Source organism: Stylophora pistillata, chromosome 11, assembly GCF_964205215.1.
Source record: "Stylophora pistillata chromosome 11, jaStyPist1.2, whole genome shotgun sequence".
In the NCBI taxonomy this organism is placed as follows: domain Eukaryota; kingdom Metazoa; phylum Cnidaria; class Anthozoa; order Scleractinia; family Pocilloporidae; genus Stylophora; species Stylophora pistillata.
In genome coordinates, this window is record NC_142529.1 from 19,334,579 (window position 1) to 19,406,511 (window position 71,933).

General features: G+C 37.9%; 4 protein-coding genes, 1 non-coding gene and 1 pseudogene across 5 annotated transcripts in view; 2 read left to right on the forward strand and 4 right to left on the reverse strand.

Moving 5' to 3' along the window:
* Positions 1-7,131: 7,131 nt before the first annotated feature.
* Positions 7,132-15,750, reverse strand: LOC111343834 (uncharacterized). Its single transcript, XR_015993500.1, has 14 exons — positions 15,420-15,750; positions 15,067-15,261; positions 13,444-13,734; positions 12,253-12,349; positions 11,557-11,847; positions 11,306-11,379; positions 10,661-10,843; positions 9,978-10,151; positions 9,668-9,814; positions 9,120-9,200; positions 8,802-8,976; positions 8,355-8,415; positions 8,060-8,126; positions 7,132-7,961 (listed from the first exon to the last, which is right to left on the reverse strand). It is a non-coding gene; the product is annotated as an uncharacterized LOC111343834 (transcript).
* An 11,610-nt stretch (positions 15,751-27,360) lies between these two features.
* On the forward strand, positions 27,361-29,443 carry LOC148720484 (adrenocorticotropic hormone receptor-like; annotated as a pseudogene).
* Positions 29,444-31,418: 1,975 nt separating this feature from the next.
* LOC111343835 (uncharacterized) lies at positions 31,419-41,162 on the reverse strand. Its single transcript, XM_088738845.1, has 13 exons — positions 40,968-41,162; positions 39,637-39,923; positions 39,022-39,118; positions 38,134-38,421; positions 36,546-36,619; positions 35,664-35,846; positions 34,811-34,984; positions 33,883-34,032; positions 33,493-33,573; positions 33,137-33,311; positions 32,662-32,722; positions 32,298-32,364; positions 31,419-32,172 (listed from the first exon to the last, which is right to left on the reverse strand). The coding sequence occupies exons 1-13, from the start codon at positions 41,118-41,120 to the stop codon at positions 32,124-32,126; spliced, it is 1,839 nt and encodes a 612-aa protein (XP_088594971.1). The 5' UTR covers positions 41,121-41,162; the 3' UTR covers positions 31,419-32,123.
* A 12,566-nt stretch (positions 41,163-53,728) lies between these two features.
* Positions 53,729-55,054, reverse strand: LOC148720485 (uncharacterized). Its single transcript, XM_088737633.1, has one exon. It carries the CDS (start codon positions 55,052-55,054, stop codon positions 53,768-53,770), a length of 1,287 nt encoding a protein of 428 aa, XP_088593759.1. The 3' UTR covers positions 53,729-53,767.
* Positions 55,055-56,888: 1,834 nt separating this feature from the next.
* LOC148720486 (melanocyte-stimulating hormone receptor-like) lies at positions 56,889-59,204 on the reverse strand. Its single transcript, XM_088738918.1, has one exon. The coding sequence runs from the start codon at positions 59,169-59,171 to the stop codon at positions 58,221-58,223; it is 951 nt and encodes a 316-aa protein (XP_088595044.1). The 5' UTR covers positions 59,172-59,204; the 3' UTR covers positions 56,889-58,220.
* Positions 59,205-60,319: 1,115 nt separating this feature from the next.
* The window catches only part of LOC111343836 (WD repeat-containing protein 36), a 20,540-nt gene continuing 8,926 nt past the window's right edge, over positions 60,320-71,933 (forward strand). The window contains exons 1-17 of the mRNA XM_088738910.1: positions 60,320-60,513; positions 60,647-60,674; positions 61,738-61,838; positions 62,395-62,509; positions 63,575-63,707; positions 63,927-63,981; positions 65,105-65,237; positions 66,106-66,281; positions 67,190-67,310; positions 68,256-68,321; positions 68,764-68,844; positions 69,074-69,216; positions 69,837-69,951; positions 70,467-70,549; positions 71,009-71,091; positions 71,196-71,304; positions 71,859-71,933. The exon at positions 71,859-71,933 is cut by the window's right edge and continues 5 nt beyond it. Coding sequence (XP_088595036.1) covers positions 60,367-60,513; positions 60,647-60,674; positions 61,738-61,838; positions 62,395-62,509; positions 63,575-63,707; positions 63,927-63,981; positions 65,105-65,237; positions 66,106-66,281; positions 67,190-67,310; positions 68,256-68,321; positions 68,764-68,844; positions 69,074-69,216; positions 69,837-69,951; positions 70,467-70,549; positions 71,009-71,091; positions 71,196-71,304; positions 71,859-71,933 — 1,764 coding nt within the window. The 5' untranslated portion in view covers positions 60,320-60,366. The remainder of the gene's footprint in view (positions 60,514-60,646; positions 60,675-61,737; positions 61,839-62,394; positions 62,510-63,574; positions 63,708-63,926; positions 63,982-65,104; positions 65,238-66,105; positions 66,282-67,189; positions 67,311-68,255; positions 68,322-68,763; positions 68,845-69,073; positions 69,217-69,836; positions 69,952-70,466; positions 70,550-71,008; positions 71,092-71,195; positions 71,305-71,858) is intronic.

A 71,933-nucleotide genomic window follows, 5' to 3' on the forward strand; every position in this document is an offset into this window, starting at 1 on the left:
GGAAGAAAAATCGGGTACGGACGTGTTAACAAAGAAGTACGGACTGCATAATTTTAGCCGTTTACACGGATGATGTTTTATCACGGGTCGGACAAAAAGAGGCATAAGGACCAAGTTAGCAAGGCTGCGTTTACACTGCGGTTTCTGGGGGACCGGACCAATTTCTTGCATAGGACTACAGTATTTGGTACAGCTGTGTGCTGTTATCGAACATGCGTACCGTATTTACTCGAATAAGCGCCGCGGCGCTTATTTAATTTTTCGCGCCACAAGTGCGGCGCTTATTCGAGGGCGGCGCTTATTTAAAAATTGCACCAGACAAATTTACTTTTTCTATATTTTTATTCAACGGTACACTTTCTATCTGTCAATTTTCCTATGGACTGATGCTAAACTGATAGTAAATCTAGAATTACGAGAGAAATTCACGCGGTGAAAAAACCCCGAGCGTTTCATAACCCGAGCAGAGAAATACAGTCACTTTGAACTAAAGAACATCACATTTAAAGAATATAAATTGCCGATGCTGTGTTAAAATTGTTTTATAGTGTTTTTCCTGGTTATACGGAATTCCTCCAATAAGCGCTGCATCGGGGGTGCGGCGCTTATTCGAGGGCGGCGCTTAATCGAGGGTGGCGCTTATTGGAGTAAATACGGTAATTCCTGTAAACAAAATGGAGACGCGTGATGCAAGAAATTGGTCCGGACCCGTGTTTTTTCTGGTTTTGGGGCCATAGACGCCTATGGCCCCAAAACAAGAAAAAACACGGGTCCGTACCCATCCCCCAAAACATGGTACGGATTGTTTACACGGGCAAAAATGTCAGGTCCGTACTCCTTTTTTGACAATTTTTCTGCCGTGCAAACGGCCTTAAAGTGCGGACTGCAAGCAGGGTACAAAATGCAAATTAAGAAGTTAAACTGTTTCTTTGTCTGATACGTGATAACATGTCATCTTACAACTTACCGAGTGACAGGCAGTCGCTAGAATTAAATGATGAGTGACACCAATTATATATGAGTATCATATGTTCATAATAGAACAAGCACCGGCTATTTCCTAGTTTGAAGATTGAAAATAATTTCATGCAAAATATTCAACCAGATCACCTTGACCCCCCTCTAAACCCATAGAAACTCGCACCAGCCTCCTGTTTTCTTTCTAAAATGGTCCCTAGTATTTTGCTCTCAGACTTCCAATTTGCTATTCAATCATCGACCAGGAATTAACAAACGCGGATGCAAGACTTCGGAGGTTTGATTGTTTCTTTCTTTTCCTTGGTCAGCAGTCGCTCTCACTGCCATTTTCACGCTTCTTCACTAAATTAATTATTCAAATAGGAAATGTCTGTGAACCAACTTGACTCTTAGAGTCACTACGCAATCTTAGGACTTACAACCCACAATTGTACCAGGAGAAGTAAAAAAAGGTTCTACTGAGACAACAAAAGAGAGCAATTTTCCTCTAACAATTAGGACAAGAATCTAACCCCACGAACATGAGAGTGCTTGTCTTATTGTCTCCTTAACTGCTTGTCTCACCTCAGTTATCTTCCAGCAGTAAAGGATTGGGTTTAACGAGGAATTTAAGTAGACCAAAACACCAGTTATACTTCATGCGAGAAAGTGTGACGATGTTAATTGTTAACAACTACTTCCTTTTGTCACTATATTGCTATTTTGATGTCACCAACTATGCAAGCTCTTAACTAGTTATGGTACTAGTAAGACTAGAAAGTTGTGTAAATCCTAGTAAAGGATAAGGACTTAGAGGGGGAGGGTAGTTGTCGAAAGCCTACCTTGCAGGGCTCAATTTGGGATTAGAACACAAAGTGCAAGTAAGGGGGGTGGTCAGTTTTCAAATTATCACGTTAGTGCAGAATGTTTTGGGCTCAGCAAGACTAGTGCCTTGTGGCCAGCCGCCCCAGGGTTCTGGAAGGTAATGAGAATGCTGGTCACGCGATTTATGGATGCTCAAACCCTAACCCAAGATACTGGAAAAAAGATCAATGGAACTAGCGTGATCTCTGCAATCCCAACCCTAACCATAGGTTTTAGTCGAGACTCGTCATAGCTGTTTCCCGAGGGTGTCAAATACCTTAGTCACGTGATGTCCAATATATCCCTAAATCCACTATAGCTCGAAAAAGTTATTACTATGTGATGTGGAGGAGAGCCGACAATTAACACCACTTGCACCCAGAGCGAACCATACACTGCTTTTCTGTATTGAATCCTTTTTATGGGGATATATCTTTAAGTTGTTGGGGTTGTTGTTGTACATGATCTTTTACTGGGAACCAGCGACGAAATGTGTGGAAAATCTTTGCACACGATACGAAAGAAAGTATGAGACCTTTCAAGTATTCGACTTTTTTACCCACAAAACTTGGCGTCAAACCTAACAAATCTCCAGTTTCAGTCCATACATCTGAACTAGTGTAGTTATTCGGCGTCACCATATTCAAGCAATATATGCGTGACACCGACAATAACAACATGCAAAGCCAGCTGGTGTTATTAACCAGTTCGGTGTAACGTAACAGCTTTTGAGGAATTGGAAAAAAAAAATGTCCGCAGGGGGCGCGTGTGACAACATTAATGCTTTCCATTTTGGAGACAAAATGTTAGAAAAATACTTAGTGAAAGCTCTACATAAAAATTAGCAAGAAAATGGTACACTGGGCACTTAGGATGCTTTAAAAAGAAACATAAATGTGAGGAAAATAAAGTTGTTAGGATCTCATTTGTTTGTTTGTTTGTTTGTTTTTTAATTATTTTTTCTGGTGAAATACCCTTGAAAGTAATTTAACCCGTGCAATTGTTTCATCTTGGCCAGAATTCAAAGCGTTTAATTAATTAACAGGTTAAAAAATCAGAAGGAGTGTAAACAAAAGAAAGTTTTGCCCCATGTGTAAATTTCCTTGTTTTCCCTGCCTATGTGATAATCAAGCGACCATTCATAAATTACAGAACCGCACTGAGCTTCCTAGTTGTAATCTGGAATTTCGCCGAAATGAAACAAAGTCTTGTTTAAGTTCTTTATTTGGAGATTTCCTTCAGATAAAAATATGTGAAGGATATCTATTAAGAGATATCTTTTTCAATTTTTTGTTCATATTGGCGCAGTGAAGTTTGGTTTTAATTTCATGTCGGCGAGGAAGAAAAGAATGTAATGTTAAGTGCCAAAACTGGCTTCAAACTGACCAACTCCTCTAGAGGAAAAAAAAAGACATTTTCAAGGCTACAGAAGGAAATGGTACGTAAAATCCTACAAAATTGTTCGAATATGAGAAATTTAAAAAGGAATGAAAGAATTGACGATTGAAAAAGGAAATTGAGTAAAGTGCCGACAAAATTTTTCCGAATAATGAGCCCGCGGTTTGCAAAAAACGAAGCGTATGTAAGGCGGTTTGAGTGCAAATCAACCTCGTTCCCAGGGCCTTTTCCCTACCCCCAACTAAGGGCAAAGGCCCCAGGAATGAGGTTGAACGTAAATTTCAATGAAGTTTGTTGCGGTGAGTTAGAGTCGGTGGTGAGTGAACTGTTAAATAGAGGTGGACCTCGATTAAAAGTTATCGGGAATAGTAATGTCTTAAAGTTGCTCAACTTTAACTCAACTTTAAACCCGTGTCTCTACTGCTGGAAGATTAGCGAAGTTAGACAAGCAGTAAAGCAGACAATCAGACAAGCCCTTTGCTGTCCGTAGAGCCAATCCTGTTCAAGTTATACATCATGATTGATCCTTTAATCCTTGTTTCTGAAAGTACTGTAGGTTGAGGGAACGAATATATATCTTATCGGATGACAAGGGTAAAGACTTCAAAAGCCACCTACTGGCTACCACTGTATGGTGAGTAAAGACAACAGTACTGATTTAATAATTTCCTTACAAGTGATGAACACCCGATAGACAGACACTTATCAGTGAAGTCATTGTAAGAAATATTATCATGCACTCAAATAGTGAAATCACCGATGCCATATGTTTGCCAGGTGAATGAACCGACTCTTTAAACCAAGTTGCACTTGAATTAAATTTCTACAAAGTAAAGATAAACTCATAACTATAAATAGAATTAATTACTTTTTCTGCAATTGCTTAAAACGCAGCTCACCTGCGAGAATCCTTGCCCCACTTAAATATAAACTGCTGTTTTTCGTCAAGAAAATAGCCAACGTTGCACATGCCCCTACTATATTACATTCTTTGGTTACCTTGAAGGATCAAAATCACTCAAGTTTTCAGACCAGAAGCCTATAACCTTGATCAATATATGCTCCCATTCTGACTAATGGCATTTCAAAGCTTTCGCCACTATCCTTTACCTTCTAGGGTATTGATTCAGAATAAATGTTTGAGAAGTCGCTCTTCAAATAATTCTTGCTGAGAAAGGTCTACTAGGCAGGTGTGATTAGGACGAAATATCTCTTGATCTAATTACAGAAAAACTTGCGATGAAAGAAAAGAACAGCCTCTTACAGGCAGAATAACGTCGACAAATTTAACAGGAGGTGCAATACATATATCTTATTAAAAGTTTTGTTGTGTAGTATCACTGAGTATTTTTACGAGTTGTGCCGACAAAGAACTAGTAAAAATACTCAGCGATACTACGCAACAAAACTTTTAATAGGTTCTTTATCATACAAAACGCCAAATTGTCAGTTCAGTGCGAGCGAATTTCGCGGATGTTTATTTACGGGGAGTGCGTGACAGAAATATGCGAGGCGGAACGGAATTAGCGCGTTGTCCTGCCGCTGCTCAGGTTTCTATTTTCTTCAACAAATGAAGAAATTTCCTGGTTGTCATACTGTTTTTCTTCGTTCGATTCATCTAACAAACTTAGATCCATATTTGCCAGCCATTTTGACTCTTCGTCGTCGGAGATATGATTCAAATTGTCCGCCATTTTTTTTTTCGTAACTTCAATCCAATTCGTCGCTTGCGCGATGCGAGAAAACCGGTTCCTGGAGTACAAAACCGCGTGATATTTGTACCCGTCTATAGACCACTTTCATAAATGGCTGCCGGATTAAAATTCTTTTGTTTACATATAAATTTGCCTGGGTGGCCTCGTTCTCCAGTACAAAATTCAAAAGAAGACATTATCTCAAGCGAGGCCACTCGAGCAAATTTAAATTTAAACAAAAGAATCTTAATCCGGCAGCCAATTATGAAAGTGGTCTATGGTGTTATTTGTACTCTACGGAATGTAGATGGATAATAAACACAAATATGTTCCTACAACTGATGCGTTTCCCGCAGGTGCAGTACAAAAAACACGCATATTATCTGGCAATACTCAACATACTTTCCTTCCTCACAGCATTTCTTGGGAATTATCTCATCCTTGTTTGCCCTTCGCACGGAAACTTACCTTCGTTCGGCCACCGAGCTATTTTATCGATGTCTGGCATCAACTGATCTATTGGTTGGCCTTTTAAGTAATGTTTAAAAAACGAACAGTAGCGTCTTATCGGGTCTAAAAACACGAGGCGGACCAGAGTGTTTTTAGAGCCGATGAAACACGGGCTGCGAGTTTTTTGAACAGTTTAAAAAACCCATGCCTCTCTAGAGACATAGGAAAAATGCTCCATGTTCGGCTGTTGTGACAAGTTCAGAGAGCTTGAACTTGAGATGCCGCCTAAACGCGTTTTTCGAGAACCAAAACTGAGTGCCGAAGAATGAAGAGTATTTGGATAGTTGTATTCTAAAGTCTAAGCGGTATGCCACAAAGTGGGCTTACAAAATAATTTGGCGTGGCAAAGTTCAAGAAGAAATAAAAACGCCAGCTTTGAGGAAAGAGGATTTAAAGTCGAAGTGGACAAGGTTCAAAGCTTAGAAACGAGTGTTGCAGACGTGAGCGCTGAATTCTTGAATTTTTAAATGACAAAGTTTGTTGTGAAGAGTGTAAAGAGCATGGGGAGCGCTATCCTCCTAGAAGTTTGTATAGTTTCTGCTGTGGATTGCGGCGTCATTTGAAAGACTGCAATGGAAGCGACGCCATTAACATTTTGTGTAAGGTAACTTTTATATAAAAATCACTAATAACCTTTATAAAAAGATCATTTCATTTGAGACTAAGCGATAATTGCACTGTTTGCACCTTCAGCCCCGCACTCTCCTGGGTCTGTAGTCAAAGCCGCAACCGGGCTTTTCAAAATTATCATACATAACCAAGTGTTAGGGATCGTAAATCTGATGTTTTATCAATGTTTTGATAGGCTGCTAGCCTCATGAATTATTAATGACTTTTTGAAGTATTTATTTTGAACTGCGGTATTAGATACGTATGATGCACGATCCTCGCAGTAGATAGCGCTATTTAAGCAATAGCGAAAATCGGACCTGAAAAAAATCAGGCCTGTACGGGATTCGAACCACTGACCTCTGCGATACTAGTGCAGCGCTCTACCAATTGAGCTAACAAGCCAACTGGGAGCAGGCCGTTAAGTTGATCAACTTAACGGCCTGCTCCCAGTTGGCTTGTTAGCTCAATTGGTAGAGCGCTGCACTAGTATCGCAGAGGCCAGTGGTTCGAATCCCGTACAGGCCTGATTTTTTCAGGTCTGATATTCGCTATTGCTTAAATAGCGCTATCTACTGCGAGGATCGTGCATCATACGTTTTTGAAGTATGTTATGTACCATAATGTGTGCTGGCGTTTGTGACCTTTTTTTCAAGAGGAACACATTTACCGCGTATACTTTTTAGTAGGAGAATTACGCTGTTTTAGTCACCTTCAACTCATCTTTGAGTCCCTTTCTTTACTGCTGAAAGATCAGCGAAGTAGACAATCAGGCAATGAGACATGCACTTTGCTGTCCGTAAAGTTATCCTCCTCTAACTTTTACCAAAATAAAAACGTACAAAGCTAATATGTAGCATTGGTTGTAGTTTTGCTGTATTGTCCTTCATCCTGGCGGCCACCTTTTAATGGCAGCTTCGCAGGTGCACCATCCTACGTACAAATGCGGTTCTAGTCTTCATTACATTCTAATGTCAGTTAAATAACAGCCGAGTACACCAAATACACTGAACAGTGCATGACATAGAAAGAGTGTAAAGCACACTGTGAGTACAGGTAGTGAGGGAAACAATTGGGAAGAAATCAAAACTACGAGAAATGTTGTTTCACCGTTCAATGCTATCCAATACACGTTTAAGTACAAGTATTTGTAATTAATATTCTGCAATTACGTTTGCAAAGCTCGACGTGTGTGGACAGCACTATACAATGCAGATCTGAATATAAGTAAATTCTCTTCTTAAACTGGTTAAAAAGTACAAAACTTTCACAATAGTCTCAAGTAGAAAACACTTCAAACACTTAAACTGTCTCTGCTGCTGTACTTTCTTCTTTTCTTCAAAACCACCAAATAAAAGCAAACTAGTACTGGATTGAAAATGTTCCAAGTCACAAAACGAAGTTTTAACTTGTCTCTAATAATTTCAACTACGTCCGTTAGCACCATGAAGCTTGGAGCAGCCACATAAACCAGGAGATTAACTCAGTAATTTGAAAAACGTATCGAGCCAAATAATATTTTTATAGAACCTCAAATAAATAAAGTTTACAGAATAGATACGCGGGTAAATGAATAAATATCCCATTCTAATAAAGAGTAGCTTAAAGATACGCTCTACAGCTGATTTGGAGCAATTTCGTTTAGCTCTACTTTGCGTCACACCCCACTGCTCAATGGTTGTTTGTGTTTTCTCTGTTGTTTCCGTTACTGCTTTTGTGGTTGCTGTTTGTTATGCAGTATTAGTTTGTATTTCCACATGCTTTTGAGAAGAAAACTTCTCTATATTTTTGCACTGAAGGGGTTCAAAACAAGCTCAACGGAATAAAAAAGTCAACTAAACAGACAGAGTCCCATTGCTACCATTCTGACTAACAATTGTTCAATCTCTCCCAAGCCTCATCTGTTTGACCATTGTTCTCATCATATCCCTGTGGATGGGGAAATTATTGAGACATTTAAAAGAACCTTAATGGAAAGATACATGGGGAGGTAGCTGGGTCAAACGCAATGAACAAATGATTCTTACCTCATCGCGTTTAGCTTTTCTTCAACTGATTCCCAAGGATTGCGATCCTCACTAAATTCTAGAAGCTCTAGGAGAAAAATAGAGCATTTAGATAGCATCCACCGGCGAAGCATGAGATGCAACTACTTAAGAACTCTATTTATTTCTTCTTTTACTGAATGCAATTTGGAAACAGTTGAGTGGAGAAGACCAACCTCTCATTCACATTCAGCCTGTCAGGTGTGTCAGAGCTCCAGGTTAGTCATTGGCAACATCGAAACAAAAAGACTATGGACTATCTTGTTTAAAAACAAACCTTCCGCAAGTTTCTTTTCACTGATCCATTCTGCTTCCTTGTAGTACTTTACGCGCAAATTCTACATAACACAATCAAACTATGACTGATTTCATTAAACAATTTACTTTAGGAGATACATACACAATAAAATCCTTGCCACGGCCTCACAGCCTTACGTTTGGGTTAGACTGAGATGCTAGGCCCTTCCGAAACCAGAAGTAATATGTGAGGTACATACCGGGAAAGATCTAATTTAAATTATGTTGGCAATGCTAGTCTTCCACACTGTCACTCTCAAACAGTGCGGTATTTTCTCATGTATCCTCACAACGTCCTTTGCCTCTATATTTCGTCACTTAACCCACACTTATCTGTTCGCACACACGCTCATATAACTTCGTAACCCCAATGACGCCCACTTCTTCAGTCAACGCTTGGTCTCCATGAAACTTTACAGTAACATACCAGAAAAGGAAATCTCTCCATGCGAGTGAGTTGTAAAATACGATCCACATCATACTCCAGACGGGCGACTTTCTTGGCCTGTATGTAGGTCGTGCTCATCTGTGCTATGAGTATGTTGAGCAGAATCACAAGTACAGTTCCCATGTACGCCAGCATTAACAGTATTGACAGCCAGCTACAACACAAAATATACATCAAACTTCGTGACGGCAAGGAGACAACACCCACAACGTATAATAGCGTTCAGCTGTTTTCCTGAGCTGATAATAATTTCAAGTTGTAATAATCAAAATGGAGAAATACTAATCATTGACTTACTTGAAGTTTGAATAATCTTCCGCAATTGGTCGTTGTTCGGACAAAACTCGAAAACCACTCAGGAATACGTCTCCTAAGCCACTAAGTCAATGCAAAAGTGAATTAAAGTACTACTTTAAATCATTTAAACGCTTACGCAACAAGAAAAGAAAATTCGTGTCATCGTGACTGGACAAAAGGACTAAAGAACAAGGGTTCAAATACCGACGTCCACGCACAGACACAAATTAAAAAATAATATATAATGTGCTTTTCTTTAAGTCATTTCTTTCGAGTTCACTTTCATTAAGGTTAAATCATTTTTTCGTCGCAATTAGAATCAGTTAGCTCGTGCTGCTTTTTTTCTCTCCAGTAAAGTTTACAATTAAAGGTTATAATTAGTCTTGTGAACAGTGACCTTCGACATAGAAGTTGCTTAAAATACTTACACAGAATTACTCGAAAAAGAGCGACGACTCGGGCATGAACTGAGGCATTCTAAAGTGGCAAGGAATTTATGGATGAACCAGTTACGAGAAACTGTAGCAAACTCAAGAATCAAGGCGTACCTAAATAGAAGGTTTTGTCCAGAGCAACGGAGAGATATAAACAAGGCTCCACAGAAGGGAAGAAAGACCACGACGAAAACGGCCATAAATCGTGTCAAGTCTTGCTGGATGATCTTAGCCAAGGTTTTCGTATACAAGCCTGTAGTCCTGAAAGGATAGGAGCAGGCACTTTGTAAGATATAGGAACTGTACAACATAAATGGTAAATCAGTTGTAAGGTGAGAAAATTGTGTGTACCTTCAAAACAAGAAACCTTTTCTTTGCAGAACAGTTTAATTACTAAAACTGTAGCTCGCCAGTTGTGGTTTACCTTGTCACAGACGAAAACTTAAATATCCTCAGGAAGTTGAACATTATAGCTAGAGATGCTACCGTCCATTGTGCTTTGCTACTAGCGCACCGCAAGGGTATTATACACATGACCAACAACAGGCCTAACCAGTCAAACAGGGTCATCCACTCCGTGAAGTATGACTGCCTTTCTCTGGAAAATAGTAGGCCAAATCAACTTTTTGAGGATAAGCAAATACATAATCAAGCTTTGGAATAACTCTACCATTAGAATCAAAAGAAAGGTTTGAGTCTGAGACCAGAAACGAAAATACGAAAACCAAAAACCTACGAACATCATATGGTGGCTTGGCTCACAGTGCTGATTTGTAGAAACTTATTTCGTTCTACCATAAGGTTGTAATTCAACTACATATCTTTCCAAAGCATACAGATCGAAGCAAGTCAAGATAACCAGACGAGATTGACATCATGTGTGTCGATACAAAATGGTGTTGACAAGCTGAAACGGTCTAATGCTTGGGCTAGATAATAGCGATAGATCATAAAACCTGCGGGACTGAAAAGTGACATGGATAGTATGTGTTCTAAGACGTCGCATGCAATAATTAAGGGAAAAAACAATCACCATTTCCAATTGTCCTGTTTAAATTGTAACGCTCATTTATTCACCCTCGCCTTAATTAACTATTTATTACTTACATACGCATTTGATTGATTTCTTCACAGAAGTAAAAGATAACCACAACAATGGAAACAATCTCACAAAATCCACGGAGTTGGTCTCCTGTACCGCTGTACTGGGTGGGGTCCAGTTTTGTAGAGGCATGAAGCAAAGAATATGACAAGAACAGCAAGAAGATGGCATGCAATGCTGCTTGAAGGCTGTGTGTATTTATAAGGAAATATATTCATAGATATTTATGCCATACTTCGTAGTAAAGTAAGTTACAGAATATACAATCACAGAACTTAACTAGTTAGATTTTTGTTTAAAGGAATTAGTTTTAGCCACTACTCTTCAGAACTTGATATTCGACAAGACTCAGCCTTGTAAGCTACCATGTAGATGGCACCAAAAGCTCAAATTGTTCATGAACACATTTACAAATTGAACCAATCAGAACAGTTGATCTAACTGTAAGAATTATCATAAATCTAACAAATTTCAAAGGAAATCATTGCATATTTTGATCAAGCATTTTGATGGGATAAAACTACATGCATTTATTCATTCAAATCATCCGAGAAATATCTTTGCTGATACTTGTTGTAATGAATAGCACATTAGGTGTACTTCAGCACTGAATGACTATTCATTACCCATCAAAAAAAAAACAAAATCACCTTAGAAAAAAGTGGCCATAACTTTTCCATTTTGTCTTAACCAGCATTCTAACCACAGGATGTTGTAACGCCTCCTAGAAATGAAAGCAATTTGTAAATAAGTCAAGTTTATTCATTAAACAGAAATGTCTCCTTTTTTTTCTGTGAGTAACAGTCAGTACAATCAATATTAAGCTAAAGGAAAACAGACTCATACTCATGTACTATAAAAAGGATAATAAATCGTTTTTCAATCTAGATCTAACCATTACCATACTTTTGCTCTTTGCAATAACATGTAAAGAAGATTTGTCTCTTGGGTTAAAATGTTCATTAACCATCTGAACTTCTCCTTCTGAATCCAAAAGCATTGGGGGTCGTCCTCCTTCATCTCCATCCAAAATACGATAACAAAAATGATACTCTAGAGGATCATCTGTAATTGTGCGCCAAGCCCCTTCAATTCCTTCTCTCTCTTCGTCAGTTTGATAGGTCTCTTTAAGTTTTGGAAGATAGGGCCAGTGAGGATTCACCATCTGGTCAAGCACAGCCATCACTGTTTTCTATGAATTATCCAATGAAAAGCTGATGAAATGGTGTTAAATTATATAATATATAAAAAGAAGTAATTAACTGGAGGTGAGACATTCTTTAGTGTGAATGCTTAATTATATAAAAACATTCACTATATCAGAGTCACTTGGATCATATTTAGGGTAGAGATGAGAAACAATATGTAAGAAAGAGAATGTAGCAATTCAATATTGAGTTCCTGATTGTTTGCTCTACAGGTGACTTTCACATGTACTAAACTGTGGAGGAATATACAAAGTAACATGATAGTATATCTACCTGTATAAATAAAAGAAGAACTGTTCTGTATTTTCATGAAAACAATAAATGTTGTCAACATCAAGTATTACAAACATTTCCTTAAAAAAACTGCAAGACATTGATGTAATTCTGACCTTCAGTTTAGGATTTGCAACAATAGATTTAAAACTGAAGATAGATGGCTTTGGATTGGTCATGTCTTCTGGTCTCCAAGAATATAAAGCCTGGATACTAAAAAAGAAAATTAAAAAGAAAAACTTGCATCCAAAAATATCACCAAGTTTTACTAATTCATTTTTTCACTATTACTCATTTTTACAATGCATGCATGAGATTCATTAGCTCAATTGGTATAGCGCTGGACTGTTATGCGGGAGGTCGAGAGTTCAACTCCGGCCGGACCAACACTCAGGGTCTTTAAATGACTGAGAAGAAAGTGCTGCCTTTGTAATAATATCTACAAATGGTTAGACTTTCTAGTCTTCTCAGATAGGGACGATAAATGGAGGTCCCGTCTCACAAGCCCTTATATGTGATAAAAATTGTGGGACATTAAAGAACCCACACACTCTTTAAAAAGAGTGGAGCACGTAGTGCCCATTGTTGTGGTCTATCTTTGTGTAGAGTCTACTCTAGGGTGAATTGGGGAGGGAAGGCAAGTTCAATACATGGACTGAAGTGGCTGCATATTGCGCCTCATGAATTCTGAGGTCCAATCTCAACTTAACTGATTGTAAAAGCGCGACTGATTATCTATATAGTAGTTTGCGCTATATAAATGTTAAATGTTAAATGTTAAATTCATGTCTCGGTCTCTCTTAATTCATTCTAGTTGGCTGAATTTTACCAGCAGTAATTATAAGCTGAGATTTCAGATGCACATTTCAGACTGAGGTGGACTTGACATGTAAACCCATGCATGCACTGTTCTGATCTGATTCCAAGTAATATCAACACTAACTTACTAGCCAAGTGGCTAGTGATAAGTGTTACGAAAAATTACAGTTTGTTCACTAACTAGTGGAAATAAAAAACCACTAGCCAAAACTAAACTTCTATTACCCTATGACTTGTTGTTAGTGTCGAGCCCTGATTATTATGAAAAATAAAACAAATAAAAACCAAAAACAAATTAATTAACACAATTTTATATGTAAGGCTCTGCAAAACCAAATTACTAACAGAAAATTAATTAGAGTAAAAGTTACCTTGTTTTGTTTCATAGGAGAGCAATGGCTTCCAGCTGTATAAACTTAATTAGTCACCCCTTTATAACAAAAGTTACAGACCTCAGCCTGAAATGAGTAAGAGATTTTTGGATGTACCTTTCTTGTCTCATCATCCTAATTAAATAAGCTGCTACATCATCATTCTCTGCCTCCAATGCCAAGTCAACTGGTAACAAGGCACCTTTTTTTCCTGTTAGGTTCCATTGTCTTCACACGAAGTAGCAGTGGACATTTTTTCAGAAGTGTTTTAGTGACATGTAAAAAGCCAAGCTCTGCTGCATAGTGCATCAGTGTCTTTTTTGTTTTATCTTCTGTATCTCTAAAAGTCTCATACTTGTTGTCTGAATTCACTTCACTTTCCAACAGAATTTCTAAGAAACGATTCACCTGCAAAAAGGTATGATGTCTAATATTTAACAATTATTCGCCGAGGGTGAGGTGAATATCATCAAATAATCCCCGAGACGAAGTCGAGGGGATTATTCGACGATTATTCGACGAATATTTCAGAGTTGAACAACAGAGAAATTTCTAAAATCAGAACATTTTAGTAACATTTATTAACATTTTAGATAAGCCAAGTGGAGCGGTTTATATAGCATCATTTAAGGAACCGCTCGACTGGTCAGATTGTAGGAAACTCTTTGCTCAGCTCTGAAATTATACTACATGACATGACTAACAAGATAAACCATGCACATACTGATTGGCCATTTAGCTATGACTGCCTGTCCAATTTACAAGCACTACATACATACGTACATACATACATACATACATACTTTATTTGTCATGTAGGTCAGTACAAGGGCAGCTAAAAAGCTGATGTGGACCTACAAATTTAAATATATCTACAACAATTTAAATATTAATGTTAACAAACTTAAGAATTATTTACAATGAGTAAGAAAAAAAACTATAATACTAGTAAGATAATCAACAGTCATTTGACTGTAGCGTTAAAATAAATAAATAAAGGAAAACAATAATAAAAATAGCATTAATATATGTAATTCACAATGTCTTTGTTTATTCCCTGTAAACCATCAAATGTTATTTTATCTAAAATGTCAGATTTGGCTTTAAGAGCAGATTTAAAATCAAAATACTATATGCAAAATCAAATACTATATTTTAAGTTAATGGCCAACTAGCTCGTCCTGGTCTTCTAACAAGATTTTGACCCTCCTTGGGAAGAAAGGGGTAAACATTTAGCTGTAAGTCATTTTAATTAACAAGACTTTCAGCCCTATACATACTCTGAATTAGAAAACAGAGAGAATAGACCTAATAGCTTCATTCAGTCACTATGGCTCACTATGCCCACCAGTCAGTCATGTAATAATTATATCGCTGAAGCTTTTCTGTGGTAATTCTGTGAATATTTTTGACCACAACAATGAATCCGTGCAATACAGCCCCATTAATCACATTAGATCAAACCTGTATTTTTCCCCTGCCATTATATTTTTGTTTATTTATTGCGTGTCTCTGTTCATGTATTTACTTGTAAATGGTATTTTTCAGTGGCAAATCTCAATAAACGAAACTAAACTAAACCTTTTTTCGTTACATCATTTTCTTAAAACAATTGGATGACGTGTTTATCATGTCACATCATGAGGACTACTTTCTAAAGTACAAACAATTAAGAACTAATGCAAACTCGTTCATGAACACCAGTCCGCGCTTTAATATAATTCCTAAACTCACACATACCGTCTGTTCTAGGGCTAAGAGATCTTCAGGATTATTTTTGAACTGCTTCGAGGCTGGCCATCGTTTTAACATCAGCAGTGCTGGATCTTTACAAGCCAGTTGTCCACTGTCCTTGTATTTTTGGATCATACTTTGGACACTAACTTCATCCATAGCTCTCGTCCATGACAATCCTTCACTCTGTTTTTGATTAACCTATGAAAAAATTAATAAAGCGAGGGATTTAAATGATTAAGGACAATGTGTCAATAGACTTGCAGCCCAAGCAAGGAACTCGCTGATCGCGTAGTCCATACTCGGTGGTAGTTGCTTGATTTAGGCTAAGTAATTCTTTAACAGTTCCTGTTTATTACCTTTCTCCAGAATTCGCCATCAAATTCATCTTCAAACAAATCTTCTCTTTGATAAACTTCAGATTGGGGTTGACCATTGCTCTCTTGTTCTTCTTTTTTTATCTCCAGCAAAGCCATTCTGACCACCAGCTCTAGGTTTTACGCAAGGTCATGTTTTCTTTGAATTAGATTTTCACCAAACTTTTGCAAACAACACACAATTCCCTTTACGTAGCAGTCCGCAAGTAGAGTCTTTCAATGTCTCTTTAGTGATATCTCAATGTGGCCCGGGCCAAATAGTGAAACGTATATTCAACACCGAAGGGAAAGCGCTTTATTTCCCAGTACCTCACCTGGGAAGGTCGCATAGAGCGCTAAAACACAGCGGTCAGATAAAAGTCATGCGCAATGGATTAGTATTTGGACAGCAGCACGCAAATTTCCCGCGCAAATTTGTTAAAGGAAGACTTCTACAATCAAGCAAGGAATATAAAGACTGCCATGAATACACTCATAGAAATCCACGAAAAGGACCAAATTAAAGTAACGAAAGAAAAACTTGAGACCTTTCGACCAAAAAGTCTATTGGGTAATCTGTTGATTTACCATACGTTCATTAATAAAAGGAGTTGTACGGTTTTTAAAACCGTGCATTATCCAAGTATGTATACCGTCTTAGAGATTTCTTTTCAGTTGTGGTCACTGTTTTCCTTACACTGGGAGTGGACTGATACTCTCAAATAATTTAAAATGCGCCCTGTATTTACCGTAAATAAGGTTTATTGAAAACTGACGATCCAATAATTCTAAGAATCGTCGTATCAGAAGTCATATGGGCATAAGACAAAGATGTTTATGCCAGTTACATCACTGAATAAGTAATGCAAATTAAAATGAAGGTATACCACTTGTAATCTGATAATTAAGAGATCGCAGTTTATTAACTCCTAAATTTTCCTTGATGAAAATATAGTCATTTAAATAGGGAGATGACAAAACGCGGAGCCCTACTCAATGGAGTACCCTATGGAGTACCTTAATGGAGTACCCCTAAAAGTCATGTATTGGTCAAATAAAATATTTTATGAACATGGTGAACCGTTTAGTTGTACCGTATCCTAAAATATATTGAGCTTACCAGCTCTCCGAATGTCACAGTTCGATACAATTCAGTTTTTTTGGGAGACAGGTGACAATTATCTGTTCAAATGGAGGCTTTTGTGTTTATTATCCTTCATATATTTTTCAACGCGCGGGAAAACTGTTTACGAACAGCCTATCGTTTACGGCGTGGGAAAGTTCACTTTTCAGAGTTCTCTAATTTAATTTCATGAACAAAAAACATGGTCCTTCGCCTGCAACAACCACACAACGTTTCTCATCTTGAATTAAATTTAACCGCAGAGTTTTTCGCATTAGACGTAAGAATCGAAATTTAGGGGAGATCGCGTCAAGTATATCTTCAGATATCCCCTAGTTTTAGTTGGAGCATATGTGGTCACGTAATACGTTCTGACCAGTCGCGTGCAAACAAAAATGTTTGTTGGATTAAAACATGACTCATGAGCTATTAAATATTCTTGCTCGCGCGCCATTGGTTTAAACGTAGTCTCGTACTCAGACATTCCATGGCCAAGCGGTTGTAACAGTTAAACGGTAGGATCTGGGTACGAGATTGGCCTAAACTCATCACGTGACCGAATACACCTCAGCTGGGGTATCCGAGGATAGCATTTTCAAGTGATATTCCCCGATATTCAATTTTCGTCCGCTACGATCGGTGCGTCTTTGATTAAAATTTAATTCAAGAAGAGAGATCGTTTAGTAATTGGATAGAGAGATAGATAGATAGATAGATAGATAGATAGCTACTTTATTATAAACACCTTGCAATACAGATGATAAAAAAGGAAGTATAAAATATTACAAGATTAAATAAGATTACAAGATTTAAATATTACAAGATTAAATATTACAATATTAAACTGTTACAGAAGAAAGAAAATGTTTGCTTGTTCATAAAGTCGTACCAGAGAACACTCAAAAGAAAAAATCCCACGCAGCAAACAGAAAGCTGCAAACAATTTTTTTAACGCAAATATTTGAAGGATAACAGACATAAATAACCTCCATTTGGCGCGAAAATATGTTCCTTCACTTGCCTTCGGACATTATCTGTTCCTTGGAGCTCACAGTTTTCCTCGAGCATCTCTCTCGGAAAACTGCTCCCCTCTTGAAACAAAGATAATGTTTGCAGACAAATATCCATGCATATTTTCGTGGTACTGATTACTTACAAAAGTAGATAACTGTTGCTTAAGGAAGTATAGAGTATAGCTCTAAGAAAAGCTTGATGTGAACATGACAATATTTCAGAAAAATAAATAAATAAGTAAATGAATTTAAATGAAAACGAAACCTAACAAGTTTAAACGGCGAGGGTTAACCGTAGAATGCCTTGCCCTACTATTGACTTCAATATACAAACAATGATCTCGTAACCCTCCGCGCATGCGCAACTCGAACCCGTCTTCAACACACTGATAAATGCCGGAAAAATATTAATTTATGCTAATTCGGATTTTTACATGCTCCCTTTACCTCGCCCTGCATTCCTAGAATCGGTATATAAAATTAATTTTGATGATAGCGTCAATCACCATTGGTATGAAATACTTACTGATTCTTGATCCACTGAATTAATGACTAATGAATGAAGGATTCAACTAAAAAGCCATCGTAAAAAGAAATGCGTCACTTTCCTGCTTTCCCAACTCTAATACTGAACCCAAGGAAGGTTCATGAGCAAAAAATTTCTCTTCCGTAATAGTTTTTAGAGATTAACAAAGCCCTGGTGCTATCGTCGATCTCTCAGCTATGGCAAATCATGCATGGAACAAGCCAACTGTCGTATCATGAACGTTTAGATTGTCAAATAAAGGCGGAAAATAACTGAGCTGTCACTCTGATCCTTGTAATCTTAAAAAAATGATATTGATGCATTAACTAAACTTCGTGTTGCTATTCAACAGCTTTTCATGCGGGACTTATAATTAGTTAAATCCATTACATTGAGTGCTCCATCAAAGATGCTAACATTTCCAAATAAAGTAAAGGTTGACCGGCATGTGATGACAGCTCATGCGTTCATCAGCTTTCTTCGAATTCTTAACATTTACTGAAACGTACACGCATGACAGCTCGCATAGCACGTTTTCAGCGTAGATATTTTTTCACATCAATTACACGTGCATTTTGCACATTTACCTGTTCTATTTAAATTGTAGCTTCTGGTTGAGTTCATGCATTTGTAGTCCACTAGTGCTAGTTGTTCTTTCACTTCAAAGGGTACTTTAAGACAACTTTAAGATGAAAAGATTTTTATTTCTGTGCACAGAAAGCGACAGTAATGAAGCTCAACAATTGCAAGATTATTTGCAAGGTAAGCTGGGAAATTTCGCCGACCTTAGAAGCATCGCTGACATCATAGCAGACGAACAAGATTTCGGATCGACGCTCCGCCGCAGTGAATGTGTTGTGTTAATTGGATCGCGCCAAGCTTCGACCCTTATTCAAAACAAACAGCAAGAAACCGAAGAGGATTACATCACTTTTGACGGGAAAGTTATTTACGATGAGTTCGCACAAAGAAAAGAACTTGTGGACAGACTCATTATTGTTTTCTTGGGGGAAAAAACCACAAGTGATTGGATTCCACCTGGTTTGGACGAGAAAATGATCTTTAATCTTAAGGGCGGGAAAATTTTCAGAGGAAATCCCTCCCTTACCCACCTTGAATACACCATAAGAAGAAAGTTGGGACAGACAATACTGGATTGGTAGAAGTGAGCAATTGCAGTTATTGACAAAAATGCCCTTGAGAGTCATTATAATTGCTTGAAAATGACTTTTGTGTATCAGAAGTGTGTTTAGTAAAAAAATATCACCAATTTAAATACTTTCTGGGTTACCCAAAAATTAAGGAAAATGTGTTTATGATAGCGACTAGACAGAATGATCACTTGTGATCAACATAATTGTAACTTAATCATAATACTGTGTAATTAGATATGATCTCCAGTCAGAACAATTAAAGGACGCAATTAAAGGTACCAGATAACGCAATTAGGGTATCGCGACAAGTAAATAATTTAAGGTGTTTTTGTGCCATCAGGAGTTAAGAAAAGTTCAGCGTAAGGAATGTGATCCAAATGTTTTTATTTTTTTGGAAAACTGACTTGATTTCTCGATGCAGTTGATCCACTGAACATTAAGTTCAGGAAGTGATAATTGATTGTCTATTCAGTGAAGTCTTGTATGGTTGCGAGTGATAAGGAATTTTTGCTATTCAAAAGCGGCTTATTTCGCAGGGTGAGAAGCTGAAATAAAGAATTACAGCGAAAACGCTTGTTTCTTAGCAGAAAAATAAACTTGATAGCTCTGCCTCCGATGAAAGAATGAAAATACTCAATATATTAAGTGATTATGTGTTGGCTTGGACGTTCACTGAATGTTTTTAACTTTCTCGCAATTTCGTTATTGTGTAGGTTGCAATTGTCTCATCGCACTGCCAACTAAGCGAATGAAAAAATAGATCGTGGGTCCTTCAGACTTGGGGGATGGTCTAGGAGAGAAGTTCGTGGAAGAAAGTCTAAATTTTCTTGCCCAACGAAGAGAATGAAAAAAGTGATTAATATTAATTTAGAAGATATGTGATTTTCATATATTTATAGCCAATTTACCAGATAATTGCTGTCTTCGAAAAATGGCTAATATTCGAATGACTTGGCGAAACTTATTCCGCTTAGAGTGTCCTGCGTGCATGCATACCAATCAAGAAACTCCCTCAAAATTTTTCTTTTTACATATTTCAAATTATTTCAGTTCTCGGTCCTTTATGTATTGATTATCTTGTTTTTAAACAAAAGTAGAGATCACAGCATGAACATTTTACGTGTCACAGATGTCTCAACGAAAGTCCTAGAAAATTTCAAAACTAAACTAGAATGAGATGTCTTTCCTCTGATGACTGACACCGATTGTACCAGATATTGTACCTTCAAAATGACGTAAACAACGGCTATCGCTGGTTTTAAGATTAAAGCTTTCCTCTCCAAAATATAGCAGATTTATTTTGTGCAAAGTAATCAACCAGATGATCCCCCTCCCCCCCAAACCCATTAAAATTTACACTAGCCGCCTGTTCTCCATTTAAAACCGTCCCTCGTATTTTTTCTCAGACTTTCTATTTTTTCTTCAATCGTCGACCACAATTAAGGCTTTACAGTGTTTGACAAACACAGGTTTGTTTGTTTGTTTCTTTTCACTGGTCTGCAGTCACTCTCGCGCCATCTTCACGTGCCTCACTAATTTATTTAAAGAGATCTGTCTATGAACCAACTTGATTCATAGAGCAATCACACACTGCTAGGACTTACAACCCTCAATTGTATCAGGGGAAATAAAAAAGAGTTCTACTGAGGCATCAAAAGAGAGCAATTTCCCTCTAACAGTTGGGACAAGAATCTAACTCCACGAACATGAAAGTGCTGGTCTTATTTTCTCCCTAACTGCTTGTCTAACCTCCGTTATCTTCCAGCAGTAAAGGAGCGGGTTTAATGAAGAATTTAAGTAGACCAAAACACCAGTTAAAGTAGACCAAAATACCATGCAAGAAAATGTGACGATGTTAATCCGCTATATATTTGAGAAAGTTATTACTACGTGATGTGGAAAATAGCAGACAATTAACACCACCTGTACCCGAAGCGAACCGTACACTGCTTTTCTGTATCGAGTCGTATTTTGCGGGAATATATGGTTAAGTTGTTGTGGTTGTTGTTGTACATGATTTTTTACTTGGACCCAGCGACGAAATGTGTGGAAAATCTTTACGTACGACACGAAAGAAAGTGTTACGCTCATTGGTATACCTATTCGACCATACCAGTCAGTTATACGGGAGTCTACAATATACAGTGTTACTCCAGCAATGACTGTGACCTAAATGGTAGCTACAACGAAAAGTGGACATTTTAAAGTCACAATTTGTTTGTATCTCAGCCCTAACGTCAGGGCGAGAAGTCTAGCTGTTAAGGACATTAGCCAGAAGGCTCATATTTTTTATTGATTATTGATTAGTTCACTAATTTCAGAATGATCTTAGATAGCCACATAGTTAAAATGCTTATCTGTTTTTCTGTATTTCTATTGGTTTTGTAATCGGACCTTTCAGCGTCACCACGCGCATATAAAAGACAAGTTTAGCGTTCCTTTAATCAATTCTTCGTAAGTTTTGAATAGCCTTGGTAAACTTTCGCCCTTTCGTTTTCTCAACCTCTGGCACCAGCGGGACCGATATGTGAGAACCTTTGTAACTTTGGTTTTTCCTTTCCAGTCTTTTCAGTGTTGTGCGACAATATACAAAAAAATATTGCAATGATCTGTATGGATTTAAGATTTAAAGGCCAAATTCATGCCAATTTGTGAGTCAGTGAACGCCCATGATTTAGATAGGACAATGGGCTGTTTATCAGCCACCAAAATTCTTTTAATTTGTTTCCAAACTTTTGTTCTGTTTTACTTGTACTGTTAATCTCGTTATAGACGTTAGAGCCCAGTATTTGACACGCGATTCTTTGATCATGTAGTCCGGGGCTTTTCATTAGATTGATAGAACTTTATTGTATTGTTGTTTCATTTATGATCGATCGTTCGATAGATTGATTGACTGTGAGAATAATCGTTATTCTCGTCATTGATTGTGGTTCGTGGTCGATTGCCTTTCAAGAATAAAGATTCGTGCAAACAGTCAACTTTGGTTCGTCATTTCGATCAGTAAAGTAGTCCCAAACACCTCGTTAACCGCGTTTTGGAGCGACACGCCCTTGAACTTGAGAATTTAGATTTTGGTCGCCGTAAACGCTACACTATCCACGCTAATAGCAGTAATCGTCGACAAAGATACTGAACACAATGAATAATTAATTACGGATAAAGCCACCACCATGAATCGACAAAGACTGCAACGTTGGAATACCAAGGAAAGAAGAAAAACCACAGCGACGGGTTCTGCGATTAGTCCAACACAAAGATCAGTTACAGCCAGACAGCGGAACAAGAGTTTGGACGGTTGGTGAAGAGAAACCGATTCCTTACTCATGGCAATCAGAATCAAAGTATTCCCAAGAAATGCGCGCAGCAATGGACAGAAGGATATTCAAGACTGCGAGGACTTTCAAGTATTCGACTTTTTCATCCGGAAAAATTTGGCGTCAAACATAACAATTCTCCTGTTTCAGTCCATATATCTGAGCTAGTGTAGTTATTCGGCGTTATAATCTTCAAGCAATATTTTCGTGACACCGATAATTCCAACATGCAAAGCCAGCTGGGATCAAAAAGTTCTGTTTGCTTAGTAGCTTTTGAGAAAAAAAAATGTCTGCAGGGGGCGCTTGTGGCGACATTTACACGTCTCATTTTGGAGACAAAATGTCAAAAAAAAATTTAATGAAAGCTCTCTATAAATATTAGCAAGAAAATGGTGCATTGGGTACTTTAAAAAGAAGCAAATCTGAGGAAAATAAAGTTGTTACGATATCATTTGTTTGTTTTGTTGTTGTTGCTGTTGTTGTTTTTTAAGCGCAATACCCTGGAAAGTAATTTAAATAACGCCACTGTTTAAACTTGGCCAGAATTCGAAACGTTTACTTAATTAACAGGTTAAAAACGCTGAAGGAATGTAAGCAAAGGAAACATTAGCCCCATGTATAAAGTTCATTGTTTTCCCGCTTATGTCATAATTAAGAACTATTCACAACTTACAGAACAGCTTCCTATTTGTAATCTGGAATTTCGCCGAAGTGAAACAGTGTTGTTTAAGTTCTTTATTCGGAGATTCCCTTTAGATAAAAATCTGTGAAGGATATCTGTTAATCTTTTTCCATTTTTTGTTCGTATTGGCGAAGTGAAGTTTGGTTTTAATTTCATGTGACGGGGAGGCTTCGAAAACAACTCCTCTTGAGGAAAAAAAGACATTCTCAAGGATACAGAAGGAAATGGTACGCAAAATCCTACAAAACTGTTCGAATATGAGAAATTTAAAAAGAACTGAAAGAAGAACTGAAGATTGAAAAAGGAAACTTAAAGCAACGCCGACAAAATTTGTCCGAATAATGAACCCGCGGTTTGCGAAAAAACGAAGCGGTTTGAGTACAAATCAACCTCATCTCCAGGGCCTTTTCCCTACCCCCAACTAAGGGCAAAGGCCCTAGGAACGAGGTTGAAGGTAAATTTCACTGAAGTTTGTTACGGTGAGTTTGAGTCGGTTGTGAGTGAATTGTTAAGTAGAGGTGGACCTCGATTAAATGTTATCGTGAATTGTAATGTCTTAAAGTTGCTCTTTCGTGAATATACACTTGTACGTAGTTATTACTTTTATTTCGAGCTTCTGATGTGGACCCAAAACCTAAGAACGTTTAAGTGAAGTTGCAGTGTAACCTACCTTTATACATCAATTCATGTGTTGTGACAGGAAGACAGAATCCGAAATAGTTGAATTTGAAGACAGGAGTGTTTTATGGCGCATCATTTCTTCTCTTGTAATTCGCGCGAAGAGACATTTCACCCGAGTTGAAGATGAATTTGAGAATCTCTTCATTGGCTTTCAACCTTTATTGCTGTGGTCATCTGTTAAGCTACGGTCGCCATTAGCACAATTTCAACTGTTTTTAACTTTTATATACTGTAATTATCTTTATTGTTACAATGATCGCTGTAATCTTATTTATTTTTATTTAACATTTACCAGCTTTTATCCCACACAATGAACCTCGATCCTATCTGACAATTATACATTGTAAAATCTGTACTTTTTACCGCACACTTATAATGTACGTGGTGGCATACTCAACAGTAATACGTTCAATTTACGTTGATTAGATATTAAAGGTATGCCTATTTTGGTGGTGATAAATGTATGGGCGCCAATACATTGTGTTTTGAACATCTTGAGTCCCGAAATTTCCACTATTTTATTTTGAACAGGGCGTCTCTCTGGACATACACCAATGAAAAGATGCCATTTCTAACAGTCATGAATATAGAGATTTAGCACCACGTTTACGTGAAACGCGAGGGGTAAGATTAACCACGTGACCTTGTATGTGTAGCCATTTTTTCACGTCTGCGAAAAATGTCCGATAAAGGGCACCAAAACTAATCCTTGTAAGTCATACAAAGGCTTCTCCAAATCCACCAGGACGTGAGCTCACCCAAAGCTAAAGCAGCAAGGTTCTTGCTATTCTACGTGAAACGTGAAAAGGCAAGCTGACGTTTACCGTTTCACGCAAAGACTGTGCTAATCTCTCTTCTATGCCAGATCAACTTCCCTGAGAAAGATACACCATTTTCTACAAAATCATGAATGATACAAGTTACCGTAATCAATCGATTTTTTTCTTCAAAACGGTCAAGGCTGTAAGCCACCCCTCCTCCTCTCCCCATTCCAAACCTCCTTTAATAACCCCTCCCCCCTGCCCATGCAAATTCTTTTCATTAGCCGCCCCGTTCAGCAACTTATCTTATTGCGATTTAATCCCTCGCATCTCGTAACCTCCGGATATCAAATAAACCCATATGGTATACGAAATAAGTACTGCAGGCTACAGTAACATCGAAGGATTTCAAATTGCTTGTAAAAATATAACTTGTTGATGATGTCATATCTCAAGGTCTTAACCGTGAGCTGCACTCTGTGCCGCTTTGTGTTTTCAGTCTTACTCTGAATCACTTTCGAAAAGATAAAACTTGAGCTGGGGAACACAACCGATGCCTTTAAACCACGACTCCTCCATCAGACAAAGTCTACTCATTTGCTCAGCCGTTCATAAAATTTTACCTGCAGTTATTGTTGTATATGAGATAAAAACGTGTTAACACCACAAGGCAAAACCGCATATGAGCTAGAAAGCAAGAAGAAAAAAAGGGACACGTACGTCTAATATTTCTAGGTGAAGATCAGGCGCCAGTTGTTCGAAGCGTGGATAACGTTATCCACTGGTCTTTATCCGTTAGATAGTAAAGTACGTTTTGTTACAATACTTTACAATACAATATTCTTTATTAAACGAAGGTGACGTAATTAACCCAAATGAGTTATCTAACCTACGGCCTCACAACAATACAAACCCACCATCCCACCCTAGGGGAGGACATCCATCACACAGTAATCTCGTGTGTGGGAAATTAACGTCTCCTACCCCAACCCTGCAGGAGACGGGACCTCCATTAATTCGTCCTTATCCGAGAAGACTAGAATATCTAATCATTTCTTGATGTTCTAGAAAGGTAGCAAAATTCTTCTTAACTATTTTAAGACCTTGAGTGTTGGTCCGACCTGGGCTGGAACCCTCGACCTCCCACATAACAGTCCAGCGCACTATTCATTGGGCTAATTGGGCGGCGGTGCTAAGACTTATCCACTCTGGATAACGAATTATCCGCTGGCGTTATCTATCCTTTGAACAACTGGGCCCTGGACAATTGAGGCTCCAAAGAGATTCATGCATTCTTTTGGTTGCCTTACTACGATACGTAATTTTTCTGGTAAACCTTTACTGTCGTGTACGTAGATTAGACTTCTATTCGTTATCGTTTCCGTTCAGTTGATTTCATTAATTTGTTAATTTCGGTATTTCAGCTAGCCGCTTTAGGTTTCTTTATGACGTCATTGTTTCAATAATATGATATGGCCTTTCAGTAGCTTGTGCTTTTAGTTTGGGTGTCACGTGGTGTAGGAGTTGCTGGAGTCATCAGAAGAATCTAAGAATCGAGAGACATCGAAGAATCTAAGAATTTTCTTCTTTTTTAAGCAACCAGAGCAAAGATCAGATTCTTCGCTATGAATGATGTACTAGCGGCAACGCTAATTAAATAAAGTCATTTTAAATCTAATTACCGATATCACTCTGGTTTAACTGGCATACTCCGGTGGACAACACCACCTCCCGGCTCCGCCGGGAATGCAACATTCACCATCCTCTCGACCAATCAAACTCAAAACTAAAACCAATCGCGACTCAATCACGTGTAGTTTCCCCGCGCTTAATGCAGCTTGCAAGATTTTCAAAGGCTTTGGCTCGTTCGTATATATTCTCCTTTCCTCTGATTGGCTGTTGTGAAATTTTGTTTTTGTACCCGTAGATTGCATTAGAGTGCTCGAGCTGTTCGTGTAAGTGAAAAGGCAAAAATTGTTAGGCATATATCGTCTAAAACACAGAATTTTAACTTTAATCTTTTAACTTTAATCTTTAATCTTAAATCTTGAAGCCAACTGAGAGCCTGCTCTCAGTTGGCTTGTTAGCTCAATTGGTAGAGCGCTGCACTAGTATCGCAGAGGTCAGTGGTTCGAATCCCGTACAGGCCTGATTTTTTTCAGGTCTGATTTTCGCTATTGCTTAAATAGCGCTATCTACTGCGAGGATCGTGCATCATACGTATTTAATCTTCTATTTATTCATCTCAAACAACTTTACAGAAAGGAAAAATTTAAATTCACAATTTCCTAATATGTGGGAATACTGTTTACGAGTCAGCCGTCATAAAATGAAAGCTTTCGAAAATACCTTTTTCATTATTCAAAATGAAGATAAATACAGTTTCCCATCCTGCTGTCAAAGAACTAGACCACTGATATCTGTAAGTTTTGAATTTGTAATTAACTCTTGATGCTCAATTCGCACTTGATTCAAGTAACAACGACCAAGATTAACAGCTGGCTATAGTCCACACCGTTGTTGGATAAGTAAGTCACTCTTTAAGGTAATCGTGTCCAAAAAAATAGAAAGAAATGGTTCCGGCAGAGAGTCTCGAGATTTCTTTAATTCGGTGTTCAATAAAGCACTTTGAATTATGCATTTTTAATAGCGTTAGTCGGATTACCATAAAATTTACAATTCTGGAACTATTCAGCTAACCTTTTAACGCACAAAGTCAAAGCAAATGTCAAAACATTTACTTACCGTTGTAAAGATGTTTCCTCTCTTGGGTGATAGCAAATGCAAGGTAAACCCACGCAAAAGAAAACTGATTGTTACACAGTAGACGGTACGTTCAGCTGGTTTTAATAGAAGTTAGAGAACGCTATCGAAAAAGAAAAGTGCTCTTTCAAATCAGTAGGGGGAAGATGGCGACAACACATTTAACAGGGGGTGGAACACCAACAAAAATCATTCAAGAACTGGCATGCTCCCGGTCTATGGCAAGTGGAATACAACAGCACGCATATTATATGTCACCAATCCACATTCTGTTTTCCATCACAGCATTTCTTGGAAATTCTCTTATCCTTGTTGCCCTTCAAAAGGAATCATCTCTTCATCCGCCGTCCAAAATCTCAGTTTATCGTTGTCTGGCAACAACAGATCTGTTGGCTGGTCTTGTCTTCCATCCTTTGGCTGCCATCCATTGGATGTCCTACATTTACAAAGACTTTAGGGGTCATTGTCGATGGACATACCAAGCAAACGTCCAATCACTCTATGCGTTATCTTCAGTGTCTTTGTTCACGATGACGGCAATAAGCGTGGACAGGCTTCTCGCCCTGTTTTTAGGGTTGACATACAGACAAACCGTAACTGTAAAGTGCATATATGTCGTTTTAATTACTTTTTGGATTACGTCCGGTGTCGTTGCCATATTCCGTATCTTAAATTACCACATAACATTTTGGTACGGCTTTGCAGTCATAACATCTTGCTCAATAATCTCTTTGGCTTCATACACAAGATTTTTAGAGCGCTTCGTCATCATCACACTCAAATACAAGATTATGCTCAGCAAAATCTGGCCCAACCAAATGCACTTAACCTCGCGCGATACAGAAAGGCAGTGTACAGTGCACTTTCGGTGCAGTTAGCTTTAATTGCCTGTTATCTACCTTACTGCATAGTGGTAATTTTGATCACTTTTAACAAATTATCCCCAACAAATTCAGCCGTCTGTGGGGCACTAAAATGCTCTTTGTCTCCTTTAACTCAACTTTAAACCCGTGTCTCTACTGCTGGAAGATTAGCGAAGTTAGACAAGCAGTAAAGCAGACAATCAGACAAGCCCTTTGCTGTCCGTAGAGCCAATCCTGTTCAAGTTATACATCATGATTGATTCTTTTAATCCTTGTTTCTGAAAGTACTGTAGGTTAAGAGGGAACGAATATATATGTGATCGGATAACGAGAGTAAAGACTTCAAAAGAAAATGTACTGGCTACCATTGTAAGGTGAGTAAAGACAAAACTATTGATTTACTGATTTCCTTACAACTGATGAACACCCAATTGCCAAACACTTATCGGTGAAATCATTGTAAGAAATGTAGTTTTCGTATCATGCGCTCAAATAACGAAATCACCGATGCCTTATGTTTGCCATGAGAAGCAACCGACTCTTTAAACCAATTTGCACTTGAATTAATTTCTACAAAGTAAAGATAAACTCATAAATATAAATAAAATAAATTACTCTTTCTGCAATTGCTTAAAACGCAGCTCACCTGCGAGGATCATTGTTTTACTTAAATATAAACTGCTGTTTGTCAAGAAAATAGCCAACGTTGGACGTGACCTTACTATATTACGCTCTGTGGCTAATTAAGCACTTAAAGGATTAAAGCCTCTCAAGTTTTCTGAACAGAAGCCTATAACCTTGATCAATATGTGCTTCCATTCTGACTAATGGAGTTCCAAAGCTTTCGCCACTATCCATTACCTTTTAACGTATTGAGTCAATAAATGTTTGAGAAATTGCTTTCCGTTGAAGAAGTGTTTCCTTTCCTATGTGATAAACAATTAAAGGCTTAAGCATAAAATTGAAGCTCTTTTAGACAACTGATGGTGCGTTCACGCATTTCAAATGATTAAGCGCCACTAAGAATGTCCGGCTTTATTCAAATAATTTTGATTAAGAAAGGTTTACTGGGCAGGTGTGGTTGGTACGAAATATCTCTTAATGTAATCACAGAAAACCTACAGTAAAAAGAAATAAGAGCTTATTACAGGCAGAATAATGTCGACAAATTTAACCGGAGGTAGAATACACACAAAAATATTTCGGTAATTAGTGTGTTTCCCGTTTTTCGCAGGCGGAGTGCAAAAAAACGCATATAGTCTTTCACTTCTCAACATAACTTTCTCCCTCAGAGCATTTCTTGGGAATTTTCTCATCCTTGTTGCCCTTCGCAAGGAATCTTCCCTTCATCCGCCGTCCGAACTATTTTATCGATGTCAAGCAACAACGTTGATCTGTTGGTTGGTCTTTTAGTTCATTCTCGATACACATACCTTGCAAGCTTTGTAACAGGTTATGCATGATCAGCGTGTGTTAACGTTGCCCTATAAGCGTGGACAGACTTCTCACCCTGTTCACGGGGCTGAGAGACGGGCAGATTGTAACTTTAAAGCGCATACATGTCATCGTGACCACTTTTTGGATTATCTCTGGTGTCGCCGCGTTATGTTACAATTTAAATAACTACAAGTAATCAAAAAGGCCAGTAAGAGGTTATATTTTTTAGTACAACTAAAGAGAGCTAGGGTTCCCTTACAAGACCTAGTACTTTTCTACACATCATGTGTAAGATCTGTAACAGAGTACGCGATACCTGTCTTCTATAATGCGCTTCCGCAATATCTAAAGAATGAGCTTTTACGTTTTGAGAAACGGTTAATTTCCATTATAACTGCGGGTGATTGCGCGGTTGCTAAAGATTTAGGAATACGACCTATCTTAGAGCATTACGAATTTCTATGTCAGAAGCTTTTTAAAGGTAACTTAGACAGTCCAAGCCATAAGTTAAAGGCGCTTCTTCCACCCATACATAAACCCAACTATAACTTCAAAAATAAGCGCCAATTTAATATGCCACGCCTTCGCACTTCCAGAACGATGAACACTTTTATAGTTGCTATGGCAAAGAAGTTTAATGGCTAGATTTTTATCGATACGATATCCTTTACTTTTGTTACGGCACGCGTGATAAAGATAGTGATAATAATGATGATAATGATAATGTAGATACTTTTAATTAATTTACATTTATTTTAATTAATTTACATTTATAGCTGATATATTTTATTTAACTTATTATTATGTTATAATATTGTAAACTGCTGGTATAATAAGATGTGTAATTAGGTTTTTGAATTTTAAATTTCAAATTTCTTGGATTGTAAAAATGTGTAATTTAGCGCTCGGGCTGAAAATGCTTTTGAGATTAAACTATTTATTTATCTATTTATATATCTATCTATCTACACAACGTTGTGATTTGGCTTTATACTTATACCATCTCATTTCATAATCTCGAACGCTTCCTACACAAAAGTTGTTCACTGTCTTCGTCATCATCACACTCGAATAAAACGGATAATGTTCAACAACAGCCGAGCCAACCAAATACATTGCACGACGCGCGATACAGAGAAGGCAGTGTTCAGGGTATTATGGGTGCATTTAGTATTTGTTCTTTGTTACGTACCATAGTGTGTACTGACATGTGTGATCTTTTTGGAGGAACAAATTCATCACATCTACTCTTCAGTGGGGGAATAACACTGTCTTTAGTTACCTTTAACTTATCTTTGAACCCGTTTCTTTAATACGGAAAGATCAGTGAAGACTGCTCTCCGTAAAGTTTAAAACAATAAAAACTAACAAAGCTAACAGGTAGAATCGGTTATTATTTCGCTGCATTATCCCTCATCGTAGCGGCCATCTTTTGGTAGCGGAACTATGGCAGTGTTGCAGGAGAATCATCCTACCTACAAATGCAGTTCTAGTCTTTATCACGCTCAAATAGATGATCATATTATTACAACGGTCGAGCCAACCAAATACACTGAACATCGCATGACATAGGAAGGCACTGTACAGTGCACTGGGAGTAGAGTTAGTAAGGAATACAATCGAAAAGAAATCAAACTACGCGAATTGTTGTTTTTGCTCAATGCTATCCAATACGCTTTCAGTACAAGGATATTTATATTTAATATTCTGCAATTAAGTTTGCATAGCACAACGTGTGTGGACAGCCCTATACAATGTAGATGTAAAAATAATTAAATGTTCTCCTGAGACTGTATCAAAGGTACAGAACTTGACGAGAGCATCAAACAGAATACACTTCTACGCTTTAACTATCTCCCCTGCTGTACTTTCGTCTTTTCTTCAAAAATGCTAAATAAAAGGAAACAACTTCTTGATTGGAAATGTTTCTAGTCACAAAAACGAAGTTTTAACCTGTCTCTTTGATAATATCAGCAATGTTTGTTACCTCCATGAAGCTGGAACAGCCACATAACCCAGGCGATTAACTCAGTGATTTAAAAACGTACCAAGCTAATTGAAATTTCAATAGAGGCCTAAATAAGTAAATGTCAACAGAAAAGACAAGCAGGTAAATAGATTAACATGCCCATTTCAACAAAGGGCTGCTTAAAGTTACGCTCTACAACTGACTTTTGCGTCGCTCCAATGACTGCTGAATGGCTGTTTTGTGTTTTCTCTGTTGCTGTCTCTTTCTGTTTTTTTTTTTTTTTTGTTGCTGTTGTGGTTGCTGTTGGTTACGCAGTATTTGTTTTCATTTCCAAGCTTTTGGGGGGAAAATTCTCCCTATTCTCGCATTGAAGGAGTTAAAGAAAAGTCCCATTTCTACCGTTATGACTGGCAGCTGTTCATTCTCTTCCAAGTCTCATCTGTCTAACCATTGTCCTCATCATATCCCTATGGATGGGGAATTATTGAGACATTTAACAGAACGTTATGGGCACCTAAGTAGTCGATTAGCTGCTCAGATACGTGGGAGGTCGCTGGTTGGAACGAATTCGAAATGAACAAATGATTCTCACCTTATCGCATTTAGCTTTTCTTCAACTGATTCCCAAGCATTGCGATCCTCACTAAATTCTAGAAGCTCTAGGAATAAACAATACAGAAGCATTAAGAATGCCTCCCTTGGGGAAGTTTAAGATGCAACTTCTTAAGAGCTGTTTGTTTTTTTATCTCCTATTGTGATTGTAATTTTAAAAAAGTTGAGTGAAAAAAGCCAACCTCTCCTTCCTAAGCTGGTATAGCAAACTTCGCCCTGTCAGTTTTTTTTTTCTTTAGGGCTCCAGCTAGTTAATCATTGGCAACATCATAACAAAACTTAGACCCTTAGTATATTTTTGGTGATGCAAGAGAGGCTTTGGACTATCGTGATTAACAACAAACCTTCCGCAAGTTTCGTTTCACTGATCCACTCTCCTTCCTTGTAGTACTTTACGCGCAAATTCTAAATAATACAAGCATGTTTATCACTGGCATTAATAAACAGTTTACTGTTAATCAAGAGAAATGCTCACAATAAGAAACTTGTCACAACCTAACAACGCCAGAGTTTGGGCTATACTAAGATACCCTGATTTTCTGTAGCCAGAAGTAAAATGTGAGGCATTTAGTGGTAAAGATTTACTTTAATTCAAGTTGTATCAACAAAGCTAGTTTTCCACCCTGTCACTCTCGAAAAGTGAAGTATTTGCTTATTTATTCTTTGATATCCTCCTAATGTACTTTCCCTTAACACTCTCCCATTTAAATCACACTTATCACAACTTCGCGCACACGCTGACATGACTTATCGCCCTTGATAACGCCCTCTTCTCTAGTCAACAATATACCTAGGTCTCCAAACTTTATACTAACATACCAGAAAAGGAAATCTCTCCATGCAAGTGAGCTGTAAAATACGATCCACATCATACTCCAGACGGGCGACTTTCTTGGCCTGTGTGTAGGTCGTGCTCATCTGTGCTATGAGTATGTTGAGCAGAATCACAAGTACAGTTCCCATGTACGTCAGCATTAACAGAATTGAGAGCCAGCTGCAAGAAGAAAACAACCAAACACAACTTGAAGAGACTCATTGCATACAAAGCCAAACATTTACCACTACGGTACGCAATAGCAACGCAGTATGACGTAAATACGCGCTCGGCTATTTCGCTGAGCACAGAATTTAATACTGTCGCAGGTTCTGTAGAGAAGTAGCAATTACAAACTCACTTGAAGCTTGAGTAGTCTTCCGCAATTGGTCGTTGTTCGGACAACGCTCGAAAACCGCTCAATAAAACATCTCCTAAGCCACTAAAAAATTACAATGACGCAAATTAAACACTGTTAGCAAATTGTATCGTCACTAAATACACCACAAGCTTGAGCACCCATGTAACTCGTACCACCTACTAGTTCTTTTCAGCTCAGTTGGTGGCAAAATCCATGCCTAATCATCGCTGAACAACTTGTACATGAAATCATTCCATTTTTTTAAAATGGTAGGTTGATAAATAATAAAAAATAAGGTAACTGTTTTCGAGACCCCTTAAGCACCACTTAGTTTTAAAATAATCCTAAAGAGAATCAGTGTCAAGGAGGTGTGCAATGAGTCAGATTTACCTGAATTGATGGTACTGATTAGAACCTTGACGTAACGATAAAAACAAGGCACAACAAAAGGGAAGAAAGACCACAATAAAAACTGCAATAAACCGCGTCAAGTCTTGCTGAATGATCTTAGCCAAGGTATTTGTATATAATCCGGTAGACCTGGAAAATATTGAAGGCTTTGTATAAGAAACCATGTTACAAAATGAATGGCTAAGTCTGATAAAGTCAAGTTACCTATGACACACTTTACACTTTTTTTTATCCAAGGTTAACAAATTGTGTAACGAAGCGATCGACCATTCCAATTTTAATGCCACAGCCGCACTATTTGCATCAGTGCCTTCCTAACATTTAATATTTCGTGGCAACTCAAATAGATTAAAGCATGCCATTTTACGGGGAATATAAAAGTTTGAGTTTTACAACACACAATCAGACCCACGTTCTGACTATTCAAAATGCGGTAATCGGAACATTTTTAAGTTCATGGATGTAACCAGCATTCAGAGTTAAGAGTTTTCGTTTTGCAGAGGAAATCGAGTAAATTTCCTGTAATTTTTTCTCCCGGAACTTCACCAGCACGAATAATTCTTTTACTGCTCATGAGGTGCTTTTCACTTGGATGAAAATCAAATCTTACCACTGATTTCCGATTTTTAAAAGATAATTCAAAAGTCATAACCACGGATTAATAAAAACAACTTGTTCAGTTAGACTCGTTCGAGTTCTGCAAGCCAAGGTTAAGATGATTGGAAATTACAAGGGTAAGATTTCTGTATACTAGCCACATGTTATTATGTATATAAACAGGTCTAAAACAATAGATTTAAGACTAATTTATCTTCAAACTGCACTATAGGCAGAGGACTGAAGAAAATCGAATTTAAAAATGTCCCATAAAGTACAAATCTTAAGCTGGAATTGAAAGGTAAATTACCTTGTCACGCAAGAAAATTTAAATATCCTGAGGAAGTTGAACAAGACAGCCAAGGATGCAAATATCCACTGTGCTTTACTTCCAATGTATCGGAATGGTATTACACACAGGATCAACAGCAGGCCTAACCATTCAAACAGGGTTATCCACTCGGTGAAATATGATTGTCTCTCGCTGCAAGAACAAATGCCTGTTACGACTTGCCTTGAGCGCTCAATGGCTTGCTTTGTTCCACCCTTCTCAATCAAGGTATTAAAATAATAATATTTATACTCAATAAGGATTTAGACAAAGTCAAATAGCGGAAAGCAGTCATTGTATGGAGGTAGGGGTGTAATTCGCAACTATTTATTATATAGAGGAGAGCATGTTGACAAGAAGCTCCTTCGTCACTCTTCAAGCAAACTGGGTCCAAGGGGACATTCATATCAGGGACAAAAATGTGGGACTAAAATATGGGATTAGCCTGAGTTTTTAAAAATTGGACCGTGACGGCATGTTTTATGACGTCATGGTATAGACAAAAATGTCTAAGGCCCGAACTATGGAAAACGTAGAATATTGTGTTCATTAAACTATTCTTAAAAAAAAAGCACAAAATAACATAAATTATTTAAAATGTTTCAAGCCTTACTCGAAACAGCTGTATACATGTTGTGTCGAAGTTTTTGAGCTCGCACGAATTGTCTTGTATCTTAGTAACCCTTCTCAGCCGCAGCTTTATAGTTTGATACACCTTCATGTTTTGGCAGCTAGGATTTTTTTTTCTTTCCAAAGAAAAATGGGATGGTCGGGCAATGGGACACCAAAACAATTAACAATTGTTTCAACAGTTAAAAGCGTTTATACTTACATTCTCATTTGATTGATCTCTTCACAGATATAAAACACAACCAGAAGGAGGATGACAACCTCACAAAATCCACGTAGCATATCTGCTGCACCCCTGTACTGAGTGGGGTCCAGTTTAGTAGAACCATACAGCAGAGAGTATGACAGTAATAGCAAGAAAACAACATAGAATGCAGCTCGAAGGCTGTCAAAAAAACAAAACACATCTGAATGCATGGCTATGTGTTGAATCAAATTATGTTCGACTCAAATTTCTTAGAAATTCAACAAAACCAAATCCTTGGGTTTCTTTCTTCTTTGACCAAATAAAGCTTGACATCAACAGCTAAAATTTTGTTGAAAAATAAGAGCGAAACACTTTTGGTTCCAGGGCTAGTTTGCCTATTTAAACTTCACTTCTCTGCAGGAAGTGACTTTTAATGAGGTGCGACAAGTTTGCAAAAATGTAGCAAAGGGAAGGGTAATTTGAGGATCCCATAGGCTTGGCTATCAGATCCCCTGCTTTGAAAAGTTGAACTTACTTTGCATACGTTGAATCGCTTTTAACCTGATTTTCTATCACGATTAATGACAACATTTCTACAGTGATCTCTCGAATAACCCCACAATGTTTTTTACACCTCTTTTAGGCATGTCATGTAGGTATGCGGAACGTTTACATTTCTTTGAATTTGCGGTACATTTTTAAGTGAAAATGAATTGATCAATAATGTCTCGAAATTTGTCCTTCTTATTAAAGTGTTTATATCTCGTGCTTGTTTTAAAATTCTTACCAATTTTGTGGAAAATTTGGCCGAAAAGGGTACACTTATCAGATGAGATGGTACTGACTTCCTTTGCTTTATTAAAACATAAACTCTACAAAACAAGCTAAATAGCTCACCTAAGAAACCAGTGTCCATAACTTTTCCATTTTGTTTTAATTAACATTCTGACCACAGGATGCTGCAATGCCTCCTTAAAGAGAAAATAAACGAGGAATCAGTAAGATAGGTGTAAACAACTTCAGTGGGTAGGACTATTTTTTGGGTGGGGGGGGAGGAGTTTAAACAAGCCCGTACAAAAATTTGGAGACTGATAGAGCCTGAATACGGCCTGATTACTGTTTATAGAGCTAACACCTACATGAAAAGAGCTGGACAAAAAGATTGTCGAGCTCTCAGCTGAGCCCACGACCGGCTGGACAAGGCTAGCAAGAGCAGGGCAAGAGACTGACGAAGATGAATACCTTCAAATATTTTCAAGTCGAGATGTAATTTATCAGTGGCTTGATTTCAGAGCCCGACAAGAGACTGCCGCGTGCCAGACAAGCAGTGTTGCAAAGTAAAATTTTGGACCTGAAGTCACAGTATCACAGAGCGGCGGTAAATCAGTTTGCCAAAATGTAACCTTTTGTTCATTCTATTTACAGGCTGCATGACTGCTTTGCTTCGAAATAAAAGGGCGAGCAAATTCCAAAAACGGTAGACGATGCCATATCGTAATCTAAAGTCTCATACAAGAGCGATCGGTGAAGGAAACTTCTACGGTTTGAAGAAGACATGCAACTAAGTGGAACCATGCGTATGCCTTATTTTCAGATAAGATACAGTGCATTCGCTGTATTTTAGTGTTTAAGTGTACTAAGATTTGTTTATAAAAAACCATTTTGTCGTTATTTGTGTGTTTTATGAGTTGTACGGCCGAAGTAATGCGGGATTTTTTAGCTACATCACCAATTAATTTTGTGCTGTCAGGCTAATATGCTCGGCTCGTGTTGGGCTCGTATTCCCGTTCTGAATGATTGTTCTTGTCTGGCTCTTGTCAGGCTGAATTACCGCTCTAGTCTGGCTGAGGTTCAGCCTAATGTCTGGCTTGAGCAAGGCTCGCTTCTCGTTCTGTATAATTCATTTTGTCTGGCTCTTACGAGTTTCTTTACCGCTCGTTTCCCGCTCTGTGCCAGGTTCTTGCTAGGCTCTTTACCACTCTGTCTGGTTCAGTTCTTGTCTAGCTGATGTTAGGCTCGTGTTTGGTTGAAATGTTAGGCCGTTTTTTGTAGGCTCTTGTCCGGCCAGACAATTTCGTACGGGAAGTACCTATCATCAACATTATAATTCATGACTTGAGGGACGTCAGCTCGGACAATTTTCATTTATTTTATGTAAGTCAGATGGTACTCCTGCTTGCTGGGATTACACATAAGCAAATAATTTTGAGGGTTGGGAAATATTTAGAGGGTTACCATATATAAAGGCTTAGGATCTGAGGGAGGTACTACTTGGTCAGAATAAAGCAAGTACAAAATGTTTGTCGGGTGTATGTCTCAAAAAGGCAGGTAAGATTGGAGTACTAATTGAACTGAGCTAGCTTATCATGATATCTAGTAGGCTAGACTGGGGGAGGAGTTATGATGTACAACTCTTAATGATAGCTACTACTTGTCGTTTAGGCAGATGTAAAAGTACTCTAGAAGAGTCAGAAGTTAAAATTGCCTTGTTATAGCTCTTTGCAATCACTTGTAAACAAGACTTGCTTCTCCAGTTAAAATGATCATTATCTGTCTGCTGTCCTCCTGATGACATAAGTGTAGGAGGTCGTCCTCTCTCATCAGCATCCAAAATATGATAGAAGAAGTGATAATTCAAAGGATTTTCAGTAATTGTGCTCCAAGCCCCTTCGATTGCCTTTTTCTCCTCTTCACTCCTATACCTTTCCTTGCGGTTTGGAAGGTATGGCCAGTGTGGATTCACCATCTGGTCTAGAACAGCCACTACGGTTTTCTGAAAACATAGAAAAAATTGCAATAGAATAGAACACATATAAAAGAAGTATTGGATTAGTTGACTGTTGGAGCCCAGAGGATAGCTAGGGAAACCATGAGGCTTTCTAGCTGCATGCTCCCTTTATATTATTATTGTATTACTATCATTATCATTATTAAGTAAATATAATTGTTATACTTGTTTTTATTTAACTATTTGTTGAATATTAATTAGACAATATTTTCTTGAATCATATCTCTCTTATGGAACAGGGTACCAATGAATATGTGGGATGCAGCACGTTATCTGTTTTGCATGAGACAAATATTCTGCAACACTACACTCTAGCATCATTGTACAGCCTGTAGTTCTTTTCAATGCCTCAAAAACTGTGCTATAACAGTACCCACATGCAGTATTTGACTGTCAATTTTTTTGTCTTGCAACCAATTTAGGGAAATTGTTAAATATATACCAATATCTATATTCTGCCTGTCCACTTAATGGTATTTGTTGACCTCCAATTTTTCAAGTAAATTGATTCAAAACATAACTTCTTAAAGACATTTGAAAAAAATCCTTACAACCATTTAGTACCGGTAAACACAAACTACCCACCTTCATACCAGGATTTTCAATGATGGATTTGAAATTGAGGTATGATGGCTGAGGATTTGTTATATTATCTGGGTTCCATAAAAAAAAATTCTGGACTCTATAATTAAAAGAAAGTATATTTGAATATAGGCAATAAGTGGTAGCTAAAGTAGGTAGAGAGTGCTTTGAGCTAACTCTAAAATGTGAGCCCTGCATTATATTCCACTCAAAAGATACATCAGTGTATCAGTTTCATTTTCCCAGTTTGTTCCTGTTGAATCTTATAATGGTGACCAAGACCCAAAAGGTTTCATTAACAGGGCTTAGTTTCATGTACTTGTCAGTGATATGCAGGTGCCTGCCTGGAAGTAGCCACCACCAAGCATTGTCATATTAAAGACATCAGCAAACAAACAAATAATTCCTCAACAATAATATCTCTTTCTAGGTATTTCTGAAAAGCTTATGTTGAAACCATTACCCTACAAAGTATTACTATTTTACATTTCAAATAAAAGGATTTCCCAGCCTGGTTAGGTTTCCTTTTTTCCTCAAAAAATTTAGGCCCTCACAATAATTCTTTTGAGACTTTAGGGGCCATATCCTCTAAGCTCTTTTAAAAATAACTCACTGTACCTGTCATGTTGCATCATTCTAATCAAATATGCTGCCACCTCATCATTTTCTGCCACTAATGCCACTTCTACTGGTAACAGCTCCCGCTTTTTAGGAGGTGCTATGGTTTTCACACTAAGCAGTCCAACGCATTTCTTCACAAGTGTTTTAGTGACATGCAAAAATCCAAGTTCTGCAGCATAGTGAAGCAACGTTTTCCCTGTTTTATCATCCTCATCTCTAAACATTTCATATCTCTTGTTTGAGTTCAGTTCACTATCCATCAGAATTTCCAACAATCTATTTATCTATGAAAGGATATAAAGGCAACAATTAATTATCCCTTTATAGGCATAACGACTCAACAATGTAAGGTCTAAAAAATGTTTTACAAAGATGAGGCATGATATGTTTCTGTGCAATATTTTAAGTATATTAAGGTATAGACATTTTAATATTTTAAGCCCAAACTGTTTTCCTTACAAAAATTCTGTAATGTTAATACGATTGAGCAGAGTCCAATTCAGTCTGCATTTATATGATTGATAACAAAAACAGAAGGCCCCCAGTTGGAGTCCAGTTTGCTTAACATGAGTATTACCAATTAATCACGAATAGCCAAGTTATAAATTAAAGAAAGGGAAAATTTGCTTTAAAAGAAACCAAGGTTGTGATTGGTTGATTTCAACAACAACTTTAAATGTGATTGGTTGATATAAACTGAACTTTGAATGTGATTGGCTTATTGAACTGTTTGATAACAAACAATCTGACTAGAAACTGTCAGATAACAAACTGTCCCATAACAAACTGTCCAATAACAACTTGTTTGGTGAATAAGTGGAAAATAGGAGTCTTTTAGACCAGTCACAATCAGAGAAAATGTAATTTTAATGATTTAGGTGGTAAGCAGCCTCTTGTTGCTGCTCCAATTTAGTGCTAATGAGACATCACTCTCAGAAGTTTAAGCTTTTTAGTCATTCTTTTTTGTCTAATCTTTTTGGTGGAAAATTATCCTGTAAATGAAAACCTTACCTCCTTGAGATTTCTTTATTTTTTAATCTCATTCAACCTAAATTTCCTTTAGTCTATATTAGTCTATAAAGCTTCACAATCTACTGTATCTGTGAGCTGTAATATTTGTAATAAATAAGTACTAAAATTGTTGTTATGATATACAGGAAAATATATTCATTCCTTAAAAGTGTGTTAAAGAAAAAAAAAGTTTTCAAAGTGAAATTTTAATAGGATTAATTTCAAAGCTGAAAAAAATCAAAAGATGATATGTGGCAAGGTACAGCCACTTTGAAGACCATAAAGCATAAAAATTGTTCCATATCCAAATTACATACCAGCTTTTCAAGGCCTGGAAGTTTCTCAGGGTTATCATGGTACTTTTTGGAGGCTGGCCACTTCTTCAACATCAGTAGTGCTGGATCTTCATTGTCTAGTTCTCCATTATCTTTAAACTTCTGTATCAGTTTTTCGACAGTAACTTCATCCATAGCTCTGTTCCATGACCTTCCTTTATTCTGCTTTTGATTTACCTGTAAATAATTGTTGCTAACTAGTGGTTATTTAGCTTGTATTAAAGTGGAGCTCACCTTTCCCTAAGGTTGTTAAATTTTCATGCGACCTTAATTAGCATTTTATACCTCGCAGTGTATTATTGCTAACTGAATATGGTAAAGTAAAGACGATACTGAATTTTTTGCAGTTTGCCAGCGAGTTTCGAGTATTTCTCTTCGTTTGAAGTTTGCTTGCATGCGATTTTCCTTTCTTATAAAGTAGCTTCTGTCAGTAAAAGATTATTTCGAGGCTCCAGTTTTATCCACTAAGCACTGTCTGCATTACCTTTAACCAGAAATCCTCGTCAAATTCTTCTTCCATGAAATCTTTTCTGTATTAATAATCAACTTGGGTTTATGTTTCTCGTTTGCCGAAACACTTTCTATTTTCTGTATGTCTCAGCAACAATTCTTCAGTTTCCTTTCCCGTTTATTTATTACTTGTCGGGTACTTCAGTCCAACTAAGAGCTCATTTTTGCAGATAAAGTACATAACCTACTTCCCGGTAGGCGCGAAAAGAAAGATTCTCAAAACTGCTGCAGCAGAGCAAGATCATATCCCGTCAGGCTTTGGGCTCTTGTTGTTTGGTAAAAAATGTGGGCGGAGTGGGCGCGAAAAATTCTCTGTCTTGCTGATCGGCGGCAGTTTTTAGTTCTTCTCCAATCCAGGAGTAGTGAACCACCTCAGCATTTGTTTTCACTTGCCGCCTTCATGGCAGCTTTAACCTTGAAGTCCTACGTTTTGAGAATGTGATTGGTTTTCGAAAGCAAATTTATATGGTGTCTTATTAAAAAAAGGAAAAAATCATCGTGAAAAAAATTCGATAATTAAGTGTATACATGTAATACGGTAAAACTACTTTGTGCTCCAGCGCGCATTTGCTTGGCTGGGGTTAGCATGAGTATCAAGAGTAAAAAGAGCAAAAGGAGTAAAACGAACGTCAGCAAAACAAAGAAAAGAGGAAGCACAAAGGAATTTTTTTTTAGGTTATTTCAAGTTTGATATCCTTGCGAAATCAAAAGAAATCTATGCAAGTACGTGGCTGTGAAAAAAAGGTTAATGCAAATTCTCCTTTTGTATCACCTAATTACTACGCGTTAAATTATGAATTGCACTTTGTCCAGACATAATTGTTCATGAGAGAATCCTGACCTCTAAAATGATAAGAATATTCGAATCTTTTCTTTTACGGAATTTGAGAGCTTTTACTGAAGAAACGCGCACCCTTGCTGCTGTTTGCATTTTTTAACAAAAATGTGTTTTTCACATGGCTGAAATGTTTCCAAAAATTTCGCACAAATTTCACACATTTGCTTCGGATACCTTTCATACTTTCTAAAAACGTCGACCACACTCTGATTTGCTTCTCAGTCACATTTAAACGAGTTGCTTCTCAGTAGATCAGTTCAGTTGCATGCTCAAGTTCACAAGCGAGATCTTTCAGAGTCGCTTGTAAAACTTGTTTTTTCTAAACATAACCAAGCAACTCAAGTAAAATGAAGCACGTTCTTTATCTATGCCCATATAGCGACAGGAGCAAAGCACAGAAACTACTGGATTGTCTATCAGGTAAACTACAAAACTCAGCAGTGGTGAGAAATATCGCCGACATCTTAGCAGATGAACATGATTTAGGCTGGGAAATTCGCAGGAGTGACTGTGTTGTGTTAATCGCGTCACGCCTTGCGTCTTCTCTCATCAAAGACAAGAAGCAAGAAATCGAAGATGATTGTATCACATTTGACGGAAAAGTCATACATGATGAGTTCACAGGAAACAAAGAAATTATGAACAAACTGATTTTGGTTTTCTTCATGGAAAGAACCGAGAACGATTGGGTTCCAAATGGTCTCGATCAAAGAAGAATATTCAACTTGCAAGGTGAAAAGATTCATGGATGTAATCCCGTCCTGGACCACCTTGAATATACCATAAGAAGAGCATTAGGAGAGACAATGGTGGATTGGTATTAGAGCGCAGCTTCCTCAGCGTGTGACAGGATTTGCCACGATGGTTGAAACCGAGCATGTCGTTTCATTCTACAGATAGACCACTTGCACCTGTGTGTAATTGAAATTTTCTGCTTTCGAGGACCGCTAGTATTTTGATAATTAAGAGAAGAAGTAATTTAAAGCGAATATGTGATTGTAAAAAAGCGGATTAGTTGTAGTTGTGTGTGATGATCAGAACTAATCTCTAACCTATCAAAACAATTCTTTACCGCTGTTTTCAATTGCACATGTTCACATGCTGACACAGACCGGTAACGTGTAATCTCCTCACACTTTCTGGCCTGTGAACATGCACGCTTCTCGCGGTGTGTGGACCGGAGCCGAGTGCCAAGAACCTTTAGAGAGCCTGCTCACAGGCTATACACGCCCATTAAAGGAATACAAATCTTAGCTACTTCATTTTATTCCCAATGTGCCAAAGGAGCATACCCCTAAACCCGGAAGGTGACGCCTGTGGTGTCACAACCGACAGCTATCTCACTCTTTGACAGAAAAATCAACTTGATAACTCTGCCTCGATGAAAGATTGAAAATACGCAATATATTAAGTGTTTATGCGTTGACTTGTACGTGCACCGAATGTTTTTTAGGTTCTCGCAGTTTGTGTAGGTTACACTTGTCTTATCTACTAAACAAATGAAAAAACAGACCATAGGCCCTTCACACTTAGGAGATAGTCTAGGAGAGAACTTCGTGGAAGAAAGTCTAAATTTTCTTGCCCAGCGAAGAGAATGAAAATAGTGATTAATAATAATTTACCTGATATATCTGATTTTCATATATTCATAGCTAATTTACCAGATAATTACTGTCTTCGAAAAATGGCTAATATACGATTGATTTAACGAAACTTATTCCGCTTAGAGCGTCCTGCGTGCATGCATACTAATAAAAAAAGTTCCCTCAAAATTTTTTCATTTACATATTTGAATTTATTTTCTCGGTCATATATGTACTGATTATCTTGTTTTCAAACAAAAGTAGAGATCACAGCATGAACACTTTACGTGTCACAGATGACTCAACGACTGAAAGTTTAAGAATATTTCAAAACTAAACTAGAATGAAATGTCTTTCGTCCGATGACTGACACTGATTGTACCTGATATTGAATCTTCAAAATGGTGTAAACAGCGGCTATCGCTGGTTTTAAGATTAAGGCTTTCCTCTCCAAAATATATAGGAAAATGATTTTGTGCAAAGTATTCAACCAGATGAAAATGATACACTGGGTACTTAGGATGCTTTAAAAAAGAAACATAAATCTGAGGAAAATAAAGTTGTTAGGATATCATTTGCTTGTTTGTTTGTTTTTTTAATTATTTTTTCTAGGGAAATACCCTTGAAAGTAATTTAATTCACTCAATTGTTTCATCTTAGCCAGAATTCAAAACATTTAATTAATTAATAGGTTAAAAAAGCAGAAGGAGTGTAAACAAAGGAAACATTTGCCCCATGTGTAAAGTTCATTGTTTTCCCTGCTTATGTGATAATCAAGAACTATTCACAAATTACGGAACAGCTTCCTATTTGTAATCTGGAATTTCGCCGAAATGAAACAAAAAGTCTTGTTTAAGTTCTTTATTCGGAGATTCCCTTCAGATAAAAATCTGTGAAGGATATCTGTTAAGAGATATCTTTTTCCATTTTTTGTTCATATTGGCATCATTTTTGTTCATATTCATACCTGCGAAAGTATTCAGTATAATTTTCGTGGACAATCTGATCGATTTCTCTTACATTAAGTGCTGAAACTGAAACCTTTCACCTCGAGCAAAGCTCCGTCGCACAGCCCAAACAAACATGGCGAGCAACTGAGCGTCTTGTATATGTCCGTGTTAAAATACACGAAAGGACTCTAAAGCACACTTCACTCTGACTGGGCAGAAAAACACAAAGATTTTCTGGCACCAATCAGATCGATGCCAGAACGACTACGACCGTTTGGAACTAGTCTTGTAAGACAATGTCTCCAGGGGCTCTTCCGCCCCGACTTGAAATCGACTCACTGCCCCTGGGTCTCCGTGGATGCCGAACCTGAGGCGAATAATTGTTTTAATACAATTTCAGAGCTGAACAAAAGAGAGATTCCTAGAATAATAACATTTTAGTAACATTTATTAACATTTCATTTTAACATTTTATATAAACCGCATGGAGCGGTTTGTTTCTCTCAAGGACTGGGAACTACCGAATTCACGAATTTGATTGGCTGAAATCAATATTGAAACCGGTCTAGATTTTCCCCTCCAGACCGGCATGTAGACCGGTCTAGAAGAAAAAATTACAAAGAATATCATGTTCCGTTGCTTTCTAGACACAGCCATATAATAAACATCTTATTAACCGAGCTAGGTCGGTCTGTATGGGAGAATCTTATCTCGGTCGCTAGCATAGACCCCACTGCGTTCGGTCTATACTGGCGACTTCGGTCAAGATTCTCCCATACAGACTTCCCGCTCGGTTAATAAGAACTAAATATAAACCGCTCGACCAATCAGATTGCTGGAAACTCTTTGCTCGGCTCTGAAAGTATACTAATTGCACATACATCCAATCTTTTTTTTCTTTTTTATCATTATTGTTTATCAGTAACATAGTTACATGTTTACTGCATGATGAATGTAGAGCTACCCTGTAGAAAAGTCGTCATTAAACCGCTGTTATTATTATTATTATTACCATTATTGTTATTATTATTATTATTATTATTATTATTATTGATGAGGCCTAACTTAAACCGTCCTAATTTCACCGGAACTAGCCTTACAGAGCCAATTAATCAATGTACTTTCAGCAGAACGGAGAGAGACAAGAGCTTTCACCTGCTTCAAAATTCATCCAAGGACCAGCCTTTAGTTTTGCTTACAGTTCCTGATTTTTGAGAAGTCAAGGCAAATAAAGCGATCAATTCGAAAGGAAAAGGCGGACACACGTGTATTTGTTGAAAATGTGTTCTTTTGAGGTTATCTTTACAACAAACGATGTTAATTATGCAAACAAATTAGTTTCTTTTTCACATCTGTTATGAGTCCTGTTTGATTCTGCACTGTGTTCCTTTCAAGGATACATGTCCATTGAACAGCCTAAGCACCTTAAAATAATAGAGTATTTAGCTCTTTTGCTTTCGGAATTTGAGAGCTCTGGTGAAGTGCTTGCTCTTGCTTTGAATAGCATTTCGAAAAACATATATATTTGCTGTGGCTGTTTTTTTCACAAATTCCGCAAGCATTTCACATATTTGCCTTGACTATAAATTTATTTATTTACTCATTTACTCATTTACTCAAATTCAATTGCACAGATAATCAAAACAAAAACAAGGAGTTAAATATATATACAAGTATAAAAAAGAGATATCTGAGTAATTAGGCCAGTTTATACAGAATTCTAGATTCCTTATGTTAAATAAACTGCCTGTTATAAAATACAAAAAAATTAAAATGTTAATCAAAGCTCTGCGATTTTTGCTTTTCTTGCCACTACTCCCTGATTTGCTTCAGTGTAATACGTAAACAAGCTGTCTCTCGGTCGATTATTGGAGTCATATATCATAGTTTACCGAAGACATTTAAGAACACTGATTTGTGAATTCAACCCTATTGTTAATAACTCACAGTAACGAGACTTAAAAAATGAAATAAGTTCTGTACTTGTACACTAACAGTGAAGGCAACAAAGCCCAGAAACTATTGGATTGTTTAGCTGGTAAACTACGAAACACAGCAGAAGTGAGAAATATCCTCGATATTTTAGCAGAGAAACAAGATTTTACATGGGCCGTTCGCAATAGTGACTGTGTTGTGTTGATCAGGTCACGCCTCGCTTCATCCCTCATTCAAAACGAGAAACAAGAAATCGAAGATTATTGGGTCACCTTTGACGGAAAGGTGATACATGACGAGTTCACAAGAAACAAAGAACTTTTGGACAAACTGATCACAGTTTTCTTCACAAAAAGAAACAAGAACGACTGGATCCCAGATGGCTTGGATCAAAAAAGAATATTTGATCTGCACAACGAAAAAATTCACAAAGGTAATCCTGCCGTAACCTACCTTGAATATAAGAGGAGTGCTTGGAGAGACAATGGTGGATTGGTGAAATAATCCAGGCTCACCTTCTGAGAGCAGGAACCGTTTAACTAAGTTTGTTTCGCCTGTTCAAAAACTGAACTTGTCTTTCACTGTGAGCTCGGAATAGATTTAATTAAGCCACAATTTTTAATTCGACTACGGCTTGATCGGCCAATAGTTATTTCTTCTAAGTGTGAGAAAATTGATTAAGCGAGGTGGTGTATGATTAGGATAATTTTCTTTTCAAATCATTTATTGAATGAAAGAGGACACTTACTAGATGCAATTTGATTCAACAAAAAATTTAATTGTTTTGAGTGACGGTTAGATAATTAATAAATTACTGAACTGTGTCCATAAGAGTTGGTGTAGTTGTGTGTTACGATAAATTCAACTGTGGATGCCGCCATTTTGAAAATAGCTCTGTAACCTGACCGCGCGCATGGCTCAAAAGAGCTTCCGCTGCATAGAACCTTAAAAATTCCTATTGTTTATCAAAACAGAAGGGAAAAAGATGAGTGGTACTTTGTCACGTCACCACAGTAAGTACTGATTTGTGCATAGTCTACCGTATCCATGCCAAAAAAAAAATTCAGTCCAGTTTTCTAACAGCGAAATTTTCAGTGTTCTCTAACTAAAGCCAGCTAGTGTTAACAAGAATGCTTTAAAAAGCAACAGAAGTTTGAGGAATAAAAGTGCTTAGAATAATATTTGCTTTTTGAATGTTTTAAAAATAGGATATCTTTATTGTAGAGTCTTGGGAAATCAATCAACCCATTGCAACGCAACCATTTCATCTTAGCTACAATCCATGGGCTAATGGCTGTTAGGTAACAGCTTAAAAAAGTGAGAGGAACATAAAAAAAAATTAAAGTCGAGTGCGAAGTTTATTGTTCGCCTCACTAATATAATGATCAAGAGCAATTAATAAATGAATATCGGCATCCCATCTATATTTGGATTTTTGCCGAAGTCTTGTTGAAGGTATTTGTAAGGGGATTCTTGAAATGTGTAAAAGAATTCTGCCAAGAAATTATATTCTCCATTTTGTGTTCTTTTTTTGCGTAATTAGGTTCCTTTTTAATTAGGTATCACAAAGAGGGCAAAAAGTTGTGTTAATAACCAAAATTGGCTTCCAAAGTAATTACCCCCTCTGGGGCACAGAAAGTACTCTCAAACTAAGAGAAAAGATGATGAAACAAAATTATGCATGTATAACTGTTGGAAAACCAGCAAAATTCCGAGTAAGATTTCTTTATGAATCAGTCATAAAAGAAATACAAGTACAGAATTAAAGACAGTTTTTAAACATAGACACCAAACGTTGGTATAACATTAAGTATTTTATTTTCTCACATACTTTTAAAAAATTGTAACTATCTTTTAACTATGTGTTTAGTCACATAGTATTATTAGTCACCTTTAACATTCAGTTACCTTTACGCGGTAACTGAACGTGAATGTTTTTTAGGAGTTAATTTGGATATATCAACAAAGTTGAAATGGTAAATTGGCCACCGTAACGATTACAAAAGCTGACGTTTCGAGCGTTAGCCCTTCGTCGGAGCGAATAGAGGAATTGTGGGTTGTGTGTGCTTTTAAAGGCAGAAAATTGAGCTACGTTATTGGTGGGAACATGGCAACGAAAAAAAACATGAATAAATTAGTGGAATGAAAAGCGTTCGTTGATCCCTGTGGGATTTAGACTGCCGGTTTGAAAGATGAGCTTTTGTTCAAGATTTTTACGGCTTTCCGTGCTACCTTAGTGCAAGGAAAAACGCAGATTGCCATATGTTGCTTAGAATGATTAGGTAAATTAAAATGTCTAGCGACTGGTTTCGATGTGTCCTTATCATTCCTTTCCACGTCTCGAAGGTGTTCTCGGAATCGGTCACCTAGTCTTCTGCCTGTTTCGCCGATGTAAATCTTTTTGCAATAAGTGCAAGTTATGCAATAGATTACATTGGCGGAGGTGCACGTGAAGTGATCGGTGATCTTAATGGATCGTTTAGGTCCCGATATTTTATCAGTGTTGTGAATGAAAGGACACGTTTTGTATCGTGCACGAGCGCATTTAAAAGTGCCTGGTTGTTGATTAGTCTGAAAAGAACTTCTGACCAAAAAATTGCCTATGTTTTTGTCGCGTTTGAATGAAATGAGAGGAGGCTGCGAAAAGATAGTGCTTGTCTCTGGATCGTTTTGTAGTAATTTAAAGTTTTTAAGAATGATGGATTTAGCTGAGTGGTTGTGAGGGTGAAACGTGAGAGTGAATGGAATGCGGTCGGAATCTTCCTTATGTGATGTTTGTAGTGCTGAATGTCGATCAATAAGTTGAGCGCGGTGGTAACCCGCTTGAACGACGGAAACAGGGTAACCACATTTATCGAAGAACTGGCACATTGACTCTGATTTGTGGTGGAAATCAGAGTCATCACCACATAAACGACGAAGTCTTAGAAACTGAGAAAAGGAATGGAATTCTTTACGTGAGATGGATGCGAAGACGAATATAACAAGTAATTATGCGAGTCTGTAGGTTTGTAATACACACTAGTGCATAAACCGTTAGCTTCAATTGAAACTTTTATGTCTAAAAAGGATAAAGAATTTCAGAAATTTCCCAGGTATATTTCAGAGCCGGGTGAAAAGAATTGACTGCGGTTATGAATTGAGTGAGCTCCTCTCTGGTAGAGGAGGTAGCGCCGATACAGTCGTAGATGTATCGACCGTAGAGTTCAGGTTTGGACCCGTTGTATTGGCTGAAAAATTGATGTTCGACAAAACCTACAAAAAGATTGGCATAGCTAGGTCCCATTTTGGTGCCCATGGCTACACCATTGGTTTGTTTGAAGAAGTTGTTTCCGAATGAAAAACAATTGAGTGTGAGCACTAGTTCGGCTAAGCGTAGTAGTGTTTCAGATTTAGGTTCCTTAACAGTACGTTGATCAAAAAAATGTTTAAGGGCCAGAAGGCCTTCGCCATTAGGAATGACAGTGTAAAAAGACGTAATATCCATGGTGAAAAGAAGTTTTTTTTGGCCAAGGAAATTAAAGTCTCGAAAAGTTTGAAGAGCGTGTTGGCTGTCTTTAATATATGATGGTAAAGTTTTGACGATGGGAGCCATAATTTTGTCTAGATAGCCTGAGATAAGTTCGGTAGGGCAACTACAAGGCGAGACAATGGGCCGACCCGGGTTGTTAGGTTTGTGAATTTTAGGTAAAAAGTAAATACGAGAAGTTCTAGGAGTGGTTATGATGAGTTTTTTTGCTGTGGCTGGCAATTCTTGTTTAGTTATGAGTTCTGATCGTATTCTTGACGTTGAGTTTTGATTGCTGGCAGTGAGGTCTTTGTCGACCTTTTGATAAAAAGAGGTGTCAGAAAGTTGCCGCAAAGCTTCTTTTTGGTAGAGGTGGGTGCGCCAAACAACGACTGAGCCGCCCTTATCGGCCGCTTTGATAACTATGTCTTTTTGTATTGTAATTGTATTGTAATCTTTATTTAGACACGATCAATTCATCAGTACATATCACATACGCTAAGATATTTAAAATTAAAACTACATACTATAACACTAAAGCTGTTTTCCGTGAATGCCGTGCGTTAGACTTAAAGAATGTCATTGATCTTACGTTTAAATAACCCCAGAGACTCTGTGTTCCTTATATCGTTGGGTAAACTGTTCCATAATGTGGCGCCATTGTAGCTAAAGCTTTTTCTGTAATAATTAGTGCGCGGTAGTGGAACATTAAGCTTATTTTCAGAGTCCCTGAGGTCATAAGCAGAGTCACGCCATGTAAACTTTGAATATAGATACCTTGGAGCTAGCCCGTGCAGACATCTAAACATCATGGTGGCTTTATGGATTTCCTGCTGGCGTGCAAGATTTTTCCACCCTAAAAACTCGCGTAGCTCAGTTGCATCAGCATCATAGTTAGAGAATTTCAACACACGGGCTGCTCTATTCTGCAACTTCTGCAGTTTGTCTCGTAGCGTTTTCCCACAGCTACCCCAAACAATGTCACAGTAATCAAAGTGAGGTTTTACTAAAGCTTGGTAGATGAGATGTAAGGTTGATGCTGGGATCAGGTGCCTAATTCGCTTTAGGGCCCCGATACCAGAGGCGATCTTTTTCGTTAGTTTTTCGATGTGACTATGCCAATCGAGTTTATCATCTATTATTACACCAAGCGATTTTGTAGCTGTAACCTGGCTCACTTGAGTATTGTTCATTCTAATTGTTGGTGAAGCTGTGAGAGTATTCAGTCTCTGCCTCGACCCTATTAGCATGAATTCGGTTTTAGTCATGTTCAACGTGAGTTTCTTCGCTTGTAGCCAGTTGAAGACGTTTTCTAGGTCTTCATTTAGACAAAACTGAACGTTCTCAAGATTGCTTCCCGCATATGTGAGGTGCGTGTCATCGGCATACATTCTCGGTTTACAATTTGATAAGCAATTTGGAAGATCGTTGATATATATTAAGAACAATAATGGACCGAGGATGGTCCCTTGAGGGACGCCGCAAGTCAACGAGTAGCTACTGGATAGCAACCGGTTGACAGAGCATTTTTGTGTTCGATTTTCCAAATATGACTGAAACCATCTGAAAGATTTTCCATCTATACCATAATAGTTTAGTTTCGATAGAAGGATCTGATGATCCACAGTGTCAAAAGCTTTTTTCAAATCTAGAAAAATGACTCCATTGATTTTCTCGTTATCAATATTATATGCCCAAGAATCTGTCGCTTCCAACGAAGCTGTTACAGTTGAATGATTGGTTTTGACATAAAATATCGTGCTCTTCCAAATAGGCATATAACTGTTCATAAACTATCCTTTCAAACACCTTCGCCATTATTGGAATCACCGATATTGGGCGGTAATTGTTAGCATCACCGAGGTCACCCTGTTTATAAAGAGGGGTAATCCTTGCATATATATCCAGTCGTCTGGGAACGTCCCTTGGCTAATAGATTGATTGGAAATATCACATATCGGCACACAAATAAGATCAGCACATTCCCCGATAAACCTAGCAGATATTTTGTCAAGGCCTGTTGCCTTTGACTTGTCTAGTTTATTTAAAAGTGAAAATACTTTAGCTGGATTGGTGGGTTGGAGCTTAAACCGTTTATCTGTTGCGGTAAGATATCTTTGATAGCTACCACTATCACAATTTATCTCACTAGCAAGTTTTGGACCAATATTAGTAAAGTGGTTATTGAATTCGTTTGATAGCTCCAACGGATTAGTTATCGTCAATCCCTTCACTTTTAGTGACGCCACTGGCGTTTTCCCAGATTTTCGAGAAGTTAGCTCGTTTATAGTCTGCCAGGTCTTTCGGGAGTCGCTGGTTTGCTTATTAAAACTATTTTGGTAATAAACTTGCTTAGCTGAGCGTATTTGCTTATTGACTACATTTCTTTGTTTCTTAAATAATGCCCAATCGTTAGGATCATTTGTCTTGCTAGCTTTGATTTTTAATATGTCTCTATTATGCATAAGGTCTTTCAATTCAGTGGTAATCCACGGAGAACTCCGTGAACGAACGCGCATCGTTTTCAGTGGGGCATGTTTGTCAGCGATAGCCAGAAATGTACATTTCCATTGCTGCCACATCACGTTTGGGTTGGAAGACTCGTGTACATTATCCCAACATTGAGATAGAATATCATAACGAAACTTTTGGCGATCGAAATTTCGGAAATTTCTGTATGTAATAGAATTATGTCCGTTAGACATCCCATTCAGGGCAAGTTTTCTATATACATACACCATGCTATGATCACTTATTCCGATATGACAAACTCCCGAACATGCAATCTTATCCGAGCAGTTGGTATAGATTAAATCAATTAGAGTTGATGAGGTGGGTGTTATCCTCGTCGGTTCAGAGATAAGCTGCTCGAGTCCGTAGACATCAGCAATACTCCTTAATTTGGATGTGTTATTGTCATATCAAGTAGTGATCATGTCACAGTTCTTGTCTCCCAGTACAATAAATTCTACATTTTCACTATCCAATCTCCCAATTAGGGATTCAAAAGATGAGAAAATGCCAATAGGAGAGTCAGGCGGTCTGTACCAAGTAACAATTACAAAAGATTTTGAATTTGGCTTATGGATTTTCAAGCAAAGATTTTCTAGTGTATCCATGTGTAGGTCATTTCGTACTGTAAAGTTGATTGAAGTTTTTACATAGAAGCATACCCCTCCGCCGCATTTTGTTAGTCTATCGCGGCGAACTATTTCGTATCCCGGAATATGAACTTCTTGATCTTGAATACTCTCGTTCAGTTTCGTTTCATTTATGGAAACAATATCGATATCATTGTTTGCTAATATAATTCTTAATTCGTCTATATGAGTAATTAATTGATTAATATTGAGTGATGCCATTCTAAAACCGCGCAAAGGAGGCAATATTGAGACAGATTTTTGGGCCTTGTAGTTGTTTAATTGATCCCGCACGGCATTGACGGACAGCACATTATCTCATTCTAGGTGCGATTTAAAATTATTATAAAACTGCTCATTACCTTTAAAATTTAAGTGCAGTCCACCTTTGTTGAGTCCACTATGAGATATGTTCTCATGATGGATTAATTTCCATCCATTTTGATGGCAGAACTTCTTTAGATGCTTATTGGCTGTTTTCACTGCCTGGTCCAACTTATATTTTCTACATACAAGCTCCGACAGCGTAACTGTAGTATCGCAGGTGCCCTCGATCTGTCTCGCGAGATCCATAATCGATTCCGCAACAGCCTTTGGTTCCCTGGTTTTAAGATCATTAGTCCCAATGTGTAAAATCACTTCATTGGGCGAAGATTCCAGATTTGGCTTGAGATAGTGATTCATGGCCATTGTCGTAGCGCCCGAGAAAGGCTTGACTATAACCCTGTGGCCAACTGCTTTTCCCAGATCTTTTCCAGGTATTCTTGAGATCATCGAATCTCTTATGAGCAGGGTTGTGCGCTCTTTTGGTTGTTTTTCGGGTTCGGATTCTTTTCCTGTCAGGGTGTTATTAGGACCTCCTTTACCTTTCGATTTCTTTCTTTTGTTCTTTGATCTCACAATGAAGCCTTGTTCTTTGTTGGCGCAAGGTGTTGACTCATCCATATTTTGGACAATGGTATGTTCGTTAGAGGTGTTACTCATTGAACGGCATTGAGTAGCTGCTTCTCTGGATACGATTTGCAATGCAAAACTTAAAGAATCGCGTTCTTGGACTAAATTTTTATTTTCTTCCTTCAAAGATAGAATTATCTCCCCAAGTCGAGAATTTTCGGATCTCAGGTCTTCCTCATTAGGTTTCTCTTTTATATGAGCCCATAAGTTCAGCACTTCAGATTTCAGACAGTCCAACTCCTCTTGTACTGATTTGGCACTCTTGTTAAACGCCGGAGTAGAAGCTTCTTCATTCACGAGAATAACTGAGTCGTCATCAACCGGTAACTGGAGTAGCTTCTTCAGTTTGGCTTTCATTGCTTTTGCATCCGGACCTTGGACTTGAAGGGTACCGGTACTGTTAGATAAAACCAGCGTGATTGTCTTCGACTTCAAAGAACTAGACCTTTCAGAGGGACTCGCGGTTGCAGAAACTTCCAAATTTAGGACTTTCGAACAAAATCCCTGAGGTTGTGTTAGGCTCCCTTTCCACTTGAATAGACTTTGTTTGTCGTCCCAATGTAGATATCGGTTTAAGGGAGATGAAGAAGGTTCAGTGGCAACAAATTCGGCGGAATTCGTGGAGTCTTCAGATACACGTCCGCACGCCATCATGCTGCCGAGCTGAAACTTTGCGTTTTCTAAGACTTTTTAGAGCCGACCACTCTTCAGAAAAGAGATTAGAAAATTTGGTAATACGTTTGAAATTTAGTTTGTTGATATCGTGGCGGCATTTTTTGATAAAAAAAAGTCTAATGATGCGAATTGGCCCTCTGGGGGGAGTCCCTTTAGACTTTCGAGTCTAAAGTGTTTCGAAAGTGTCTTTGTTCGAGGTGTTAGAATCATCCTCTTTGTTGTGAAAAAAGGCTCTTAATTGAACGCGGGGAAGGAATTTTTCTACGTCTTGTTTAATTGAGAATTCGTCCGTTGTTTTAGAAATGGGAACGAAATTTAAGCCCTTACTGAGGACGGATTTTTCTGAATCGGAAAGTGAGAGGTTTTCTGGAATGGTAACTACAGTTGTGAGGTTTTCTGGTGATGAGTGGTTAGCGATTTGGGGACCGATAAGTTGGTAAATTTAAAGTTTTTGGGCCTTAATTTGGTTCAAATGATTGAAAAGTTTCGAATTAGTTTCCTGCATTTTGGCGCGGATAGATTGTAATGAAACTGCTGGACAGATTTTGGAAAGTTCAGAGCGGAAATGTAGGATTTGTTCGGTGAGGTGATTACGTTTTGGGCACATAGCTCTGATGGTAATTCTCATGATGTTACGAGAAAAAGAATTTTGGGCGCACTGAATTTGGTGATGGTATTGTTTGGTGAATGAAGATGCATGAAAATTGGAGCGAACACCCTTGGGAATAACTTTAGAATGAAGGCACCGATCACTTCACGTGCACCTCCGCCAAATATGTAATCTATTGCATAACTTGCACTTATTGCAAAAAGATATACATCGGCGAAACAGGCAGAAGACTAGGTGACCGATTCCGAGAACACCTTCGAGACGTGGAAAGGAATGACAAGGACACATCGAAACCAGTCGCTACACATTTTAATTTACCTAATCATTCTAAGCAACATATGGCAATCTGCGGTCTTTTCTTGCACTTAGGTAGCACGGTAAGCCGTAAAAATCTTGAACAAAAGCTCATCTTTCAAACCGGCAGTCTAAATCCCACAGGGATCAACGAACGCTTTTCATTCCACTAATTTATTCATGGTTTTCTCGTTGCCATGTTCCCACCAATAGCGTAGCTCAATTTTCTGCCTTTAAAAGCACACACAACCCACAATTCCTCTATTCGCTCCGACGAAGGGCTAACGCTCGAAACGTCAGCTTTTGTAATCGTTACGGTGGCCAATTTACCATTTCAACTTTGTTGATATATCCAAATTATTTCGTTACTCCCACTGACGCAGCCCCAAACAGTTTCTTTCGAAACTATCAGCCTTTATTCCTTTGTTTTTTAGGAGGACATTTTGATCGTTCAAAGTCCCTTGGTTATCATCACTTTGTTATCTGCACTTGTCTATGAAATGCAGCACTTTAATGAATTTCAATTTCCTGACGCATAAAAGAATATCTACACGAGGGCCCTCCTACACGATTCCCTTACTTCTCGGTTCCCAATTCCAGAGTTCCAGAAGGCCTAGGGTTAAGTTGACAGAGCTGAATAGCATATGCGCATGCGCTAAGTTCTGCCGCAGAAAGCAGACTGAGTCGTTTGCATGTTGATTTCCTATTCTGTTGCCTCGAGGCGTTGTTTTCCTTGCTGCTCTTCTTTTACAGAACAACCTCCAAAAACTTTGTGCACCCCCTAGACATTTTAGAAAATTGATTTTCTCCTTTAAAAACTGGAAATAGGACAATTTTCAACAGATGTAATTCCTAAATCATAAGATCAATACCCTCTAATGAGACTTTCCATTTAATAACAGTGAATAAAAGTGGCCGCGTGTTTTACGACAGTAATTAATAATTTTTACTTCTTAACAACACCTGCCTATGATGCGATCATTGTTTGACTTTAAATGAAAGCGTCGAATATTCTTGTGTATTCTTCTTAATTATACATTTATTTTTCGCTCGCTTTTTATTTTCGCCCAGCGAAGAAGGCTTTCATTTTGTATTAAAAGATATTTCAGATAGTACACGCTCTCTTATCACTCAATATGCGTGTTTTGATGACAGTATGTGAACAGTTTTCAAATGTCATTTATTTAATTAATTTCAGAAATATTTTGTGAAAGCGGTCAGGCCTGAACAGCGATAGAGGATTTTTCCATGAGTACATAGCCTCATCTAAACGCTCGAAGGGTGACCAACATCTCCCGTGTTTGCATTACGGAAAGCAAAACTGGAAGAAGTCCTGTATTGCTTAAATATCTTAGCATTATGATGCGTGGAAACAAGGATGAACGATAAATGTCTAAGGAAAGGGAAAATGAGTACATAATATTCAGCTGACACAAGAATAAGAGTAACGAAGGCGAAACTTGGGTATCATGACCCTTTTTCCACATCTTATACTACTCATTTGCTACCTAAAGAAAGACAAAATTTCTCTCAAATTTACAAGGTAATTACTTTCTTCAGAGAATGCTAAGTTTCGAATATCGACGAATAAATCGTCGAAACTTATTCCGTAGGTAGCTTAGAGTGTCCTACGTGCATGCATACTAATCAACGAATTCCCTCAAAATTTGCAATCAATTAAGTTGCTTATGTCTTTTCATATTCATATTTGTATTTATTTTCTCTTCCTTTTATGCATTAATTATCTTATTTTCTATAGCAAGTAGGGATCACAACATGAACATTTTACATGTCACATCTCAACGAAAGTTCTAGAAAGTTCCAAAAAAATGAGCCAGAATCAGATCTCTTTCCTCTGCTAAGTGACACCGATTGTACCAGATATTTGCACTAGCCACCTGTTCTCCATCTAAAACCGTCCCTCATAGTTTGTTCTCAGACTTCCTATTTTTTTCTTCAATTATCGACCATAATTAAGGCTTTGCAGTATTTAACGAACGCAAACACGAGGGTTCTGAGCTTTCTTCCTTTCTCTTCCCTGGTCTGCAGTCACTATCGCGCCATCTTCACGTGCCTCATTAAATCATTCAAAGAGAAAATGTCTGTGAACCCACTTGATTCATAGAGCAATCACGCAGTGCCAGGACTTACAACCCCCAAACGTATCAGGAGAAGTAAAAAGAGTTCTACTGAGACAATAAAAGAGAGCAATTTCCCTCTGACAGTTAGGACAAGAATCTAACTCCACGAACATAAAAGTGCTTGTCTTATTGTCTCCTTAACTGCTTGTCTAACCTCAGTTATCTTCCAGCAGTAAAGGAGTGGGTTTAACGAAGAATTTAAGTAGACCAAAACACCAGTTATACTCCATGCGAGAAAGTGTGACGATGTTAATCCACTATTGCTAGAGAAAGTTATTACTATGTGATGAGGAAGATAGCAGACGATTAACACCACCTGTACCCAAAGCGAACTGTACACTGCTTTTCTGTATCGAGTCGTGTTTAGTGGGGATATATGGTTAAGTTGTTGTGGTTGTTGTTGTTCATGATCTTTTACTTGGACCCAGCGACGAAATTTGTAGAAAATCTTTGCGTACGATACGAAAGAAAGTGTTAGGCACATTGGTATACCTATTCGACCATACCAGACAGTTATACGGGGGTCTACAACATACAGCGCTGCTCCAGCAATGCCTGTGACCCAAATGGTTACTACAACGGTAAATGTACGTTTTAAAGTTACAATTTGTTTGTATCTCAGCCTTAACGTCAGGGCGAGAAGTCTATCCACGCTTATAGCAGTCATCGTCGACAAAGATACTGAACACAATGAATAATTAATTACGGATAAAACCACCATCATGAATCGACAAAGATTGGAGCGTTGGAATACCAAGGAAAGAAGAAAAACTATAGCGACGGGTTCTGCGATTAGTCCAACACAAAGATCAGTTACAGCCAGACAGCGGAACAAGAGTTTGGACGGTTGGTGAAGAGAAACCGATTCCTTACTCAAGGCAATCAGAATCAAAGTATTCCCAAGAAATGCAGCAATAGATAAAAGGATACTCAAGACTGCGAGGCCTTTCAAGTATTCGACTTTTTCATCCACAAAACTTGGCGTCAAACATAACAATTCTCCTGTTTCAGTCCATATATCTGAACTAGTGTAGTTATTCGGCGTCATTATCTTCAAGCAATATTTTCGTAACACCGACAATTCCACTGATGCAAAGCCAGCTGGTGTTAACACATTCCGTTTGACGTAAGAGCCTTTTTTAAATAAAAAGCTTTGCAGGGGGCGCCTGTGGCAACACTGACGCGTTTCATTTTGGAAACAAAATGTCAGTAAAATATTTCGTGAAAGCTCTCAATAAATATTAGCAAGAAAATGGTGCATTGTGAACTTAGAATGCTTTAGAAAGAAAAAATAAATCTGAGGAAAATAAATTTCTTAGGATAGTATTTGTTTGTTTGTTTTTTTTATTTTGTTTTTTTGTAGGATACTCTTGGAAAGTGATTTAACCATCTCAACTATTTCATCTTGGCCAGAATCCAAAGCGTTTACCTGACAGTTTAAAAAGGCAGAAGGAATGTAAAAAGAGGAAAAAAATTGTTCCATGTATAAAGTTCATTGTTTTCCTTGCAAATGTGATAATCAAAGACAATTAACAAATTACAGAACAGCTTCCTATTTGTAATCTGGAATTTTGCCGAAGTGAAACAAAGTCATGTTTAAGTTTCTTCATTCAGAGATTCCCTTTATATAGAAATCTGTGAAGGATATCTGTTAAGAGACATCTTTTTCCATTTTGTGTTCGTATTGGCCCAATGAAGTTTGGTTTTAATTTCATGTTATGAGAAGGAAAAAAAGCTGATCGGTGTTGTGTGCCAAAACTGCCTTCGAAACCAACTCCTCCAGAGCAAAAAAAAAAAAAACGTTCTCAAAGATAAAAAAGGAAATGGTACATAAAATCCTATAAAATTTTTCGAAAACCAGCAGATTTTTGAGTAAGATTTTTCTATTAATCAGTCATATATGAAATTTAAAAAAACCGAAGACACAAATTCTGAATGAAGAAACCGAATGTAAATCAGTAATAGTAGTTTTTATTTTGCTATTCATTCTCAGAAACTTGGAATTGCCTTATGTATTTCAAGAAATTATGTTCAGGCAGTTGAAAATTAAAAAAAAAATTTGAATAAACTCGGACGATTTGTTCCCTGGGGTATAAAACTAAAGTAAAAAAGAAACTTGTGCGAGAAATACGTACACGATTCCTTTATTCTCAGTTCCTATACTCCAGAGTTCCTGTGAATTTTTCCTTGGAAAAATAACTCAGCAGTTAGTCAGCGGTCTTTCGCACGTGGAGCATTTCAACATGGCGGCTCCGTTGGTTGGAAGTCAATTGTTTTCTCCATTTCGAGCTCTTGGATTTGTGGCAAATCATGTCCCATTGACTTTACAGACACAAGGAACAGAAACTCTTGTGACCACTTCTGTTGGGTCAGCCTTTCATGTGTATAGTGTAAGTACCCCTTTTAGCCTGATTTTTGACGAATCCCAAGTGACTTTATCACGGTAAACAAAGTTGTAACTACCTGTACATGTAACTTTCTACTTCAACCACCTTGACATTTTTCATCTGCTTTACCTTACAGTGTGCAAAGTTAAATCTTCTCTTTGTTGGTAAGTTTAACGAGGTTAAAGTTTATAAAAGGAATAAAATGAGATCTTAAACTTTAGAATACCGTGCCATTTCCGATCGTCGATTACTACAAAGTAGTGTCAAAAGTCCAGTTCCGTAGAGTCTACGTTCGCGCGTAATTTGTGAGATCTCTCGCTACATTTGTACACGTACTCGTGAGCACCTTCTGTCGAACAAGACTCATCAAAGACGAATCGTTATCAAAGAAGTTTCCAAATGTATCATGAAAGAAGTGTTATTATTTACAAAGGGAAATGCTATTTTAAACTTTCCACAAGCTAAAGCAAGTGACTGAGTTAATGATTGCTGCAGAATGTAAACACGTTTATCTCTTGAAAATGCTGTTCACTGAGTGGTTTTGCCTTTTAAAGATCAAAAGTCAGCTGACGCAGTGAAAAGGCAATTATCAGATCTAAGCAACAAAATCGATCACACCCTTCATCCCGTGTTCAAGAGTCGCAAAATCTGTGAAGATCTCAGAGTACGTGAGCCTAAACCTCCTATAGTTAGCCAACAATGCGTTGTATATAATTATAAATGTGATCTGTGTGATGCAGAGTACTTCGGGTACACCAGCCGGCATTTACATCAACGTATTAATGAGAACCGTAATTCGGCCATCGGCAAACATCTAAAGAACGTCCACGGCCTACAAACCATCAGCGACCTGACCAAGCATTTCAACGTACTTAAAAAGTGCACCGGGAAACTGGACTGTTTAGTTCATGAAATGCTTTTCATAAAGAAGATGAAGCCCTCTTTGAACAAATAATCGGATTCCATACGTGCAAAACTATTTATTTAATAGTTTACATTTATGAACTCAACACGCGCAAATATTTATTTAAATATTTTAAATATTTTAAACTTTTTACGTTTGCCACTTTCGTACGGTATAAATTAACTATTCATTTTTATTCTCTTCTCACTTGAGAATGATGACATGGAGTCATTGAAACATTGTGTTTTTTTCTCGCTAGTGTTTATTCTTAAATGTCTAACAAAATCTAATGTCATTCATTTATCTCTTCCCTTAATATATAGGTCTGCTTAAATCTGGTGAAATATCATGTTTATCATCACATGGAGACTTGGTGATTACAGCATCTGGAAATCAGCTGATTTCCTGGAAAAGAGGAAAACAGGTTTGTTTTTTAACCATTGTGTAATACCTCACACACCTCAGTGGCTGAGCCAATCAAAACTCTTGATTTTAGTTGCCAATTGAGGTAAAATAAAAATATTATTTAAACTTCTTAACTGCCAACCCCACAGAGAATTCATCTCACTCCCGAACAATATTTTAAGGGCCAGTTACCTGTCCATCACGGCAAATTTTCACCTCTTTGTTGTCATTCCAAGGATTTCTTAAGTGCAGGCACTTACTGAACCAAAGCTCCCTTCTACAAACAAGAATGCCACTGAGTTGATCATGAAATCAAACCATGTGAGGAATTCTAATAACAGGTCACCAAACATGTACACACTTCTGGGTATAATAAACTACAACACATGAATTGCATAGGAAGAAGATATGACAAGCTCCCTTCTACAAACAAGAATGCCACTGAGTTGATCATGAAATCAAACTATGTGAGGAAAGTAAATAGTCGCACTCAGTGGCTTATAGCCTGACCAGTAGATGTTTTATTGGTTGATGGATTGTTTTTTTTTTTTGGTATTTCCTTTTTTTCGGTGTAGGTCGCAGTGTTTGAGGGACACAAGAGTAACATTCACTTTGTCCTCTCATTTGGTTCAAATTTGATTTCTGTTGATGAAGAAAGTACAGTGCGAATATGGGTTATTGAAACAACAGGTATGTGAATTGAACATTTTAAGCCAAATCAACTTTCAGGTATATGATGATATTTTAAGAATTGATTCAGAAATACTATGAACAAGATTAAATCAGTTTATAGGTATTGAAATTATTCAAGGGTAACTGAATTTGAAGAAAAGGTAAGGAAAGGATTGCAATAAACCCTTCAATTCCCAGAAGTGATTAATATGTAACTTCTCCCTGTAATATCCATACATTATCCACCAAATGGTTAGCTCAATTGGGATAGCGCCGGACTGCTGTGCGGGAGGTCGAGAGTTCAATACCGGCCGGACCAACACTCAGGGTCTTAAAATTAACTGAGAAGAATATGCTTCCTTTCTTTAACATCAAGAATTGGTTAGATATTCTAGTCTTCTCGGATAGGGACGAATAAATGGAGGTCCCGTCTCCTGCAGGGTTAGGGGCAGGAGACGTTAATTTCCCACGCACGAGATTACTGTGTGATGGATGTCCTCCCCTGAGGTGGGTTGGGTGGGTAACAGCGCTTTGGACAGTTAGTGGATTTTAGCGCTATATAAATAAAATTATTATTATTATTATTATTATTATTATTATTATTAAATAGGTAACAAGAATACTCAAACTTATCAGGTGGAAGTTGTTATTTTGATCTAACACCAAATTCTCAAAACTAATTTACAGGAATAATTTGGATATATCAACAAAGTTGAAATGGTTCTGACGTTCCAAAGTTGAATGGCTCCAACGAAGGGCTAACGCTCGAAATGTCAGCTTTTGTAATCGTTACAGTGGCCAATTTACCATTTCAACTTTGTTGATATATCCAGATTATTTCATTACCCCCAGCGACGCAGCCCCAAATAGTTTCTTTAGAAACTATCAGCCTTTATTAATTTACAGGAACATGTGTAGCAGCTTCAGGGAGAATTAACAATCAAATCTTGGGATTTAAAGGGTTAATGAATTTGGATGTGAGATGACTTAGTGTTCATGAGAAGTAAATTGATTTATTTTTGCCCAAAAAATACTCTTAGTTTCTCCTGCTTTGATTACATCTTTCAAACTCTATTTTTCTAGAATTGTACCTTGAGATGAAGTTTAATGCTGAAAACTTCCACATCACTTGTTTGATGCATCCCAGTACATATCTAAATAAGATCATATTGTGCAGTAAGCAAGGCCAGATGCAGCTGTGGAATATAAAAACAAAGTAAGTGATATTACTCTGCAAACTGTGAAACCTCAGTTCAGGCAAGGTGGGTAGAGCTGTCAACAAATGCTAATAACCAGTCAAAACTGTCAGCTGGTCTAACATCTTTAGCTGGCTGCTTTCACCTTTGCAAATTCTCTCATTTCTGCTTATCAAGTACATGTATTACTTGTTTTTTTTTATTTTTTAATTAATTATAATATATGCTTTTTTGCACAGCAAACTTATATATACATTTTCTGGATGGTCAGAGCCTATAACAGCTGTTGAACAAGTAAGATGTATATATTTTTTAAACAGCATTATCTGAAAAAAGTATTTTTGACAAATAACTGACTGAACATCACAGTACAGAATCCCTTTTTGTCCAAATCCTCTCTGTAGGTGGTTGCTCATCACTCTCTGTCACACTTTTAAAAGAACTTCTCTTCAACTCTTCCTCCCCCAAAACATCCCTTTCCCCTGAATTCTCCCATCTTGTAGTACAAGTGATGAGCTTACTGTTTTCTTCTACACCTGCATACACATTTACATGTAAGAGCTGCTTTCAACTCAGGTAGAGACATGGTTTTCAAAAGGCATTAACATTAGCATTGAAGTAGCTGGAAGTTAATGACCAAGACATGCGCAGAAAAACATGAATAGTTGAGCATGCCAAGAAGGATTTAAGAAGGAAAAATGAATAGTTAAGCATGTCAAGATGAATTTAAAAATGCTGTAAATCCCAGAGTAGGCACTGATTACTCATTGGCTGCCTCCTTCCACTAAGACCTATGAGGAATGAACTTTTTTTAAATTCTCTTTACAATAACAGCACATATACTCAGTATTCATGTTATTAGAATATACAAACTTATCAGCTAGATGAGATTATAATAATAGTAATAAAGACTTTATTTATACAGGGTAGCATGTAATAGCCACAGGCTAATAAACTTGTGGCCCTGATTTAATCAACTAATTACAAGTTAAAAATGGAATAACACTTAAAATTATGAAAAAAAATCATAAATTCATAAATCATGGAGCTCTCATCTATGGAAGAGAGAAATTCTTGACAGCCAGAACAGAGAAGAATGACTCAGAACTTGCATTCAGCAATAAAGCTTTTTTAGTCTTTAAGTCTTTTGCAGATGATTGTCTAAAGTATACATGTATGTTGACTAGGCAAAAATGTTCTGAGAATAGGAACCAGCTGCTTAACTTTGAACTTGGGGTCCAAAATGGTACAAGGTATTTTTGCACATGTGTACAAAGTATAGAAAACAAATGAACTGAATGCTCAACTTTGGATCAAGAGTCCAATAATTTTTTTGAGTTGTATGTACAGTATGTGCAATGATGAGCAACACTTTCATGTTAATTTTTTTTTTTTTTTTTCATTTTGCTTTCACCAGGCTCCTGCAGTTGATGTGGTAGGTGTTGGCTTGCAGAGTGGAAAAATATTCCTGCATAATCTCAAATTTGATGAAACAGTTATGAGTTTTCATCAGGAGTGGGGTCCAGTCATTGGTTTGACATTCAGAACAGGTATGAGGCTGGTGATACCATTTGCCCAAACGTTCTTCTTTCCCCTTGCCTCCATTCCATTCCCTTCCTCTTGGTAATTGTGGGTGAGAAGTGTTTGACAAAAAGAAAAGAGAGCTTTGGGAGACATCACTCTGACTAAGGGCTCATGCTCAAAGGGTCAGCCTTGAAACTCCTCATGGTAGCTAGTTTAAATTATCAACTCAGGTGGTAAATAATGGAAATTGAACTAAGTGGAATGCAATTTGGGCTGAAATCATACACGTGATTTCAAAATCGAACGAGCGCGCAGCGGGAGTTTGATTTGAAATCACAAGTATGATTTCAGACCAAAATTGCACGACATGAGGTTCAATTACCACTTTATTACATCCATTTTGAAATCGCCCAAATACAGGACTTGGTCAATTCAAGTATTTTACTGATACAGTACTAAGCCAGTTTTTAATAAAAAGCGGAACCTAAAACACTTTTACATCTTATTTTTTGTGTAAAACAGAAAGATTTTGACGTCATGTGACAAAAACTCAGTCAAGCGTAAAATGATTTGACTTAGAGCAAAAAATGGTGCGATTTGGGAATAAATCGCACCAATTAGAGCCAATCAGATTACAGGGACCACCAGTAATTTCAAAGTGGAGGCAATAAAAGCTAAAATCACTTTGTTATACTCCTCCACCGACGCAGCACCACTGTGTCTTTAAAAAATTACACCCTTCATTTTTGAAACACCAGTCACAATGTTCCACAATGAACCTTTTCAAAACTACTGCCATCCAAACCATTAGAAAACAGAGTTAATTAATCAAAATTAAATGTAGTGCAGTCTAATGGCATTACAACCCAAATATGATTGATTATTTTTCTATAGATGGAAACCCTGTCATGGCATCTGCTAGCACAGAAGGCCACATTGCATTATGGGACTTGGAAAAGCGCCGCCTCAGCAGCACATTACGTGATGTACATAAAGGTTCTGTCTGTGGCATAAGATTTCTTTCCTCACAACCTCTTTTGGTTACAAGTGGTCCTGATAACTCTTTAAAGGTATGATGTTATTATTCTTAATACTTAGGTACAGAGGGATGCGACAATTTATCTAAAATGTCATACTGTCTTTGGAAATTAATTCAAGGCAATCAAAACTTAAGCTTGGTTCACATTTGTGAGATAAGCACAAGCATAAGCTCAAGGATTTTTGCACTGGTGACTTGCGTGTGAGCAGTGCTAGTCACATTGGTGGAGAAACAAGATGGTGCTCAGGCTTGTGTTAATTTTACACCAGTTCCCACTTGTGAAATAAGTATAACATAAGCACAAGAAAAAAAAATGTTACTTTTTCTTGTGCTTATGCTTCTGCTTATTTCACAAGCGTGAACCAGGCTTTATAGTCCTAATTAAATTGTAAGTAAATTAGACTACAGTATATTACAAATCCAGATATGACACTCAAAGACAAGTATGGAGGATAGCAATGCAGAATGGTAATTTAAGAATTTGGGTTTCTTATTCATACTTCAAGGTCTATTAATTGTGTACACCGACTTTCTACCAATGAAAGTAACTCCAAATTCAGAACGGGTCTTAGAATCAAATTCTAAATGGAGTGTCTGTGAATGATATCCAAAGAGAAAATTGTCCTAGATTTTCAAGGTACAAAATTAATACTATTTTTGTGAACATGGATACAGGAGTTATTGTCTGAATTTTTGTCTGATAAAAGCTGTTTAACATCCTTCCTTGTGTCTGATGTTAAAGAGATCCTCCTCACGGGTTAATTGATAAAGTAAGAAAGTAATAATCCGATTTTACATAGCTTTTTATGGGGCTTCTTCATTAAATGTAGAAGCAGCATTATCCAGTGACCCTCTGCTGTGGTGGACTTTAGGTCTGGACACCCATAGTGTGAAGAACAATTTTTCCTGCCTTTTTTTGATTTTGCCATGTTTTAGCAGATTTGGATATTTGATCAACTAGATGGGAGTGGTCGACTTTTGAGGTCTCGTTCAAGTCATAGTGCTCCTCCAACAAAGATTCGCTTCTATGGAAATAATGGATTTAACATCCTCAGTGCAGGTATTACAAATAGTGTTATTGCATTATTTGATAACTCCTGGGAGGTTGAAAGATGCACTGCAACTGAAGCTAAACCATAAAATGTGAATTATGCGTAATGGTCATGAGTACTCTTACAATAAACAGTATATTAGGGCCTACTTTTTCAGAGGTTTTACACTTTTTCGCGTCAGACGAAAATGACATATGCACGTAAAACTGTCTGCACAGCTACAAAACTAAATCAACGATTGGTTGGTTGGTGGCTCACCCTCAGTTAGCTTAAAGGCATTACGACCATGACCCACCCGGGGCCCTTTTCTCGAAAGTCCCGGTAACTTAACGGGCGCGAAGCCATGTTTTGAAAATCAAAAGTTAAAGATTAGAGAAGTACGTTCTGGCAACCTCACCAGTCCATTTTGTTTCATTAGCTGCTAGTTTTATTGTATAATTCTTAAAACGTTTGAAACCCCGATCTTGAGTGAAAACAGAACAGCTTTACGGGCCTGTCAAGTTACCGGGACCTTTGAGAAACGAGCCACGGCTGATGTTAAAAGTGCTTTCTGTTTCTGTAATAGAAGGATTTGAATATTTGTATTGTGGCTCTAAAGATATAGTAACTATTACGTTTGCACCAATCAAAGCGGGGCTCCCACGCGCGCGAAGCGCGCGTGGGTCAGAGCCCCATACCCATGGAATGTGGTCAACCTCTTTTCATTTGATTGTCACGTGACTGACCGAGGGTCCGTACGTACGTACGTGCCTTCAGATTGCACGGGTAGGGTAGGGGAGACTATCAAAACGAAGGGAGGGGTGTCTCAGGCGAGTCTGGGCAAATGCATATCATTTATGTTATCATTGACATTACGAACTTGGGAGCTCCGCTTTTAGGCTTGGCTAAATCTATATATTAGTATTTTGAAAAAATAAAACCACCTAACTTGCTCTGTGCAAATTATCTTCAAGGGCTGGATAGAAGCTTGAGGTTTATTTCTGTAATAAAAGACGAACGAAGCTGTGAATTTTCTCAAGGTAAGTAAGTTAGCATTTGAGCGTACATCATGGCTGAGAAGTCAATCACCTTCACCTAACTTACCCATGTTCCCTTACGACAACTCTGTCCTTCAGCTCTTTGTCTAAAAACACCAGCTATTGCTTACTTAGTATTTGATTTACTAACTCTTTTAAAATGCTCCTGAAGAATCAGTAAATTCTTAAGAAACGGAAAAGCGAATTTTTTTAGAAAAATATACTAACAAATATGACGAGAAAAAGAAATCCAAAGATGCGACGAGACAGAAACTTGCCAAATGCCGAGGTAATATACGAAACACGAAACACTTTTAGGAAGAAGGTTTATATCGATGCAAGTGCCTGACACTAATCCAACGAACGGTGGTGAGATCTTCTTAGTTTACCAATCAGAATTTTGGAGTAAAAGAGTTAACTCCCTATCTTTGCTTCTTTTCTACAGGCTCGTTAACAAAGAAGTCCAAGAATCGTGGAGTGCATGTAGAAGATTTGAAATTAGCACCCGTCGTGGACTTCTCCTCTGGTTAGTTGCTGTTCGTTCTAGGAAATTTACAGGCACGCTCCAGTACAAAATACTCGGATTTTTTTTTTTACTCTAAGTAGGCCCTCTTCGCAATGTGGACGAGTTGGTGTGTGTATATTAGCAGTTTTTGTCACAGTGTGGCTTGGAATGATGTGTTCAGAGTGCAAATGCAAGTGGATCACTATTATAAAAAGATGCTGAACGAGTTTATCCTTGATTTCGTTTTAAGAGATTTCTCGCGAGAGTGCGTGGGACAACATTGTCACTTGTCACCAGGGACATAAAGAAGCCAGGACATGGAGCTTTCAGAGAAAGTGCATCGGAAAACATCACCTGAAATCGCGTGCTGGGGAAAATGCAGGACCCATCATGGTTTGTACCTTAATGTTTTGTCCGTTGATGTCACTGATATGATTGTGGATCGCGGCGTTACTAAACACGTGTACGAAATGCGCCAACGGCAGTTGAGAACCAGCTCAGGCTAATCGGATGAGAGCAATGTTTTAGAAGTTGAGACGAGACTAGTCGACCAGATCATATGAAGAATACCAGCGGTCTTGATTTGAAACTTGGAGAATTGTATCGGGAGTGACTGCATCTTGAAGCAGTGCTAGTAGATCTTTTTCCTCGCAGCTTAACTTGATTTGCCACGTAGCTCTTTCGTCGGTTTTCCATTGTTGCGTTTTTTGTCAATACGGATTTTTACTCTGATCTTCGTGTTTTATAAAGCTTGTAAACAACAATGGAGTACATGGTATAATTTGTATCGGACGTTACTGCATCCTGAGGTTAACAACAGTATTTTTAAATCTTTTTTTTTTATCCGCAACTCAAATATTGAGTTGCGACATAGCTCTTTCGTCGGTTTTCCATCGCTGCGTTTTTTGTCAATTAGGATTTTCACTTCGATCTGCGTGTTTTATAAAGCTTGTAAACAGCAATAGAGTACATTGTGCCAACACTGTGTCCCTTACAAACTTTGTTATCCACAGACCACAGCTATGAGTTCTTGTGGGAACTTTGCCATCATCGGAGACGCCCATGGCTATGTGAATATGTTTAACGTTCAGTCGGGAATTCATAGGGGATCCCTTGGGGAACCAAAAGGTTTGTTTTAATACAACTCTTATTCGTCATGTAGCAGAAGAAGCGGCGGTCCAAAGGTTCGCGCACTGGATCGAGGGGTCTGGGTTCGAGACCTGGCCGAGTCAATGTGCAGTGTTCTTGAGGAAGACCGTGACTATCTCTAGAGTGCCTCTCTGCATCCAGAGCCTAGTTGTTCATAGAGTGGATAACAAATCGTACTACGCTATGTACCTGATAGTAAGTTATTCAGCGGATAGCGTTATCCATCCTTCGAACAGCCGGGGCCAAGGATATATATGTATGGGCAACGGCAATCTGTCAAGGAAGCCTTACGCAATGCTAGTCAGGGGAGGTGGGGTAGGGGATGACCTGCGATTGACTTGCATCCCATTGGGGGAGGGGGGGGATGGACAGGAGGATTTAGAGCCCTAGATCGACCTTGGAAAGACACTGATGAGAAAACTGTATTACTGCGTTGCCCTGCCATTCTGCTAAGCTCAATGAATGATAATAAATTTTTAACCTTTGCTTTTCAGCGCACAATGGTCAAGTGAGGGGCGTGGCTATTGACAACATCAATCAACAAGTGATGACTGCAGGAGCCGATTGCAAGTTAAAGGTAACTGGGCAGCTTTCTTTCTCCAAGCTTGTAACAGAGATGTTAAAATTTTGTATAAAGCGTGGAACAGAGATTAAAGTGACTCCTTAATTGGGATTCGAACCCCAAACAGTTCTGATTTTGACGGAGAATGTTCAACCAACTGAGCTACCTTAAACTTGTTAATATGCAGCTCATATTTAGACTCGGCATCGGGCGATTCTAGCTTCCAGTCTTCGTTCCTCTTGAAAAGAAAATCTTCGGAGAAGGAGCGCGGGTGTATCTCCAGTTCAGCGGCTGGTTATCGAGTCGAGGGTCGCACACCAGGTTCATTTGTGACAAGCGCTTTAAGTTCTGCCAGGATCAGTGATATAGACCACGTCGTGTCATATCCTAACGCGTCGTGCAACGGGTCGTTGTTGAGGACGAAAGGTAATTGATTGTAAGCGCGGTTGTCACATTGTTCCTTTCTTCTTGCAGTTTTGGAATTTTAAAGCTCGGAATCTTCTTCAGAAAATGACATTTGAGTCACCAATCACTCAGATTTTACTACATCGAGACAGGTAAGGGTGATACAGTAATATTATAGTTAGCTGGTTGATTTATATCGCTAGTTTCACATATCGCAGCGCGTTATTTAATAACAGTTTTTTTCCTTTTTTCGCAGTTCTTTGCTGGCCGTTGCTTTTGAAGACTTCGAAATCCACGTTGTTGATGTGGATATGAAAAGAGTTGTGAGAATATTTCAAGGTCATACCAACAGAATTACTGACATGGTAAGTGAAGCCTCAGGCCTGCATCTTCTATAAAGCGCTTTCGAAAATATTTGGTGTTCTTTGAAATCTTAAAGTTCCTTCTGGTTGAGTACCATCCGTGTTTTGAAGGAGTTTCGCCACGATTATTTGAGTAAACTTTGAGTACTTTAAAATGGAAGGGAACGTTTGAAACAGTGATCTGCTTGGGAAGACAAACAACAAGAAATTAAGGTGAAAATAAAAAATCAAGGATCGTCGGGGATGGTCAAGGATGGGTAAGATTGGCACACATAGAAAATGACGAATCCAAAAAAATAAGAAAGTTTCTTTTCTGACCCAGTCTACTCAGTTCTCTTTAGTTCCCAGGTCTGGAGTCCTTTTCCCTTCCTCTTGGCTCCCTTGTTTTTAATGAATTTGCACTCACCCACATACAACTCCACGGGATTAGATTTTTCGGCATTAATGAGTTGGTTCGAGTGATCAAGAAGGAATTCCCTGTGTTCTAAACAGAGTCCATCATTGGCCTTCTTATACAGAATTTTTGCCGCTAATAATAATCCCATTTTGAATTTCAGTCCTTTAGCCCAGACTGCCGTTGGTTGATTACGTCGGCAATGGACTCTAGCGTGAGAACCTGGAGTCTACCAGCT

Bases quoted from the DNA above. Each gene is read 5' to 3' on its own strand.
- LOC148720485 (XM_088737633.1), bottom strand. From the start codon at position 55,054: ATGGCGTGCGGACGTGTATCTGAAGACTCCACGAATTCCGCCGAATTT.
- LOC148720486 (XM_088738918.1), bottom strand. From the start codon at position 59,171: ATGACGCCGAATAACTACACTAGTTCAGATATATGGACTGAAACAGGA.
- LOC111343835 (XM_088738845.1), bottom strand. From the start codon at position 41,120: ATGGATGAAGTTACTGTCGAAAAACTGATACAGAAGTTTAAAGATAAT. The intron at 34,033-34,810 runs GTAATTTACCTT...AATATTTTCCAG, and splicing joins AAATTTTCTTGCGTGACAAG to GTCTACCGGATTATATACAA. The intron at 33,574-33,882 runs GTAAATCTGACT...GTAATTTTTTAG, and splicing joins AATCAGTACCATCAATTCAG to TGGCTTAGGAGATGTTTTAT.